Source organism: Gallinula chloropus, assembly GCF_964237585.1.
Source record: "Gallinula chloropus genome assembly, chromosome: 1".
Lineage (NCBI taxonomy): Eukaryota > Metazoa > Chordata > Aves > Gruiformes > Rallidae > Gallinula > Gallinula chloropus.
In genome coordinates, this window is record NC_140085.1 from 80,756,859 (window position 1) to 80,828,118 (window position 71,260).

The 71,260-nt window shown below is 45.8% G+C and overlaps 3 protein-coding genes across 3 annotated transcripts in view; 2 read left to right on the forward strand and 1 right to left on the reverse strand.

Moving 5' to 3' along the window:
- Nucleotides 1-2,416: 2,416 nt before the first annotated feature.
- BID (BH3 interacting domain death agonist) lies at nt 2,417-10,940 on the forward strand. The gene is made up of 6 exons (XM_084266379.1): nt 2,417-2,525; nt 4,048-4,116; nt 5,985-6,186; nt 7,414-7,556; nt 9,213-9,416; nt 10,538-10,940. The coding sequence occupies exons 2-6, from the start codon at nt 4,108-4,110 to the stop codon at nt 10,547-10,549; spliced, it is 570 nt and encodes a 189-aa protein (XP_084122505.1). The 5' UTR covers nt 2,417-2,525; nt 4,048-4,107; the 3' UTR covers nt 10,550-10,940.
- A 5,227-nt stretch (nt 10,941-16,167) lies between these two features.
- Nucleotides 16,168-50,336, reverse strand: BCL2L13 (BCL2 like 13; the record flags this gene model as incomplete). The annotated part of the gene is made up of 6 exons (XM_084266368.1): nt 16,168-18,333; nt 30,325-30,468; nt 35,839-35,908; nt 39,169-39,325; nt 40,280-40,390; nt 50,216-50,336. 6 exons carry the CDS (start codon nt 50,334-50,336, stop codon nt 17,518-17,520), a joined length of 1,419 nt encoding a protein of 472 aa, XP_084122494.1. The 3' UTR covers nt 16,168-17,517.
- A 13,343-nt stretch (nt 50,337-63,679) lies between these two features.
- The window catches only part of ATP6V1E1 (ATPase H+ transporting V1 subunit E1), an 11,667-nt gene continuing 4,086 nt past the window's right edge, over nt 63,680-71,260 (forward strand). Inside the window, exons 1-5 of the mRNA XM_084279619.1 lie at nt 63,680-63,817; nt 67,309-67,374; nt 68,838-68,947; nt 69,410-69,476; nt 71,233-71,260. The exon at nt 71,233-71,260 is cut by the window's right edge and continues 62 nt beyond it. Of these exons, the coding sequence (XP_084135745.1) occupies nt 63,785-63,817; nt 67,309-67,374; nt 68,838-68,947; nt 69,410-69,476; nt 71,233-71,260 (304 nt within the window). The 5' untranslated portion in view covers nt 63,680-63,784. The remainder of the gene's footprint in view (nt 63,818-67,308; nt 67,375-68,837; nt 68,948-69,409; nt 69,477-71,232) is intronic.

Here is a 71,260-nt window from a genome sequence, read left to right on the forward strand (position 1 = left end):
TATTAAAACTAATTGGCATTTCAGGTTTTTTTTTTTTTAAAAATACACTCAATTTTTTTACCCAAGACTTCAGCCCTGAAGTGACCTTTGCAAATGATCTGGTTTCACTCTGAATGCAGGTGGTACTTGTAGCCTTTATCTCCATCTTTTCTCATTGTCCAGCTAAGGATTCTTTTCACCCAATACAAAATACCTTTTCTTATCCACTAGAATGTCTTAATCGGAATCTTAATCATGAAGATCCTGGAATCCTGATAGTTTTAGGTTTTCAGTATATTTATACTTGACTGGGGTCTGCTCCTTAAGGGTTCACTCTTTGAGATTCCACTACTGAATATGAGGAGGAGCTTTGTGTTTATAGAAACCCTTTGCATTGATTCAAGGTAGTTGTCTAAAACTTGAGGCATCTGCAATTGATAGTTAACCAAAATAAATAATTGGCCCTGTATTGCAGCAGTAGGGAGCCGTTTTGTGGTGTGAGAGAAAACCTTTTTCCTGTTCTCAGGTGTGGTTTTGACCACCCAAGCAGAACTTAATTAGCTGAGGGTTGGAACCCCTCAGGGACTTTCCCTGTTTGGGTGGTGAGCCTTTGATTAAGGGAAGAGTTCATGAAATGATTGTCTTCAAGCTTCCTTGTCTTACTTTTACCATGTAAGTACTTCAGAGTGCAGTGGGGTTTTTCTTGTTTTTCTTTCTGTCTTCCTGGCAGTTCTTATCTCTGCCCATGTGCAGCAATGGGCAAACCAATTTGCAACTGTGGTGGGTGATTTTTATGTTTCATTGTCTCTATTTCTGTGGACCTGCCCTGAGGAGAGATGAACTCCATGGAGCTGAGATGAACCCCCATGTTTTGCAGGTACCTTCCCCTGCACACCCATTACCACCTCTGGGTTCAGCAGGTACCCTGGCAGGTCAGGGGGCTGCTTAGCCCCTCTCTGTCTACATTTAGGCTCTTATCCAGGTGTTTTGCCGGTGTGGGGCACCCAGCACCTGGAGAGGACCTTTCTGCCATCACCAGTGTGTAGCCTTTTGCCTCTCTTGGCTTTCAGAACTCAGTGCTTGGGTGTGTAGAGCTACAGCCAGGTGTTGTTCCTTTCCTGCACACTTCCAGGAATCGGCGCCAGGGACGTGCAGAGGCAGACAGGCTCAAGCTTCCTGTACAGCTTCCCCTCAGCACAGTAAGCCAGCAGGGATGATGTACTTGCACAGCCCTGTGCCAGGCTGCTGTGCCCAGCTGTTCTGAGCTGAGCTGTGTGGGCACACCCAGAATAGATGGGGATCTTTTTTGTTTGACTTGTATTTTCTGCTTTGGGAATAGGGCAGTGTGCCTCCCTTCCTGGAATGGTCTGTGCCTCTTCTTTGAAGGCAATAGTGTTGCCTCTTGCTTGAGTGTTTGGACTGAACCACTTCAGTTCCCTGGCACTGTGAAGTAGGGTGACAGAAGAGTGTAGGGAATCCAGGTTTTGAGGCCACACTGAGTTTTCCTTGGGAAGATGTGGCAGGTGGCAAATGTCCAAGGAAGTATCTTGATTTTTCTCTTCCATCCCTTTGCTATAAGACAGGCTACATTGGTCGCTCTGCAGGCTGATGGTTTTTAGTTGCTGCAGAACGAGGTGAACAGTCAAATAAGCAATTTACTGGAACTCTCACCAGTGAGGAAAAAGTAGGTCATGCTAGCACAGTTCAGGTAGGTTTTGGTGGAAGAGGCTTTGCTGTAAGGTTTCTGTGGTGCTACTCAGTTATTTTCACCAGCACATCTGGCCACTTGTGTGCAACTTGCAGCTGTAGCAGCTTGTGTTGCATCACACCCCCATCTGAAATGAGGGAGAACATCTGCCCCTCCATGTATGTAGCATGGTGTGAACACAGGGTGCAGTCTGAAAGATGGGGAGATCTATTTGGCTGGCACTCATGTTAAAGTTGGCTTGCTATTGCCAGCCCAAATTAGCCAGCATGGGTTTGACCAGCTCTAGAGCAATGCTGTGGTCCCACATGAAGCTTTTGGGATAGATTAGAGCTGAGACCTCAAGAAGTTTGAGTTCTAAGGCAAATGGGTTGTGGGTAGTAGAAGCTTGTTACTGCTTCAGGTTTCTTGTGGTCTAAGCCATGATGGCTCAGGAAGTGGTGTTTAACTCAGCAGGACTTACCAGAGGATATCCCATTTACTAGCTGTAACATGAAAATCTTAGGTTTGGGCCAAATTACTTGGAATTGAAAAGAAATTTTGTACAAGAAAAAAGTGCAGGCTGGGGCTCTGCCTAGCCTGCACAAATGTTGCTGATGTAGTTTGTGCAAAGCCAAGGGCCTGCCACAGGACCTAGAGAGGACTCAACGCTAAATCCCCACATTCCTCAATTTGGGGATTCTATCTGAAGTTCTCCAACCTGAACTAACATTTGTCTCTCCTCCAGAGAAGTCAAGCCCAGGAGAAGGGTCACCCTGACCTGTTTCAGAGCCCTGTCAGGTCCCAGAGAAGAGGACAGAGGACTGCACTCTCCCCAGGCAGCCCACTCTTTACACTACAGGTGAGTAGCAGCAATAGGGATTTGAACAGAACAGGGACAAACACAAGTAGTAAAGGCTAAGCCTGTGTTGTAGGAAGCTGTTATTCTGATGTAACAACTCAATGAAAATAAGACCTCATGGTTAAGAATCTACCTGTGAGCTATTCTATGTTTCAGACGTGTTTGAGGTGATATTTTGGTCTTGGGGACTTCTGAGAGCCTTTAAAAACCTAGGAAATTCATGGTCACTTGAAATTGTTGCTGTGGTTTCCTTCAGAGTTTACATTTATTTCTGCTTTCACTTCCTCCCTCTTTTCCATGAGCACACATAGCTATTTAAAACACAGCTGTGAGGCATTGTTAGCACGAACAGGTACTGTGTTACCAGGTCTCTGATGGCTAGCAGAACATCTGTTTGGACTCCTTGGTGCTTTCACACCCCACTTTTGGTCGGAAGAGACCTGTGCAGCAGCCAGGTTTATTGCCCTGGGTGAAGAAGTTCTCATGGGGAGGTAGTGCCCCTTCCAGCCAGGCCCAGCCCTCCAAGCCAGCTTGCACCACAGGCTGCTGTGTGCATTTAAGACTGGTGCATCTAAGGCAGCAAATGCAAAGTTCACAAGCAGGATTCTTGCCTTCCTGCCTTGGCATGTGTTAGGCAGCTTTGTGTTATCAGTGCTTGCCATGCTGCTCTTGCACCTTTCTTGTTCTGGGACTTCCTGTCCCAGATGAGAGTATTTGGGCTGCTGGTCTGGCTGCTTGAGCAGCTCCCTTTTTTGGTTGGTAAGGGAGGTCACCCTCTGTATCATGCTCTCCACCCTCCCTGCATGCTTCTGCCCTTGAGCACTGCCCAGCCACAAGGCAGGCAAAGGGTTGTCAGCCCTGAGCGTGTTCCAGGGGAGCAGAGGAGCTCATGACCTGGTCCTGTTTTCTCCCTTCTTCCTAATAGGCCTTCTGGAGTCTTAGGGAAGTTGTCCTCCTGCCTTTGGCACTTGATCCAACTTTATCAATCTCTAGATATTTGTAGAGAAGGTGTTGAAATAGGCCTGAGTAGACACATGTGTCCCTGCATGTGGAGTGGGGGAGTCACACCTGCAGTCCTGCAGATGTGTCGCAGTGTCATCTGTGTGTTTCACTTCAGAACGTGCTGCTGTGCATGCAGATGCAGGCAGCTCCCAAGAACTCCCCTGAGATAACACTGCTTTCCATTCCAGCCTCTGGCACTATGGAAGGCTGTCCCTCCCTTTCCTGGAACCACCTCTTGGCTTTAAAGCCCTCTTTGTAGGTCATGGTGCTCCACTGTCTTCCATGTGTCTGGCAGGAAGGCATTTCATGCCCCTCATGCAAACAGAGCCCTTCTTGCTTGAGCAGTTGTGGTTTTGCTTGGCTGTTTTTATGACTACCAGCGTGTGATAGGCAGCACCCACCAGAAATAGGTGTGCATCACTAGGCAGGTCACTTGGAGAGCTGTGGCCCTTGAGTGCTGCTGCAAGATGTGGGTTTATGGGGGTTTCTTTCCCTTCATTCTTCTCTCTCACTTTTGCAGGGCACGGACCTCTGGTCTGAAGCAGAGGGTGTTAGGAGCTGCTCTGTCCCTGAAGCCATCATGGAGCAGGTTAGTGTCAAACATGGCTGAAGTGAGCAGGTCACAATGGCCAGGGGTTTTCTGGTGTGCTTTTGTGACATGCCTCAGAGTGCTGGATTGTCTTTCTCATTGTCCTCAGAGTTCCTGCAGGGTCACAGTGCTGCTGCCCTCCATCCTGGATACAGACAAAAAGGGTAGTTATGTCAGCTTCTGTGTTACCTGCACTCTGGTACTCCTCCCTTAAAACTGCAGGCTGGAGATGTAGCTGTTGAAGAGACTTAATATGTTTAAGCTAAAAGCAGCTAAAACTAATAAATTAAAAATCAAATTAATGGACACCACTGTGAACAGCTTATTGTTCTATGCTATATTAATCACCATTCCAAAGCTATTGTTTACTACATTAAACTGCTACTGAAATGTCTAACGTCCTCCTCGCCCCACCTAGTGTTAGGGTACAGTTACAACCCTCTTTGCTCTGCCCTCCCACAAGCTTTTTTTGAATACGAACCTGATGACTAGTCCAGTGGGTTGTTCAAGGGGATCATCACTGGTGTCTGAGCTTGGGTTACCAGTGGGTTTCACTACTCAGGTGATGAAAGATGTGCCTTCTGTTTATCTCTGACTGCTCATATACCTTAGTCTCTTTCCTCCCATGTCTGCACTTTCTTCCTTTGTTGTCTCTGTTCCTCCCTTTCTCTGATCAGTCTTCTCTCAAGTAAACAACCTGTCCTTAATTACTCTTATGCATTTGTCCCAAATCTGCTGCTGTTGCCTAGGCAATATGGGTCTCGTGTGATATTACTGATATGGTTATGAGAGAGGGAGTGGAGCCTTGCAACACCACCTGTAAGAGGTAACTGAAACTCCCTTTATATTGCCAAGTTCATCCTGGATGTGTACTGATTTCCTATGCAGCTGGCAAGAGAATCCATTCTACTTCAGCCTTCATTCTCTGTAGTTCCAATGATGCCTAAGTGTTTTCTTGTAGGGAAACAGTCTACATGCCAGAGTAACGACTCTTTCTCACTTTATTTCTGTGCTTACATGGCATCCTGCTCTCTCAGCTGCTTAACTAAAATTATTGGAGACTCTTCCAGAGAGGCCTTGGTTATGGGCCCACTAGAACATGGAGCCTCTCTTGCTCCCATCAGTCTGCCTGCCTTGCAGACTTCCCCAGTCTAACTAATCTGGGTGCTTTGTGCCTCTTGCTGGAGGGTGCAGGGTGTGTGGCTGCTGAGGCAGCCTGTGCCTGTTTACTGGGGGTGAATGTGCTGGTGTAGATGGTACTGACACCAGCGACCTGCCATCTCACTGTCACTATTGTAAGCAGCTGCTTGGCTCTACAGGTTTATTATGGAGCTAGTCTTGATCCCTTTGAAGGAGGAGAAATATGAACCCTAGGGTTTTTTGCAGGGTTATGCTATCTGTTTCCCACCTTGTTACTGCTGTGCTCTGATTACCTTTAAATGGGGAGCTGCTGGCTTCATTATGCTCAGGGTGTACGATGTCCAACTCCCTAACACAAGGGTAAAAACCTTCCAAGCATAGATGTCTTAGGTAGAGGAAGTGGGTGGGTTTTGGTGAATACCTGCCTGTTTTTAAAAGGGGAGCTTTAAGGTTTCTGTCACTGCTACAGCTGGAAGTGTGAGAAGGTGAGCTGGCTTTTTCTACCACAGGCTTGTAGAAGTCATCTACCATTCACCTTCTCTGTGTGGGCACACATCCAGGAGTTAGTGTCCATTTGCTGAAGCCCTGTGGGCTCCCTGGGTAGTGCTGTCCAGGATGCCCAAAGGAGGCCAGAAGAATGAGTTCAGGGTTGGAAAACAGCATATTTGTAGACCTCTTGATTGAGGCTTTTCCTGGGTGTGGGCTTAACAGACTTTCTTGTGTTGAAGATCAACAGATCTGTCCAGATGGAGCACGCACTGTTGTACAGCTTCCTGGAGGCATCCCCTGACTGCAAGTTCAGAGACCAGCTGCAGTCTCTGCAAGGCCAGGGGGGTGTGTTTCTCCTGAAAGACAGCTACTGTGATGATGAGGAGGTGGAACTTCAGACTGATGGCAATCGAAGTGGCCACTTGCAGAATGGTGAGCCAGGTGAGTGCTCTTCTCTCCTTCCTACATGCTTCTCTGGAAGTGGTGACTTCCTTCCCCTTTTCCCATCTTGGTCTTGTTCAGAGGAGTAGTGTTTTCTCCATTGAGAAACTTCAGTGTGGCTGATGGTGGTGCTGGTTGGAATTTTAGATAAGGCAGCAAATGCCTGGTGCCTCATCTTCCCTGGGGTTTCTAGAGCACACATCCTGTAGCAGCTCTGCCTGCAGCACATCAGACAAGGCTGACAAAGCTGGTGCTGATGCTCACTGTCCTCAGCCTAAAGGAATGTGATGCTGGGCCTCACTGCTTCTCAGGGAATATGAACACTTGGGCTAAGATTTTGGAACAACTCCTGTGCTGGTACTGCGTGAATCCCCTTCTGCTGTACCACTGTGGTGGAAACTTTTTGGTACTGTTACAGCTCCACTAGCCATCTACGGGGTGGCTGTTGCCCATTCACCAGGATGTGTCAGCTGACACATTCACCTCAACCTAAGCAGGGTGAGGATGAGCAAATAGCCCTCCCTCATACAGACCTGTATAGGTCTTGTGCCCGTGTGACAATGGGAAGCTTTTCCAGCAGGAGATACAGCAAGGGGTAATGCTTTTCAACTAAAGGAGGGTAGGCTTAGACTAGATGTTAAGGTGGCCTTCTTTACAATGGGGGTGGTGAGACACTGGAACAGGTTGCCCAGACCTGGTAGTTGCCCCATTCCTGGCAGTGTTCAAGGCCAGGTTGGATGGGGCTCTGAGCAACCTGATCTAGTTGAAGATACCCCTGCTCATTGCAGAGGAGTTGGACTAGATGACCTTTGAGGTCCCTTCCAACCCAAACCATTTGGTGACTCTAGAAGATGCTCTATTCCTGCCAGTAGTCACAGAAAAATCATGATGTGCTCTCACTTCCCTTCTCTAGACAGGGTGTTGGCTGTAGCTGTCCTCTTTTGGTTGGAGGTGTTCTAACCTCCCTGTAGTGGCTCTTTTGGGCAGGGTGAGGCTGTGCTTCACCTAAACTACAGATAAAGCACACCCTGGTTGCACAGGGTAGTAAATCAGCTGAGTGCACGCAAGGGAGCTGTAGTGTGTATAGCTGTGGTGAGTGTGCTGTGCCTGGGGATGGGCTGGGGAGGAGGCTGTTAATGGAGAGGGACAGGGTGCTCTGGGTGAGCTCACCTGCACTGAGCCTGGCCTGACTGCAGCCTGTGACCGGCCTCCTGTGTGTGCCGGCAGTGTCCGACGCAGAGGTGAATGAAGTTGTCCGGATCATTGCCGCTCAGCTCGCGGAGATCGGGGACCAGTTGGATAGTGAAATCCAAGCAAGAGCAGTGAATGACCTAGTGCAGCACTTTCTGAATGAGAATCTGTCTGCAGAGGTGAGTGAAAAGCAACCTGTCCCCCTTTTACATGCTGTGAATCCTTCCTGCTGTGACTCTGAAGCCACAGGCTGGCAACATCTGCGTCTTTGCTAGTCTGCTGCTTTAATTGCTGCAACCTTAAAGTTCAACCCAATCCTTACCTTTAAAGATAGGTTAGAGGGCATGCTGTGTCCTGTGGCAGCTGTTGCCCTTCAGATTGGATTCCTTGGGCTCATCTCCTTCCTGCAGGAACTGGGTATCTGTGGAGATTGACTTTCAGAGGCACTCTGTCCTCATTGTGTCGGCCCACTACCTTATCTGGGAAAATCAATTGTCTGGGTAAGGCTTAGTATTTGTACTTAAGATCTTTGGACTTTGAGTTCTGCATGTCTGTAGCTCATCATGTGGGCAGTGTTAGTGCCAGGAGCTTGACTTGTGCTTGTTACTGAACACTGAAGAGATGGCAAGTAGTAAGACCCTTTGCTGGTGCCCTGACTGTTTAGTGCTCAGGCTGTCAGTGTTGGGAGTAGCCGTGGGTTGTGGCCTGCTCTGAAGGCCTCTCTAGGTGGTATCTCCACCTCTGATGCAGCTGTTCTCCTAACAATAGATGTGATGTAGACCCTGGCCCAGCATCTAACATGTTTCACTGCTCTGCAAAGGAAGCAGAGCTTGAGGTCCCTTCTGTTTGACATACCTCTCTTTTTCTTTCTAAGGGTTGGATCCAAATATGGATCAAGAACCATGGTTTTGCTTCCACAGCCTTTCTGGCATCTTCAAGATAACTGGGGCTCTCTGGCTTGTTCAGCTTTCTCTGCCTGTGGTGAAGTTTCCTATGCTCTACAAGTTAATGTTGCCTTGGAATTGAGGGTTCATCTTCTTGCTGCAAAGGCAGGATTTAATGACTTCAAACAATCTTCTTTGGCTTTGTAGCATGGGTTTTTCTAATAGGGTTTATACCCTGCACAGACTGATGCCAGCAACGTCTGACCATTCTCCACTTCTGTCTTGTTCTCCACCAAGTTAAGTTTCAGGCCTCCTGATGTGATGCCAACCATTCAGTCTTTGATAAGACTGAACAAACCAGACTCCTGACCAGGCAGGCCTTGCTTTCTCCTACCAGTAACATAGCTTAGTGTGTGCCTGTGCACACTGTGCCTTTTGGCAAGCTGCCTTCCACTGCTCTCAGGAGCAAGGCAGTGTTTCATGCCTGGACACCTTCTCTTCCACCACCTGCCTCTGTGCTGAAGGCTTTTCTGTGAAACTCCTCTGCCTTCTTGCCAGTCCCCATCTAAGTTTGTACCCTGTTCTTCCCTGGGCTTGAGGTGGGTTGCCCTTTGCTGGGAGCCCCGGGATTCCTGTGCCATTTCAGGACTTGGCAGGCTAGCTGCAGACCCTTGGGGAGCAGGGGGGCTGTTGCACCCTAAATGCATAAGGTGGTATCTAAATTTTCCAGAGATCTGTGTGTTGTCTCCCTTTCTCTTTGTCTTGAGTGAGTGGCTGAGCTCAGCCATCCGTATCACCAGGCTGGGTGCTGTGCCTGGGAGGAAGGGGAGCAGAGTCCTGGGAGGTGTTAGAGCAGGACAGCGATTGCCAGCAGCATGCTGGCAGGCTGTGCTGAGACCCCTTTCTCCCACAGCTGTTACACTGAGATCTCTCTTCCTTCCTTCCACACAGGAGATAACCCAGCGCATGTCAGAGGCGGTGGAAAGGCTTGCACGTGCCATCCCCTCGGACATGGAGCAGGAGAAGGCAATGTTGGTGCTAGCAATGGTCTTAACTAAAAAAATTGCAAATACCATGCCCTCCCTCCTACAGCGTGTCTTCAGCACTACCGTGAACTACATCAACCAGCAGTTCCACAACTACATTGTCAGAATGGTGAGTGCCACCAAACAGCCAGCCCTGAATCACAGCCAGACTCTTCGCTGGCACAAACATTCCCGGGGGCTGGCTGTGCTCTGAGCTGCCTGGTGCCTGCAGGGTTCCCTGTGGGGCTCTGGAGGTTTGGCCAGAAGGGGATGTCAGTCCCTGCAGAGCACTGAAGAGTCATGTGCTGAGGGAGGGGGGGCTTGAGGGGCATGTGTCACAGCTTCTGCTTGCCCCATTCTCATGGTGGCCAGTGAAAAGAGCACACTTACTCTGTAGGAAGAGATGTGATTGCTCCTATTCCCCCTGCTGTGTAGATCAGATGCAGGTTAATCATGCCCTCAAGGAGAGCCTGACCTCAGGTCATCCTTGTTCTCAGCTGGAGCGGAGGCATAGGTGGGGCTAGCAGTCAGTCTGGGGTGAGGCCATAGGGCATCTGGCCCCAGCTTCTGCCCCTGACCTGTTGGGAGGGGAGGAAGAAATCCCCCCATCTGTGAGCGCACAGGCATACACGTGTGTACTGGGAGCAGGTGGTACTTGGGAATGAGATTTAAGAGTGGTCAGGACTCTGACCTTACCACCATGTGGAGTAGTGGCAACCCAGATGTGGGGTGCTGCAGGTCTGTGGGGTACCCCTGCGCTGCATCCTTGCCACAGACACTGCTGGCAGCGACCTGCAGAGGGGCCCCACTCTCCCTGTGTCACAAGACTGGGCAGCTGCCTCTTGCAACGCCTTGTCCTCTGCCTGGCAGCAAGACACAGTGTCACTGTGCAGTGTCACTTGGCACTGTCCTCCCTGTCACTCAACTTGTCACCCCTGAGCTAAACTACCTCAATACCCTGTCACTGGTGTGTGAGGCTGGCCCACAGTGCAGCACTGGGTGGGCAGGCTGAGGGCTGCCCAGCCACCCCAGTGTGGGGAGAGGGAGAGCTGGGCACCAGGGCCTGCTGGTGCCACCCTTCTGCCTGCTGCTAGCACTGAGGGGTCAGGGGTGGTGGCAGCTGTGGCACAGCAGGTGGCAGAGCTGCCACAGGGCTGGTGGTGCTGGGGCTGGCAGAGGCGCTGCTGCCAGGCCTGGGGTGGGCAGGCACTGGGCTCTGCTGCTAACTCTGGCTCTTTCTCTCTCCCGCAGCTGCGTGAGTGAGCTCCCCAGCCCTCGGTGTGGAGCACGTGGACTCCCAAAGACTTTTTACTCTTGTCCTGATCTTAACTTCTAGATACAGCTGTGAAAGCCAAGGCAGAGCTGCATAGATAGGCTTTTGTAGACTAGCACAGCAATAATGGTAGGGAGCAGTGTGCCAGCTCTGCCAGGTTAAGGAGTAGTGCTTGGCCTCTCTCATTTTACAGTAGCTTTCTTCTTTTTATTGTCTTAGCAGTAGCAGACTTCCTGCAGACCCTGCCTGGCCTGTGCCTCCAGAGGAAGAGCCATGGGCATGGAGCCTGCCTTCTCAGTAATCTTTGTGATGAGCTGTAGCATTTTGCTTTAGTTACTGTCTTCCCAGCCCTGCAGCTGAGCCACGCTGGCTGCTAATTCTTCCCAGGAAAGCCTCAGTGGGCACAGGTCGTTGAGGGGGGGGGGGAACAATCAGGTCTATTTAGGGGGGAGCTGGTGGGAAAAGGAGATGACCCCAGAGGTGTATGGGTGTTTGGGGAGCCAGGGAAGGCTGAAGTAAAAAATGCCATAAATCCCTGCTGCTTGAAAAATAAAACTGAATGACAAACTATAAAGAAAAGGGCAGGGATAGGTACAGGGAAAACTCTTTCAGGGAATAATACAACCTGGATATGCTTGAGGAAGAGTGTTTAGCTTTCAGATGTCTTGCTATAAAGATCCCTTGGATCGTGACGAGTACCTGGCATCTCTTACAGTAGTAATACATTCACATCTCAGGTTCAGTGAACTTGGGCTCAGGTTGTTTGATACACACCTGTAATCCCATGCACAAGGTGGCAAAGGCTTCGCCTGTGATCCAGCTGCCTCAAAGTTCTGAGAGGGTGTAAATATTGTGGGGTTTTTTTTAATTTAAATAAAATTGTCAGTTCTGATGGCAATACAGCTCTGGTATCACTTTCCACCTGGACTCTTGGTGTTGTCACTTCTCTGTGCAAGTACCCCAGTGCTGCTCGGATTTACTACTGCTTAGGGTGCTGCTGGCAGAGGTGAACGTGTAAGATGACAGTACCTTGCATGAGCAAATCTTGTGTAAGTAAAAGTGCTTTTCTGCTTTGGTGCCTTCACCAGGCTGGGGAGGGGAGCAGCACAGAAACACGCTACACCTGGGTTTTGAAAACTGTACCATTTATTAAAGTGCAACCTGGGGCCATGGTCTTACAGCAGTGTCCCGTTAGCAGAGGGAAAACATGTACATACCCCTTTGCTTCACCTGAACTTGGAACAATGAAGCTGGAAATAACTTTCTTTTAAAGGTGGAGACACTTTTATTAACCCAATGGCACAAGAAGCTTTAGACAGTTTCCCCAAGTGGGCTGCGCTTGCATATTAAAAGGAACAAATGACCACTTCCTTGGATCATGGGTGACTTTAGGACCAGTCAGGGTCTCTTTCCCCCCCAGGCAGCCTCTTGAACAGAATGTGAAACCCTTCAGTCCCTCACTGCCTGCTTACACCAAGCAGAAGCCCAGCAGAAGATACCCCTAATGCTTCAGCATCAGTTCCATTTGTCTTTGATTTGTGACGTATCAAGTGCCACTCCTCTGGTCTGAGTGGGGTTTAGCTTCATGCTGCAAGTTAAAAATGGGGGGAGACCCCCTAAAGGTACAGCAGTGAGGTGCATCCTCCGCAGCTTCTCCTGTCCAAGTGTCCCTTCCCTCCCCTGCAGATACTGCAGGGAGGTCAAATGCAGCTTCTACTGGAAGCCAACTGCAGCTCCCCCACTGCTACAGCACACCCACAGACCTCTAGCTTGGGGGAAGCAAGTCAGCCTACTTGCGGAGACACAGAGGGGGTCAACTCTGAGGAGGAAGAAAAGTGACACTGATTTTAAGGTAAGGGGGTGGAGCTGAGCGATGCTGTGCTCCCCCTGGATGTATTGGTAACACTGCAGCTGCCCCCTTCTGTGCCCAGCATATGACTTCAGCTACACACCCAGCACTCTTGCTGTGAGCCCGAGCCCTGGCTCTGCTGCAGTCAGGTTGGTGCAGCTTAAATCTTTCAAATGCACACCCCTCCCCTCCTTTTATTTTCCTACAGCAATACAGCCCTTGCATGTAGAGCACAGGGATGTACCTGGGGTCAGAGCAACACTGTTCATGTAACTTTGCTAGTGCTGAGATCAAGCAGGCATGACCCACCTGCCTTCAGCAGGAAGAGGAGATAATGTGCCTCAGTGCTCCCAGTTCTCCTGGGTTACACTGTCCAGTTGTGTAACCTGCTGGAGCAGGCAGGGCCTTGGCACATGCCTGCTCCCCTTGGGGCTGATGCACAGGGATGAGTTGATGTTCAGCATGTTTTACCCCTGGAATGAGACATTCTGAAGGCTGGGGCTCTGCCTGGACAGGGCATCTGGGGCTGTGTTCACCCTTCCACCCCCATGCCTGTCACAGCAAAAGAGTCTGGTAATTACCCTCCCCAGCTGTGCAGCAGGAGCCTCCTGTGTCTCTGCTGCCAGAAGCACTGCTATTGTTTAATTACGTTCTGAAGCCAGGATAGGAGCAGGTCCCTGACAGGGTTTGGTAGTACTGGCCCTGCTGCTGCAGCTGCTGGGGCACAGGGGAAAGCTTAGGACTGCAGGGTACTTTGCTACTACAGTCATTAATGTGAAGGGAGACCAGACCCTTGCTTGCTCAGCACTAATGGAACTTGTCACTTGTGGCCATTAGAAAGTAGTGCTCAGCTTAAAAATACCAGCCCCAGTGTTAGCCTAGCTGTGGTCAGAGCTATGTGAAGAGAAAGGAAGGGGGGGTCCTAACAGCAGCCCTTGCCCTATGCAAGAGCCCTCAGCACCACAGCTTGCAGCTGCCCCTCGAGTCACAGATGCCTGAGCACAGCCCCCAGCCAGGAGAAGAAAAATCAAGCCCTGGCAAACAGCAAGGATGGGTGCCTGTAATAGTTTATTTCCTCTCCAGAAGGCAAAGAGAACAACCAACTGCACCCACCATGGCCACAGGCACTTCACCTCCTGCCAGAAGTTCAACTGGTGTGCAGGGCCAGGTGGGGCACTGAACAGAATGTGCTGCAGCCTCTGGCTCTGGGCAAGGGCCTCCTGTGCCAGCCACCAAGTCCCTGGCGCAGGCAGCTGCCTGGCTGACTCATGCTGAAGGAGCAGAAGTGCCTCTTTCCCGGCTCTGGATTGTGTCCTTGGGCCAGATCTTGTATTTTAGATCCAAGTTATTGTCATTCCCAGCAGCCAGATTACCACCCTGAGCATCCCCACTCGGTGTTCCCCAAGCCTGATGAGAACCAGAAGCTGAAGTTTCGAAGCTGCCTCTCTGTGTGTGCCCAGCTGGGCAGCTCAGTGCTGCTGTGCCACCTCCAGCCCTGTAGCTTCAACCCCCTGAAGCTGAAGGGCTGCAGAAGGAGAGCAGAAGTCCCACAGGCTCTCGCACTGTGTGGCTACGTGGGAGCAGACATGGGGCTTTGCCTGGGGTTCAGGCTTTTGATGCAAGAGAGGGTTTCAGTCGCCTCAAAGCCTCTCCTGCCAGGAATGGTTGCTGAAGAAGGCCCTTGCCCAGCTACAAGTGAGCTGAGTAAGCACAACTGAAATTGAAGTTGTGCCTTGTGGTGAAAGCCGGATTTTCCTTGACAGGTCCTTGCTCAGCACGCTACGCACTGCAGGCCCTTAAGTATCTAACACTTGACTGTAGCTCCACTCCTCTGCTGTTTTAGCGTCTCAGTGTTAGGGTGTGCTGCAGACAGGGATAAAGGGGAGAAAGAATGGGTCTAAGGTAGATACTTTGTTAAGGTACAGGCCACTTGAGGACAGATTGAGGCACTTTTGGGAAGGGGATAAGCAACACAAGTGAGAGTAATTCTATATGCCCTTTCATAAGTATATAGCTCCTGCCTTGCCTCTGCCCAGCTGCAAGCGATCCACTAAAGAGCGGCTGCATCACACCTCTCTTTCTCCCACCTAATTACCCTGCAGGGGTAATTAGATGCTGCAGTTTAAGATTACTTGAAGATAAGGGGGGGGGAGGAACACACCCAACCAGCCAACCTTCCATGTTCTACATCCTGCCTGTAACAGAGCGAGCAGCCTGGCACTCTAGTCTGTAAGCAAGAAGGCGGCATCTGAGCTTTCCCACCTTTGCTGGCCACAGGACTCCCAATTCAGCAGAATCCAAGTCCATGACCAGCCATTTAGCTAATGAAGTGTTCCCAGAGAAGAGAGACACACAAGATCAATTATCTAAATCATGGTCAGGGCTGGATGACACAGGGAGAGGGAGGAGAGGCCAGAAATTCTTGCTGCTTTGTCAAATCTGCAAGCCCCTAAACGGGGAAGTGTAGCAAGAAGAGCCCAAGCAACCAACATGGTGCAGCCAATGCACCAGTAAAACGCAGCAACACCCCAGATACTCAAGGCTTTTGCCCTGCCAGAGAAACACTTAACAGAAACTCATTTGTTCTCACTGCCACCTTCTGACTCCTGCATGTGGAAGACATTCTGTATTTCATGCTCCCCTGAGCTACCCATGCCTTCTTCCCCAGCCAGGGCGGCTTTAGTCTCATCTCTCATGTACCCATCTCCCGTGCTACTATTGAACCACCATGCCTGGCAGAACAGTTAAAAGAGCACCTAGCACCCCCCCCCACCCCAGTTTGTACATAAGTTATGCAGGGTCCAAAAACTCCACTGCTGCTTCAGCGTGCATGTGGGTACCTCTGGCTACAGGTGGGGGACAAAGGCAGGCGCAGCTCCTTCAGTAAGGAGCGGCTGGAGGCTGGGTTAAGACTGGCTGGAGAAGAAAGGGGCAGGCAAGGGGCCGCCCGGCAGAGGCAGAACAGCAGCCCTTGCCCCCTGCCACACCCAGGTACTCGCACAGGTCGTGTTGCTTGCCAACCACCGCTGCGCTGCCTGTGGGCTGCGTGAGGGGGTCCCGGTGACCCGTTCTGGGCACAGAGCCCAACCATGAGAGTACCACAGGGCACCAGGAAATGGTGAAAAGAACAAGAAATCAAATCGCTTCCACTTTGTGACACGGTGACTGGGTTGGTTGGGGGGGTGGGGGTTAAGGCCAACCTGGTACCTGTTGTACACAGCACAGGGAGCAATCAACGGGCACCTGTAAAAAGTCCCACTATCTCCAGAGCACCCGGGTTCGGCCCACAGCAGCAGTACGTACAGGACACTCCTTACTCTCAGTATTCAACTTCACACACACAAGCAAAACCCAAGAAGATTTAAAAAAAAAAAAAAATTAAACAAAAATCCACTCTCAAAAAAGCTTACACACACACACACAGGAAAGTCTCTCAGAATCCACCAGGTTCTTACTGCTGTCCCAGCATCCTGAGATGGGGTGGGATAGGAAAATGTAGTAAGAATAGCCTAAAATAGCAAGTGTGCTAAGATCTCTTGGTTCTCAGGTCACTTACTCACGCACAGGCTCACGAGGTTACGCCGACATAAAGTAAAAAGTACTGCGTCTTTGTGCTCTACGGAGGGCGAGCTGCCCGTAAGCGCCCACCAGCCCAGCCGCCCTGTCACCCACCTCCAGCTGTCCCCAGCCACAGCCCCACACAAACCCGCAGAGAAGCCACATCAGTGGCTGTGCCTGGAAGAGCCCACGGTCCCGCCCACAGAGCTGCCGTACGGCTACAAACAGGCGCTGAGACGCGCGCTGGGGTCCGATGTAACTAGTGCGCGTGGTGATGCTTAACAGGTGTCTCTTGGCGCTCAGCCAAAGCGGTGTGATTGCAGGAGCAGGGAGTGACTCCTTTCTGGCAGAGGCAACACTCTCATCGTCTGTCACTGCAGGTTTAGCTAATGGCAGCTGCAGCGTCGCGAAAGAACTGGCACCGAACAACAGGCCGGGTCACCTCAGGGACAGGCAGAGAGAGATGTTTAATGCTGCTTTGCTCAGTTACTAGAATCCATTGCCTTACGTATCTGGGATTCGGTCAGAGCCAAGACCAAGGTAGGACTAAACATACTCTGGGAGAGATGGTGCAGGCTGCAGCGTGGCACGGGACAGCACAGCATTCACCCTCGGAATGGCGCGGGAGGCACCGGCCTCGCTTCCATGTAGTGTTGCCGCATCTTTGCCGAATACACCCTGGTACCAGGGTACCGATCAGCACGGGGCCGTGTCCAGCATGAGCTCTGCATCTCTGGTACCTCAAGGGCGGCAGCGGAGTGAGATGAGCCGGAAGGGAGCACATGGATTCTCAAACCAGCAAACAGCAGTGTGTCCCTCCCACCCTCCTGGGCCGCGCAGGCTGCACCTCTCCCCCAGGGACGCCGGGGATGCTCGGAGAGAACACAGCTACAGAGCAGCAGCATCTTTACAGGATGGGGCTCTGGTAAGTGTCAGGGGCCGGAACCGGTGTGAGCGAAGAGGTAAGAATAAGCACTCTCCCACTGGGGCTGAGGAGGACCTGCGCGGTTAGGGGGAGCAGTGCTGTACCTGAGAGGAAGCCGAGACAAAAGGGAGACCCAGCCTCTCGCTACAGGCCGCGGGTTGGCTAACGTGTGTTTGGGAGGGCTTGGGGGTGGGGAGGGGGCGCGACGGGAAGTGACGAGACAGCACAGCTGCAATAGCGGTCAGTCTGACAAGCCAAAATCTCCAGGGGTTGGCGGCAGCTGGCTCTCCCCTTCCCCTAGGGATTCTCTGTTCCAGTTCCAAGAGTACGAGCACCCCCTTTCTTCAGCACCTGCACTTCAGTTCTTAAATTTGTAGAATTTTTTAAATTTTTTTTTTTTAAAAATACCCCTGTAACTTTAATCAGGAAAAACCAGTCCCCACCCCATTTCTACTAAAAACATGATTGTCCACAGCCAGAGGCTTACGGAACGGCCTCACCCCATCACCCTTAAGTTACTCAAATGTCCAATTAAACAGCAGGCAGCTCAACCTTTAGGTAACACAACTAAAAAAACCTGGGTGGTGCTCTCTTCTCTCTCCCCCCTCCTCCTCAAGAGAGCTCCATTACTTTTTCCTAAGCGCCAGCGCTACTCCCACCGCCACAGCTAATATAGCTACCGCAGCGGCCCCGCCGTACAGCAGTATAGATTTCCCTTCCGGCAATAAGATAGGCTTCTCCTCCGTAGCAGCCGAGGGTTTCTCTTCTATTTCTTCCAAACGGCCCTCTTTCCCCACTTTTTTTTCCCCTGGAAGCAGTATTTTCTCAGGTTCTGGAGCGGCCTTTTCTTCTGGCGGGGCCAACTTTGGGACAGGTTTGCTCAGTACGGGGATGTCAGGTTCAAGAAGCTCTTCGGCCGCTTTTCCCTTTTCCTCCTGTTTTGCACGCACAGGTGCAGAGGGATGTGCTTTCTCAGCAGCAGCGATCTCAGCTGGAGGTTTTGCTTCCTGCAAAGAAGCAGGGGGCTCTGGAAACGCCACCTGTACGGTCTCTGCAGCAACGGCCGACACCACCGCTTCCTCAATCCCCTCAGGTATCTCCTCCTTCTCCACGTGGACAATATCTGAGTTGGAAGAGTTGTTTTCACTCCTTTCTTCACCCCCTCCGTTGCTGTCCAGGCTTTTGACTTCTTCGGGATCCATGGCCACCTGCTGCCAGGACTCGGGTCCCAGGGAGACCGGCAGGCTCTCCGTGTGCCAGCTCTGACTCGCTGACAGGGAGACGGGCAGGCTCTCCGACTGCCACGACGTGGTCACGGTGGGGGACTCTGGGGGGCTCACCTGTCCTGAGTTGTCACTGGTCAGGATGTAGATGTCATTGCTGTCCTCTGCGATGAGCCCAGGGTACTCTTCCTCTTCGGATTCCAACGTAAAGACTGTCCCCTACGAAAGAAAAGGACGACACGACCCATGAGCGACGGCTCCGGCATCACCTCCCTGTACGGGAAGAAACGGGACACCTGGAAACTGAGCGGGGCTGGTGGAAAGCAGAGAGGCCTCTGCAGGAGCAGCAGCTGCCTGACCCACATTTTAGAAGAGGTTACAAAACCCAGACGGTCCAGCTGCCATTCCTGGAGAATGGGACCACTTGTAAGACCTTTGCTGGGAGCTCCTCCTATCCCTGACATGTACATCCCCAAAATATGCCCTGTGGGCATTACTAACCAGAGGGCAAGAACCCAAAGAGAAAAGAAACCAAACACAAGTAGTGAGCCCAGGTGACTCCCACCCACCTTTCTGTTTCTTGTGAGCGCTCTCTGGTGCTGGTCCATTTTCACCTAACAGTGCTTCCCTCCCTCTCTGTGTTAACAGTATTGCAATGTCAGTGCTCTCTGAAGCCTGCATTTCTACTTGGTGCCCACAATCTGTGGCCTACAATGACTCTAGCCATGTACCAACCACAAATGTAACTGTTCTTAAATGCATTCACTCCCCGAGACCGCCATCCTAACTTTAACTTAACCTACAGCAAGTGGCTGAGCACAGCCACCCAAAGATGCTGGCAGGGTTTGCTTGGGTTTATTTAGATGGGGAAAAAATCTACAGACATCCTAAATCCACAGACAGTGAGCTCCAGCTAGAGAAACAGCAAGTGTGGAGTAACGACTGGTCCCTTCCTCACAGAAAGCGCAGCACTGTTGATCCTAGTCACGCACGGGCTGCTGAGCGCGTAACGCGGAAGAGATTTGCTTCAAGGGAAAATCACAAGAGGGAAGGAAAAAAGTGCAGAAGAACCCAAGATGGGTGTGATACCAGGAATGTAAAAATAAAGAGACAGAGGCAGAGAGGACCCTCAAAGTTTGCTATGCCATGTAGCAAAAGTCTGTAAAGCCATTAAAGATTCAATCACTCCCTTGCTCCTAACAAAAATTACTTTCATCGATTACCACCAAGCTTTCCTGTTCAGTCCCACCAGAACACAAAGAAAAAAGAAAAGAAAGTAAAAATCCACGTCATGCCTTTTCTCCCAGCCCCATTCTGCACACAGCAGCAAACAGTTGTCCCCATCTTCCCCGAGACCAGTGAATTTGCGGTCGGGTTCTGCCTCTGTCTCCTATAATGGTTTCCCATTCCAAGACACTTCCTTGGTTGTTCCACAACTTTTTACGGATTCACGCAGTGGTCTGTGCCAGGAACTGATCCAAGATAAAAACAAACTCAGTCTTTATTTTCCTGAGTTGTTTTCACTCTTGATCAGTGTCCGGCCTGACCCACCCAGACGCCGCAGCGTGCGAGCGGGGCCAGGCCCGGAGCAGGCCTGGAGCAGGGCCAGCAGCTGCAACCTGCTCGTGCTGCTGCTGCAGAGCTGGATCGATACCAGTGCCCGGCTTCCAGAGCAGGGGGAAAAGACATCTCAGCTTTGGACACTCACGGGTGTCACTTAGTCCCTCGTGTGTGAGGAGTTCAGGTGCTACAGTCAGTGTCTCCAACTCTGAGCGCGCAGAGCTCACGGCGCCCCGGCCGGCCGCAGTGCGCCTCTCTCTCGGGGAGGCACAAGAGACTCTCCACAGACACACTGCAACTCCTCACCTCCCTAAAAGGCTGAAGGATGGCCACTCACCCACATACAAAAATCCACCATAGAACCCCCTGCAAGCTGGCATGCCCAGGAGACACAGCACTCACTGCCATGGACAGCAAAGGAAGCGGGAGTGGACGGACCCCGGCTAACGGGCAGAACTGGGGCTTGAGAGACGTGTGCAGCTTTTGGGCAACACCACCTGAGTCTTTCATGGGCAAATTACTACTCCATGAGTAAGCTTTGTGAAAAGGGGTCAGTGGATCCCAAGTTGAATATGGGGAGGGAGGTCTCCCTACCCACTCCCCCAAAACACCTTGCCATTTTGCAGAACTTGACCCATTCTTGGAGGCTTTCGTACAACGGTGGAGGCTGTGGTACAGGACAGCACTTGGGAAGGTCAAGATTTTGTAGCATGTTTTGGCAGGGGTGGGATCTAAATCTCATCTTATCAGCCAGTGGAGTTTTGGAAGATCCTTGTACACAAGTGAAGGAAGCTCACAGAACACTTCAAAATGAACTTTTCTTCATATGGCTTTAAATTGCTTGGCCATGGGAAGCAGCATCAGCTCAGTAACATGTTCAGAAACTAGATTGGAAGAGAAGCAGTACACAAATTCCTCAGGGGAAGGATAGAAGCAATCAAAGCCATTCACTAAGCACCTACAGATCTCCATGAAGGCTTGATTCAGAAGGAAATAAAAAATTATGTCTGTAAAAAACCAGACACCACACCCCCACAGTGTGTTCTGCTCTGCGAGCAGCAACTGTGAATTCAAGATTCCGGCACCCTCTGGAAAGTCACGTTCCAGTAGAAGAACAAAGGGTTTTTTCAAATGTGTCCCAGGCCATGAAAACCAAATGGAGCTCCAGGACTTAGGAGGAAGCAGCCAGTGTTGCAAAGTAAGGGCGATGGCACAGCAAGGCCAAGAAGCTTACATAAAGGCACAGGTTACCGGACCCCAAAAGAGCAAATAGTGAGCAGTGTGGGCCAGAGCTGCTGCCCAGCATGTAAGGACAGGGCTCCACACACAGCACTGACCTGCCCTGTGCCAGCAGATGCTTGAGAACAGTGTGCAGGTCAGAGGGGTGAGCTTCCAGTGCCCTGCACTGCAGGTGGAGAGGCAGCCCGCTGCCCGCTCACCTGAGGTTGCACCGTTGTTCCTGTGATCATCCAGATTTTTCCCTGGCTGTTACATAGGAAATACTCTCACAGTGATGTAAGCTACTAACAGACACACCTGCGACCACAGCATTCCTCCCCCCACCCAGCAGCAGACACTAACAATTAAACCACCAAGTGACATGGGGTAAAGCCTGCAGTCCCCTGAAGCTCCACATTACCCTCCTCTCTGCTCAACCCCACCCTTCTTCAGATCAGAATCCACTCATTTCCCACCGGGAGCACACCACAACCAACCAGACTGCACCTGTGAGCCAACGCTGCCAGAAAGGGACGCACACAACTGACAACAGCCCTTCCCTTTACTGAAGGAGCACCCATGCTCCTGCCAGGGGTTCAATATAATGCATGGAAAACAATACTCCCAAACCATGCTCCGCCCCTACAGGCTCACGAGCTCTGGCAGTTGCAGCAAATGCCTTTTCAGTAGTAAATGGAACAATAGCAGCAACCAGGGCCATACCCAGGCGGGCTCCGTCCCCCTGAAGTCGGTACTGCACAGCCAAGCGCCCGGGAGCAGCGACTCAGCAGCCCATGGCAGGGAGGGAGCGGGCAGCCACCTATGGTCAATGGGGACAACTGGCTGGATTGCAGTCAAATTTAAGCCACCCTGATACTCTCAATATGTACTCCTTCAGCCCCTGCTGCTGCTCTGTTCCCGATCCACCACCCCCTGTCCTCTCCTAAGGAAAGTCAGAGCTGTTCTTTGGGGGGGACCCACGTGTGATTTGTCCCTGATAAAAATGAACACGTAACACCAATACCACCACAGTTACTACATGGACCAGCAGTGGCCCAGGCCCAGCAAAGTATTGTAGCTCAGCATGATGCAACACTAGACCCTCAGCAAGGTAACAGACTGACTGACTGGGAGGAAACACCCACCGGCCCGGAGCTGGCACTAGGTACTGTAGTCATCCCCACGTATGGGGGCATTTTTCAGAGGCCACGTGCTTTGCTGGAGCACTCTGACTGGGGATGTGCTCCTCACAACACACAGGTAAGACCTGAGCATCTGCTGAGGGTAACGTGCAGGATAAGCTGCTCTGGAGAGGGTAAGGAAATGAAGGGGTGGTAATACAGGCAATCCTCAACCTCTCAAGCAGCAACTTCACTGATCCGTGTAGCAATGCTGTGTACCCACCCTGCCTTCAGCCAGAGGGGGGGCCTAAGAGGCCCGAGCATTTTATTTATCTATTGTTTCCCATCTCACACTGACAGCACTGACCTCAGAAGAGTTATCAGTCGCTGGCTCCCTATAAATCAGAGCCTTACAAAGCCTGGCTGACTCCCTTCTCTCTTTACTGACGTTAAACTTCCATGCCAGTGCCTGGGGGACAGAAGTCTCCAAGCCTGAAGAGACAGGCTGCCTGAGGCTGAGAAACCTGGGGGAAAGCTAACGTGTGCCAACAGGTAATGTCACTACTTTTTCATCAAAAGCTCATAAAGTTTTAATTGAAAAGCCAGGCAGTAATAGGCATTATTTAGGATACTTGATTAATATTTCTTGAGCTAAATGAAGAGTTAACTCAGAAAGTCAAGAGGATAAAGCTAGGATTTTGTTTGGTTGAAGTTTGCACGTTGTTGTTTGGTTGGGTTTTTCTCTGGTTTTTGGGTGCTGGCTGTTGTTGGTTTTCTTCCTTTTAAAGCAGCTGCAATAAAAACTGAATGATATTTAGGATAATTCTCTTGATTCATCTGCAGATGTGACCCAGAAGCAAAGCTTCCAGAGACAGATTAATTCAGGTCAGGATGGAACATGTGGAAGGATTTTTAATAACCTGAGGCCTTACATAAGCCCTACGCTTTAGATTTGATTGTAAATAAGCTGTGTATGTAAGCGTTTCTCTGTCTGCTTTGTTAGTTGTAAATGGACAGCCTACTGCTCCAGACCAGAACATCAGAGTTGTTCTTAGATCTGGGATGGGGCTCTTGTGCTTCTCTGCAGCCAGCATGCTTATCAAACCACGTCATGTTTGCCTAGAGAAGCGAGAGTGAAGTCCCTCACCAGAGCACCCGGCCACTCCTGGTCCCAACCGCTGAGACTCGAGGGAAGAGCTAGCAAAGTTATGAGGAGAACTGGAGACTTCCCTTCCTGGCTAGAAAACAAGGATGGTCCATGGCACGTGCAGCAGCCTTGTGGGGATCAACTTATTCTGCTGAGGTAGCATCTGCAGACTTAAAAAAGGAGCTCCAGAAGTCAACTGCTGCCCTCAACCTATGCAGAAATTTTCCACTAGTAACAGGAAGCACTCCCAACAAACAGGCCAGACTCGCCCTCGGGACAGGTTACAGCCATTATGCTACAGGGTGACCTACATGGGGAAACTGGGAACTGCTAACAGAATAATGAAAACAGCATCTGAAAGGTCTTCCAGTAAGCAGAACCCATCCATTTGGCTTCAGCTGCAGTCCTGGCAGGGTCACTAATCTGAAATTCGCTGAAAATCACTCCCAGCAGTGGATTCAGAACACTCCCAACCAGTAGCTTATAGTAGGAAACTGCTACTTTAAAAACACCTGCCAAGTTTCAATGATGATTTAAAAAAGGCAAACCAAAACAAGACTTGGAAACTGATGACTACACCAGCTTTCTAAGTGTATACAAAGTATATTAATTAATATTAATACTAATAATATTAAGTGTCTAGAAACAAGGTGCCTTACAGGAGGTATTTTTTGCTAAACAGCAAAACCTTTGACTACACGTAAGGAAAAAAAAATCCTTCTTAGTCAGAATAATCATTTCAGCCTGATTTATGTAAAGCTGCTTCTGGTGAGGACAGATACTCAAATTGAAATTCTGAATGTCTCAAAGATAAAAGCAACTTCTTTTCCTATAAAAATAGTAGGAATAGTAGGACATGTTGAATCTGTAATGGAGAGGTTATTAGGTAATGAACAGAAAAAGACTGTCATTAAGGCATACAACAGAGCATTTACTGCTTCCTTGAGAAGCCTCTGAAAGCCCTGCCCTGCCAGCTCAGAAAACCAGATGCACCAAAACAATGGATTGCTGTGAGTGCCGTGCCCATTCTTCCAGTGTTTGGTTTGGTTTAGTTTTGGTTTAAGTGTTCTGAAAAGCTTGACTGGTCTCTCTGGTTGAGTTCTCAGGGAAGTCTAAACAGGCAGCTTACAGGAAAGATAAAAGGAATGATGTGGACAGCCAACTCATACAAAACTCATCTCCAAGGGTGCTAAAAAGCCCCCAGAAGGCCCAGCAAGCCACTCATACAGCCCAGAGCTTGATTCTGTCCAGTAGAAGCAAAACTTCTGTATATGGGTCAGAGATGAGTGCCACCTTGGAGGAGGAAGTATCTGTGTTCCCTGAACTTCACATCCCCCACACCCCTTCCCCACCAAAACCAAACAGACCCACGTAAAATCCCCAAGAGAGAGAGTCACTTGAGGGACAGGAGGAAATGCTGGCAGAACATCAGTGCTCCAGGAGAGCTATTCTTTACCATGACAAAAAAATTCAGAACACTCAACACAGCTAGGCAGTTCCTCAGGAGAGAGCACGGACCTTCTCCTGTAACATTACCCACCTCAGAGAGAAAGGAGGTTCAGCCACTACCCTCCACTACACCGACAGTATCACAGTGATGACACGAGTACCAGGAACCCAACAAATGCATTTTCACTTTAAAATCTAGTCTCTGAGAAACAAGAGGCAATGAGCGACGAACTGGTCTGTGTCCAGGGATCCCAAGAGATCTCCCTCTGGGGAAACAAGCAAATTTCCCACAGTAAGAGAATTCCCCAGAGCTGGGAATGCACTTGTCCACGTTCTGGCTGCAGTAGAGCGGCAGCTGCGTGCTGGTCAAGCCCTGCCTGGGCCCAGGGCTGCGCAGGGAAAGGTTGTGCCCACAGGCGGCTGCTGGGGTCGGGACAGCGTCACTGCCGCCTGCGCCGACCGGGCTGCGGTTCCACCCGCGCTGCGCCTCCGTCCGCAGCCCTGCTGCGTGCCTCTCCAGAGCCTGGCCGAAGTCAGACCCCAGAGCCTTACCCTGCTAACCCTTCAGGGAAACAGATTATAGAAGGGGCAGCTGGCAACGCCCAGATCTAGAACAGTACATAAAAAAAACCCACCTCACAGAAAGCCCTCGGGCATTTATTGTAGTGTTCATCCTTGTGAAACTGTCGAGGTAGTTGGAGCCAAGCAAAACAGAGCAGAGTCCAAAAATAGGACTGTGCTTTTTATTAAGGAAAGAATAAAAAAAATTTTAAAAGGGGAAAAAAAGGTTGCGTGAACCAAATCAAATCACACCAGTATTGCAGACACTGCTCTTACCCCCTTCAAAGAATGCTTTGGCTAGAACAGCCTGCAGAAACGATCCTGTTCCTTCCCTACCCTCCAACATAACCTCCACTACCTGCAGAGAGGCAGCACCAAAGCAACACCCTTTAAGGTCTCTGTCTCAGGAGTTTAAATTGAAGTTAGTTCAGTTATCTAGAGACCACTTCTTCAGACAGACTGAAGTTGTTGGAAGGGAAAAAAGAAAAGAGACCTAGTTGTTAAAGTTCCTTCTCTTTCAGCCATGGTGCCTAAAAAAATATAAAAGAGGTATTACTGTACCAAAGAAGTTACACACGAATAAAACTGGATGTTTCACCGCCATGGTCCATGATAAAATCCTAAAGAATAATTATTGTGAAAGGAAAACTCCTTTCTAGGACATCTCTAATTAGATTGCCCTTTCTTGGATCTCTACCACATCAAACTTAACTTCTCTCTCCTCCGGTGCAGCATGTCTCTAATTCTGCATTGTCATTCTCAAGGCAGCAGACACCTGGACTGCTGCAGATTTTAATCTCCAGCAGCACAAACTGACAGCCTCGCTTCCCCAGGATGACAAGTGTCTCTACTCTCTTTCTCCTCCAGATGGGTAACAGACTCTAGTACTAGATTATTCAATCACCAGCAGCAAAGAAAACATCAAAACCGGCAGAAAAGCCCAGACAAAACAATGGAAACAAGAGAAGGGCTCTTCCAAGGCTGAGATACGGAACTGTAAACACTGTGCATGTTTCAGATTTACTCTATTCAACACAGGCAAATAACCACTTAAATTCAAATCCCTATCTCAACATGATGAGACAAGAGCCCTGGGAAAGCAGAGAAGCAGAGACAGTTTCAGTCACAAACACAAATGCCAGCCTCTTACTGAGAGAGGAAAGGTTATTCACCCAATACCGATAAACACCGAGGGCACGCGCTTGTACCACCTCTCTCAGAGCAGGGAAAAGCCGAAGGGCTTGTGACAGGAATGTGGATCTGAGGGAAGAAAGAATAAAAACCCACTAGCTTCCCAGTAATCTCATACTTCTTCCTCCTCACAGAGACCTTCCCAAACTATTTCAACAAGGAAAACAGCACCTGCAGAGCTTGAGAAAAAATACAGTATTTGGGAGGAGGGGTGGGAAAGGAAAAGGAAAAACAATCCTTACCAACTGACTGGCCTTACTGTGCACTTTGCCAGGAGACCACGAATTTCTTCTGATGCAGCGGCACTTAGCCCTGGAGAAGTCAGACAGAGCAAAAAGGGAGGAGAGGTACAAGGAGGGAGGGGAGGAGAAGGGAGGAAAGGGGAGGGAAGAGGAGGAAAGGGGAGGGGAAAGTATGTACACTGCACGTCAGTCTGCTGAGCCCTAACATTGCTCTTGGGAAAGAGAAGACCGAAGCTACTGCTAAATCAGGCTGGGAATTGGTTTGCAATGGTTCAAGATGATAAGGGGAACAAGACCTCAGTATGACCATTTGGGTTCAAAACAGAGGGTCAGGAGGAAGAAACGAGTGTTCCCTCACGTGTCTATTCAGTCAACTTGAAATGCCAAACATGCCTTTTGCTCCCAAGGAGAGACCATACTAATACTTAAAGTCAACCAGGGTAAATGTAAAAGCTGCATCCAAACCCATCGCTGCAATTACTGAAAGAGGGAGGCTGTCCAGAAGCAAGCAAGATTTCCCTGCTTTCCTACAGCTCTCCAAACCTGCACATCTAAGAGTCTGTAAAGTGGAGTAGTCATCACTTCATTCACATTTATGTTGCCAGCTGCATCCAAACACAATATGCAGTCCACTGCACACACTCCTATCTGGAAGACTTTCACCCTAAATCAGCAAAACTGACTGTTCAGAAGGGAAACAGCTACACAACAGCCAGAATCATACTATCAAAATATTGTATGTGCTTGAAATAAAAATAGACCAGACATTCTCTCCAACCAACCGATCGACCAACTGATTGTTGTAACCCAGTCCCACCCTACCATTAAAAATTAGCTGAATTACCATGTTAGTGCCTGAAGGGAGAGCGGGAGGGGAACACTCGCTGTTTCAACACATCATCTCCTCATCGTATCTCTGCAGGACTGGGGTGAAAAATCATAAAGTGGCTTAAGATCTCAGAGGCTCTGTCCCTAGTGTCCCGATTCCTCACAAGCCAGGCTGATTTCCTGAAATCTACTGCACAGCTATCCAATTTATCAACTTCTATTCCCCTGAGGTAGCAATTTTACTTCTAGTTAGCTGTTGTCCACCATCCTTAATCACATGGTTTCCTGGACCTCCCAAGCCCACAAAGCAACCTGAAGTCTTGCACACAAGCAGAAGCTCAGGAGTTCTTCCAGCCGCATTGTGGCTTCACAGCATTATGCAGCAAGTGGTCCCACAGCTCTAAAATTCTGACTTCACAGATCCACAGTGGGGCACAGGAAAGGCTCAGCTGACCCCTTACCTTTGAGTGGCTGCTTCCCTCCTGGCAAAGGCCGCCTTCAATCCAAAAACTGAGGAAGATATCAAATTACAGGGTGCCAAGAGACAGCACCAGAGATACCACAGAATTTTTCAGGTCCACCCCCGAAAAGCTGACTCCTGCGAAGCTCTCCTCTGTTCCTGATCCACAAAAAAAACCCCAGATGGGCTGTTCTGGTATCTTCTCAGTTATAAACAAGCTCTTAGCAGCTGTAGGAAAGACCCCTTTCACACCACTCCAGAATAACACAAAAATTGAACCTCCTACTGTCACAGCAACATAATTCACCAGAGACTCCCAGGTTTGCATACTGCCCATAGGGGTCTAGCAAAGTATTACTGACAACTTGATCCGGCACTCAGAGCCCCTGTGGCAGATGCTTATCTTAAAAAAACCTGCAAACCACCTGCCTGATGGCTAACAGCCTGCCAGGTGGCTCTCCCTGCCCTGCTCAGAAAGGCACACGTACCCTCCCACCCTCACCCCACGGCCTGCTGCCAGCAGTGCCATCCCCAGAACACCCTCCCACAGGCTCGGAACAATCCAAGAAGCACGCCGCTCACTACAAATGAATACTTTTCTCAGAGGAAAAAAATTAAATAAAGCCAATAAACCCATATATTCCCTTCCCCCAAACACAGCCACAAGCCCAGTGGGTTCCCCAACCCCATCCCCAGAACAACTCACGAAGGGTTAGCGCAGATACATTTATTCGTCTGGAAAGGATTTTCATCACCTTGTTTCTTTCCTCGCCTCTTCTGCTGTTTCAAAAATAGCTCTGGCTTGTTTGCTGTACCGCTTATGTCAGTCTAATTTTCTGCCTGGCTGGATGTATACAGACAGGCTCGTAGGCCATTAAACACTGACTGCCCAGATGGGTGCATACAGGCACAGGCAGGCAAACACAAAGCCCAGCCCCCTCCCTCGGAGGCCATGCTGGAAAGCTGCTTGTTTTCAGAGGCTTTGCGCTGTATTAAGGATGTTTACGGCAGGCCTCACACAGGGCCTTGAGAACAGACCACAGAACAGGCCTTTTCTGAGGCAAGGAAAACCAAAAAAGCAGAAGAGCGAAATAGCACCAACATCCATCTGTCCTAAAGGTGCAAGTAAGGACCCTGCCTGTGATCGAAATACTTTGAAATGTCACTGCATTTATCAAATGACCTAAGGTCACCTGGCTGCATGCCCCGTTAGTAATTCTGTCCATTAAAGACAAGCAACCCCTCCCCAAGGCTTTGAAAGCTATTATCCATGATTGCTGGGAAGGGAGAGGATATAGGAAGGTGCAGAGGTGTAGAAATTCTGGAAGAAACAAATTATTCTTAAAAAAATCAAGTAAAGTCCTGAAATACAAGGAGCTGTCTGAATGAGATTTTTTTTCCCTACTAGCACTTTTTAATCACTGGGTTTTCCTGAACAGCTTTTCTTTTTAGAATAAATCAACTTGCCGGAGCCATTTCACTAATCTGAGATTAATTCCATTCCAATCTGGCATCCTGCCCAAACCCAGTAATCTAAAGCACCGCCACCTTTAGCACAGTTCTACCTCCCAGCCCCAGCTCCTCGGCTGTGAGCTGCCGCTGTGATGTATTTTTAAACGGAAGTTTCTCAGCATGCCATGACTCAGGAACATTGGTTACCGTGAAGACTCCCACAAGGAAATGCTGCCCAGGAAACCTTGATTGCTCATTCTATCCACGTTCCTATGTAGCTATAAAATCCAAAACGCACTAGCTATTTTATCACTTATTTTGAAAACAAATTAGTGCCTACTGACATTTCTGTATGAAGTGCTCCCCAATTACTTATCTGCTAAAAAACCCTCTGAAATGTAAGAAGAAAAAAACCATATACAATTTCCAGTGGTTACCAGAGGATGAAGATAACAATCACACCACCAGCCTCTCTCTCAGGCACAGTACCTCATTACGGGTGCTTGCTTCTCAATGCAATTCTGTATGTATTTTAACAGGAAGGAACACACAAACAAAAACTCACCATAAAACAATGTATTAGCTTCTTACCACAGAGCATATGAAAACCGGTTATTATTTGACAACTGAGCACCTCTCCCAATTTCAATGGCAATCCACGAAACCAGACATGCAAAGAACTGGAACAGACTGCCTGGCGAAACTGTGGGCTCCGATCACATGGGTCTTTAACGTCAAGGTCAGAAATGAATGGGGCAAAGTCAGCTATGCCTTGGGGCAGGGCCATGAACTAGATGACTGTGGAAGATCACTTTCCAACTACATGGTCCTGACCCCCTGCTGCTTTGGGGGGTTTTTTTGCCTTTTATTTCTTTGCTTTTTTCATTTTTGTTTTTCCCTTCGCTGGGGCATTGCTTTACTCCCAGCTTATTAGAAAATAAGCTTTGAATAAAATATGAAAATTAAACATTGTCTTCTTACCCATCCTCCTTGTTGAATGATATAGTCTGCAGAATAGTCTTCTAGATATGTCACCCCAAAGTTCACAAGCGCGCTCAGCGGTTCCTGGCCTCGTCTGGTTAACTCCATCAGAAATTGTTGTAGCAAAACCAGGGGTACCAAGACCTTCAGAAAACAAGAACTGTGAGTAAATACAGAAAGCATTACCAATACTACCACGTGGGTAAAAAGGAAGAATTAATGTGGTCCACAGAAAAGGTCTAAATCTACAAGATACCAGGGACTATACACCTCATTTTTGTGAGGCCATGAGGCAGAAACACAATACAACTCAGTAAGAAAGAAGCAGGTAATCTGAGAAGCAAACCACCACAGCCAAACTGGAGCGCCCCACAGAACAGGGCTGCAGCGCCGTCTTAAGCCCTATCTCTTTCTTTACAGGTGAAAAAGCAGAACAGGTCCAGAATTTACTACCCCAGAAGTGGAAAGATTACAAATAGTTTGAAGGGACATGCATCCAAATTGTATTTAAAGACCAGACAGTATACATTCTTGAGCAGATGCACAGCACTACTGGCTTTTTTAGAAGTTCATACTTGGCTTTCAGACAGGACAGAAGCAAACAATTCCTCCCAGCAGTGCAGCACTACAGGCATGTTTAAATGCACAAACACAAACCACTCTCCATGTTCAACTCTCTCTCCTGTGCCCAATTTAATACATACAGCCCTCCTTACAACCGTTTGTCTTTTAACTGGATGTGGTGTAGTACTCTGGGAACCCACCTCCTTCAGCTAATAGAGTCTAGACACTTCCTTATGAAATTATGGTTTTGTTTTCCTAAACAACATGCAGTTGAACTTTTACACTACGATTTTAGTCTCCTAGAGCACACAAGTGGCCCTCTGGGCAAAGTTTATATGCAGCACTTTGCCAAGTTCAGGAAACCGGTATGAATTTAAGTCATTAATTTTGAGTTTCTTGCAATTAAATCTCAACTCAGAGGCAGAAGAGGTGCATGCTTGTGGTGCACAAACGTAAGGAGCAGGTCAAGGTAAAGTTAAGTGCCAGAAGAAACTTCAGTCTTTTTGGATCAAAGGAAGAAAATGTGTGCTGTCAAACTAGGCTCTGGGCACACCCACGTAACTACAACAGCGTGAACACTGAGATCTCAAAATATTTGACATTTACTTTAAGATGATGGCAACAGAAACAGCAGCAAAAGAGGCTGCTTAGGAAGTGAAGGGAGCTCAAATGTTGGCATGCTGAACATGATTGTTGCCACCTTCCTTTGCCAACTTAAGAATGTAATCCATCCACTCCTCCCAAATTTAGCAAGCCTCTGCAGGCCTCAGGAGCAAGGGGCCAAATTCAAACTCTAACATCCAGTCCCATGCAGACCAGCAAACACTGCCTGGTTTTCCTTTCCTGATGAAGTTACTGACACTTCTACCTTCGAGACCAGTAGGGACATTTGCATGATATTGCCCCTAAATTCATGAAAGAAATTGCCTTCACTGTACTTCATAAAGGTTGACAACAGCTTTCTGTACGGCACAGTAGCTATGTGAATAGTGATGAGATTTATCTGACCAAAGTAAAAACACAGCTTTAGCAGTGCAAGGCAACTGCAATTCCCTCCACCAGTACACCTGGGAAGGAATGCTGGGGGCTGTTTATCTTTTGGATGAAGAAAAACATACACAGTATCAAGCACAGCATGCCAGAAAAGAGTTGTCAGGAGAAAACTTCTAGGGAATCATTCAAAATATTACTACCAGAAGATTCCTGATTAATTGTTTAAATAAAAGATTTCTGGCAATTATGTTCCTGCAATCCCATAGTGTGATATTACAAATTTAAATGTATGCCCCCCCCCCCAATATATTATAAAGAAAGTTCAGAACCTTTGAAGAAGCTATGTCCAAAGTAATGGCCACTTCTGTGTACCTTTTGGCTATTTTAACGTAAAATTCATCTGACTCTTTACATGAGTTTTTCTTATATTTTTATGTATTATTCTTTGGCTCCATTAAGCAGTAAACATGGGACATTAAGATGACTTCTAACCTAGTTACCAGTTCAGTTTACTCTCAGTATTTGTTATCATTTTATGTGATGCATGATAGTGGGATTATGTATATATTTAATTTTTTTTAAATGCAATAATGGAGCTTTAAAATATATATTTATCTTATTACAGAAATACAATTTCCCCCAAGTTTGAGGTGATTTTGGTTTGGTTTAGTTTGGTTTTAATGAGAACCGTATTTCAAATACAAGGTGAAGGCTCCTCCTTTTCTTTAAAAAAATCCAACATCATGCCTGTTATGGTCACATCACGATTTCTGAGAAATACATGAAAAAAATCTATTTTCCTGATTTTTTTTTTTTAACTGATAACCAGCACTTCTAATATCTGTGGGTAAACTTTGCTTCTGTGGGGTGTTAACAGAACTAATGTTGCTATGTACTAGTTTATCCTGCAGTATTTCCTCAGTCAGATCGATACTCATGTTTTACTGTCTGAAAACACTCCTTCACATCCCATGTGCTAGTCAGTTAACGAGATCTCTTCAGCATTTAAAAATATCATTGCACTCTGGAAAAGATCCACATTTTTTAATGGGGAAAAACAACCCTACAGCTATATTCTTTCTGCTCGTGTTTGTATAATGAACAGGTTATTTGAAAACTGGTATGACTAAAACCACTGTTTTGCCAACTGCAAACCAGACAGATCAAGCCTTTGTCCAACATTCAACCTCCAACCTGCTAGCCAGCTAGGTTATCCAGTACCTCCCAAAATTATATGCTGACCTGGATGTGTTTCTCACATGCATAACATCAAGGAAGATTTGCAAAGACTACTTTCAGTCAGCTTTGTGCCACAGAGATACTGGGCCTTTAAGTGATCAGTGTGGCTGTGTGCATCACGTTCAGTATATTAAATAGGTGGGATTTCGATACATACATATGTATAAAAACATATAACTACAACAGCAAGGGCTCAGAAATGAAAAGGGAGATTTTATACACTAGTTCATAGGCTACCAAAAGCAAAAATATCAGCTTGCTGTGCAAGGAGCCACTACTGAGCACAATAAATACAGCTTACATGTAACTGAAAACTCATTTCAGCTACTTGCTTCAGTTGTTTTATTTCTTCTAGTGTGGACCAAACCACAAGCCTTATTCACACAGCACTCTGTGGGACTATACTTCCACATTTTTAACCCTTTGACATCTGCCACAGCTCCTCACAGAGTCACAGAATTGTAGGGGTTGGAAGGGACCTCCAGAAATCATGGGGTCCAACCCCCCTGCCAAAGCAGCTCCCTAGCTCATATTGCACAGAGAGGCGTCCAGACCGGTCTTGAATATCTCCAGAGAAGGAGACTCCACAACCCCCCTGGGCAGCCTGTCCCAGGGCTCTGTCACCCTCACTGTGAAAAAGTTCTTCCACATGTTGGTGTGGAACCTTCTGTGCTCCAACTTGAGGCTACTGCCCCTTGTCTGGTCCCCACAGACCACTGAAAAGGGGCTGGCCATTTCCCTCTCTGTCCCGCACTTCAGATATTTATAAACATTAATCAGATCCCCTCTGTCTTCTTTTCTCAAGGCTGAACAGCCCCAGTTCATTCAGCCTTCATTGCTCCTGCGCATCTTCAGATTCCGCTCCACCCAAGAAACTACAGGATGTGGCTGTGAGCATGTGACAGGGAGCGATTTGTTATTCTGTTCAGCTAGTTGTATGTTTTCTTATTTAGTCATAAAAGGGAGCAAGCTTTAGTTCTCCCAACAGGGTCAGTTTAAGCCTACCCCCTTCAGATTTTCACAAACTTGAGGCCAGCACAGCCTCATTGTGCTGCTGGATGCCTGCTAATTAGAACTAACACTGTGTCTATTTATAGCCACTAGCTTCTTCTCTAGAGCAAAAAGGTAGGTTGAGGTTGGAGGAGAGGGATCTTGATCTCTTCTGTTATAAAATATTATTCTGATTAAGATCATAAAGGAATTTAAAAGGAAATGAAACCAATAAAAATGTATTCCATCTCCTCAAAACAAGCATTATTAAAGGAACTGCCAAGCATTCCCAAAGCATCAAGTTACCATAAAACCAAAACAAACACCCTGCATTATATTCCACAAAATTTCCATTCTGGTTTGCTTGTGGACTGTTAAGTTTTGCAGCAACAAATGTTATGGTTAAACAAAGATGATGACAAGAGGCATCTTCTGGATGATATTTTCAGTCATAAACTGATGTGGACCAAAATCCACTAGCCACAGAGGCTGCACAAATGTAGCAGCAATGAGGGCTACATCATAAACCCCCAAAATGTGGCTGATCCATCTACCCAGGGCAGTATCTTCAAGAGGTTTGTACCAATAGCATATGGAGATGCAGTGGGCAAGCTCCATCCACCTCCTCCCCTTGCCAGCTGAGCCACAATGACTGGTTTTATGCTTGGTTTTACTTTTCACTAAGTGAAGAGTAAAATGTGCTAGCTTAAGCCACCTTATTGATAATCAGATTTCATGGTTCTTAAAATGCCATGAATCACAAGATGATGAACTGAAAGCATGCACACACCCCACAATTATAATTGCTGGAGCCATGGGCAGTAACTTGTCAAGCAGTGATTAATGAGCTGCTTTAAAAGTGCCCACACCCTTGGTTAGAAGATCAGTGTTTGAAGCAAGCAGAGATATCTAGTTAAGGAAAAGTATTTCTGGAAAAAATAACGTAAAGGGTGGACAAAATTTGCCTTGTTCTATTTTAAATTTAAGACTAAATTTTAATCCTCTATTTCTGATTAAATTTGAAAATACTTACTGAACTCTTTCATTCTTTTTCTGATGCCCATTGAACCCATCAGAGAATGATTAAGATGATTTGAATGATTAATGAAAGATTAATCTGGGAAGAGTAATACTACTCATTCTATATTAATACTATTGTAAGAGACTTCATTTACAGGGATGCTTCATATCATTTGAGATAACTACTCCTGAAACCAGGTGGGCAGGCACACCATCCTTAGGTTTTCTGAACAACTTAAATATTGTTAAAATACTATCAATTTTTATTTTCACCATGTTTAGCATTTTTTTTTAAAAGATGTATTTTGAACCTAAGATGGGAGCAAAGAAACAGTAGAAAAATGTTATGACAACATCTGTCCCAGATTCCATTACAAAACTGCTAAAGAAATGCGTCTCTCTCGGGAATTAAATAGAGTTTAACAACCATTTTTTGAAAATGTGAAGCAACAATCTTTTAACTTTCAATTTTCCCATAATAAAGTAAGACTGACCTTACACTTCCATTGGGTAACTTCTGGTTGGATTATCTAAAAACTACATATTATGTCCACACACATCATTCTGAGAGTGAATGTTACCACATCCTAAAAACAACCGGTCTCTTTTTATTCTTGGTCCTCTGTAAATCACAACTGTAGCTAGGAAAAACACTAGGACATCAAAGAGATCAGAGAGATATCAAACTGAAAGTCGCTTATTTGGTACCTTGTTCCATCCACTGGCATGAGCAGCTGTCTCCTGCGTGCGCTCTCGATACTCTTGATACGTCACCGGCCTGCAGAAGTTAAACCAACACTGAAAGTTATAAAAGGAAACAAAAGAACAAGAATAAAATAAAATTCTCAGTTTCCAGAGAACAAAGTATTTTCACATGTATGAGAGCAAATAATTTTCAAGAGCTAACAAATCTTGCACTTCTGGACATAAAACACCAGCACCAGACAGGGTCAGGAAGGCATCACCTTCTCACAGTTACACAATTCTGTGTAATTGGTTACATGAATTTTGTAAAACTTTGATGCTCTACAACTTAAATGGCATTAGATAAGTAGGTTCTCTGATAGGCTACCAAAATTTCTAAGCTTTTCTAGTTTTTATAATCTAAGACTTTAAAAGCAAAAAATTCCAGTGAAGAATTTCATCTGTGAGACAGAGGTCATTGCAGAGTAAACTTTTTATGAACAATACAGGCTGTGACCAACACAGACTGCTTGACCCTGTCACCGTTATGTTACGAGTTGCAGCCTTTATTTGCAAGAAGCAGCACTTCTGATCACAAAACTCCCTTGGTATTTCTGTAGGTATCTCTATTTTAGATTTATCACATCTCTACTTCTCTGAGCTGGGATGGTGAAATTCCTCTCTTCCATACCCAATTTCCTCCACGATGATACAGCATGTTAGAGCCAGTAACAATAAAGACTTTGCACCAAGTGACAGCTGAGGATGCACTGCTTTGAAAGCTGTTGTCCTGAGCCAGACCATGGCAAAAGGCAAGTTCAGACTTTAAAGGGAAATAGTGCTAACTGGTATTGGATAGAAGACTGTTTATTCAACCCCAAGAACCTGCTATGATCTAACAGCTTACTGTATTGTAACATACTTGCTTATATGCATGTAACAGGACAGGAAAGTATACGCAAAATAAGTATTCTATCAAATAACACTACTGTAACAAACAGAGATAAAAGAACAGAGTTAAAGCACACTGGGGAACATGTAATTTGGGATTGTCATTTTAAGTGCATTCTCTTAACTTCCTTAGTACATTAGTTCCTTTAAAACTCAAATCCAAATCAATCAGTGGGATGAGAAAAGCAACAACAGATGCAGGAAGGATATTATCAAGAGATTAAACAGAAGCTCTAGTTTGCCTTATAAAAAGGCATGTGTGTCAATATGTTTTCACAGGCATTTCAGACTTTAGGTACGTACATATGTATAAAAATAAAAAGAAGATTTAGATTGTAACTATTTTCCCACAGGAAACACAAGAAGCCTAGAACATCAGGCTACTAACAACCCAGAACTCCTTAATCTTCAAAGATCTCATCTTCAGAACTTTCCAGAAAAGAATCAACCTAGAGTTGATGACTTCTCAGTGCCAGACAGTCCAATATCTACAACCTTTAGGACATTTAAACTGAAAATGCTGTTATTTCGATTTACCATTTTAGACACACAAAAAGGATGGGTTGCAAGGCTTACTGTTAATTGTCCAAATTGTGGCCAGTCTGGTTTTTTTCGTGCACAGTGACAAGTAGTATTTGTCTAAACCTGAGTTCTTCAGGAGATACTGAGCACAAGTTTAAGGCCACACCAGACAAAATGCCTGGCTTGTAAAGGCAGATAGGCTTCTGCTATTTCTGGAGGAATGCACTCTCCTGCCACTTAAGGAGAAACTTGTACCTCACATACTCTTTTTTTTTCTGCAGGTAAATAATTGTCAGTTTACACAACACTGAAATTACTTTCTGACCATATAGAAACTGCATATAGAAGCAGACACTGCAAGTATTAATTCTGGAAGTTAAATGCTAAGTTGACAGTGTACTTTTCCCTAGGACGACTCATAGAAAATGAGACAACTACCTTCATCTGTCTGATCGGACATCACTTGGCACCTTGGCTGTGAAATCCAGGTCAGTCACAGAATCACAGGATGGTTTGGGTTAGAAGTGACATCTTTCATTATGTCAGGTTGCCCAAAGCTTTGTCCTACCTTGTCACTTTTAAATTATATTGGTCGTAAGGTGTCAACCCTTAGCTGTTGACTAGGGATCTAGGTAAGGAATAGATGGGCTAGTGAAGGAATCACAGAATGGTTGAGGTTGGAAGGCACCAATGGAGAACATCCTGACCAACCTCCCTGCTCAAGCAGGGTCTCCTACAGCAGGCTTCCCAGAGAGCTTTTGAATGACTCCAAGGATGGAAAGTCCACAGCCCCTCTGGGCAACCTGTGCCAGTGCTCAGTCACCCTCACAGGAAAAAGGTGTTTCCTGGTGTTCAGATGGAACGACTTCCAAATTCACAATCTTCCAGAACTCTGCTATAAAGTGTGCTCACCTTTGTGAGGGCCTGAGATGCCTCTCCAGTGCTTGTATGGAAGGTTTAAATGCCATGCATCAGAAAGTGTACATCAAGTGCTGATATCTAGGCTTCCAGTACCTTGTTGTTCAGGCAGTCCACAAACAGCTCTGGAAACTCCAAAAGGCCAGCACTAGAGATTCTCCAGTTTTTTTGAGCCATGTCATTTAAACCAGTCCACAAAGCAGACTCAGATAGCTATTTGCTAATGCTGCCTTCACAACTGCATTTATGTAACTGTCCCTAAAGTAGCACCTTCCAACTCCAACACTCTACAAATAGATTTTGGAGGTCACTCAAAACAGCCATTAGTAGTTCATGTGGATCCATTTAAATCAGGCTAGTAATTTATAAGAGAAAACCAAACAACCACAACAATTTCACAATTTTAAAGATACATTAATCGAGATACTAGCATCCCACACACAATGTGCTGTTTAAACAATAAGCTCAAACTGAAATAACAGCTCTTAAGTCACCAAGGTTTGCCCAGCGCCCCACATCTGTTTCAGATGCGTATCTGAAGGGTGGTCATAAAGCACCTAACTACTGTCCTTTCAGGGAAACTCTCCCAGTCATCTTGAGCCAGACTACCAACAAACCTTCAGCACCACTCTGAACTATAAAGCAAAAGAAACTAATCTGGCTACAGCACTGAACTCATGAAACTGGCAATTGGCAGCTGCCAGCTGCTAGATTCACCAGCGACTCGAATTAGTCTCAGAAGTTCAATGATAAAAGCTTAGAAAAAAAATTAGAACTTACATTACTGCCAAGAGCAAATACCCCAAAGAGGTATTTGCACATTACAACACAAACAAAAAAAAAAACCCAGCCACATAACTGAAAAATAAAGGCAGTACAAACTGTAGCCCCATCTTTTAACAGTTCAGCAGTTGCAATGCAAAAGGAAACGCCTTCCCTCTGAAAAAGTAAATGGACACTCACTTGCTAAGCATGGTCTGCAGTGCTTTGTGCAGATGTTCCTTCAATTCCTGGGACACTTTCTCCCCGAGATGAGCCAGGCAGTCTTCTATTGAGCTCTCTGGATTAGCAGGACTGAACACTGGGGAAGTATGGCAGTCAAATCCCGTCGTGGTAAATGCTGAGAGAAAAAAGTATTCAAAATAAAACAGACTCATGTAAGAACATCTACAGGCTCAGAGTTCTTACCCCACCAGTTAACACAGTTTATATGAGGGATGAGGAGATCACAGCTCTACAGTCAAAGCATGCTATGAGCAAATTGTAGTAAAATAAGTATAATCCAAATATATTCGGGAAGTGGTACCATAGATGACTTTGAGCTACATTTTCCCTCCAGCTCTTATTTCACAGCTGCATCTTAATCAGCAAGTTAGGTGAACGAGCAACTATTCCCAATTTTAAGGTGATGCCAACCCTGATGGAGTGGCAAGAGCGCCTCTTTTCCATGGCAGAATTCACCTACACGTGGACATACCTGCAGTGGTACTACAGTATAACTTTTTAAAATAGTATTTTGTTCATCTAACCTTTTGCTTCTCAGTTCAAAACCTCTATGAAAGGTCTATGTGGATGAACATAAACAGACCTAGAGCTTTCCTACTTCAGATTTCCACTTGGGAATGCAAATGTAAAGCAAAGATTGTTTCCAAATCATCCTTTACTGGGAGTCTTATAAAAGCCACGTGCAAAGGTCAAAGGATGTCACAAAAAAATAAACCCAGTGGCAGTGAGAAATCTGATGGTTTAAGTCAATGCTCCTCTGAATGTTAGCTGCTGAGGAATGATTTCACTTCTGTCATCAACTGGCGCAGCTTAAGGACTGCTTACATTTCATTATTTATAGCAGCCTATTAAATGTCATTCATTTGTTTGCTTTGGCCAGACTCCACCACCCCAAATGGTAACGTTTAACTGTTTTACTTCATGTGACAGTGTGTAGAAATCTTGTGGGGGGAAGGACGGTAAAGAAATTCAGTGAGTCCAAAAATCTCTCTAACTGGAGAACCTGTTACAAATTAACCATTACAGGGCATACAGATTACTGACTGAAATGGGAAAATCTGAAGAGCACCTTCCAAGATTTCTTCATCAAGGCGTTTTAGCTCCTCCTCTATTTCTATTTTAATCTTCTCCAAAGCCTCTTTCTCCAAAGCATGTTGTGCTGTAAGCTGTTGTTGAGTCCCTAAAAGAAACCAGAAGAATTATTCAAATGTAATATATCAAATTAGGTAGATGATAGAATATGATATTGATATATTAACTATAAAGGACCTCATGGTTTATTAACTACAAAGGAACATTCTATTTCAGACAAAACATTAAAAGTATGATCCCGTAACAGCACTTACGACAAAGTTTTGTGGCATGAACCCAGAAACACATAAGCTTCCAGGCCTATTCAAGATGGAATAGGTGCTTTAAATATGAATATAGTAAATAAAATAGAGCTGTAAAAACACAAACAGAATATATAACAGCTTTAAAGACAAACGTATCCTAAATTTAAGATCAAAATCAAATCAAGGCACATAAACAAGCAGCCATTAAAACTAATACACTCATTATCAAGCTCCACCAAAGCAAAGCAGACATAGGCACAAGTAGCTTTGGCTTTTAGTAGCAAAATGTAAAATTGATACTGATGCCTGCAAAATCTATGAAAATACTAAGAGCAATTATGTAATGACATCAATGAAGAGTCCTGAAATCTGTTAACCAAGCATCCCTTTGCTCTTCATGAGGAGTCTTCAGGCCACAGTGAAATAATTTAAGAGGCTGCAATAAAAGAATTTAAGACCAGCTTCACAGGTAACAATAGAGGCAAAGGACCCCACAACTGTCAATTCTCATCTCCTAGTCAAGTCATTTCAGAATCTGAGATGGCTGCATAACCCTAAAAATACACAGGCATAGTTTGGGATCACCAATACCTATTCTGTGTGTAGACTCAAGATTCTTGAAAAGAATTTGTTTCAGCCATATCATTCTGAATTACATATACTCTCAATAGTCTTAATTATTATGCTACAGCGAGACACAAAATTGCTTCCAATCAAGCCAAGGTATTTAAGAAACTGCTTGCTGAGTGTCAACCTTTCCAATATAAGGCTGTACAGCAAGGCATGTAGTCAAGTAATTGTTTTAGAGGATGGATAGTAATGGAAAGCCTACATGTCTGGGACAGAGTTCCAGCTCAAAACTCTTGCCATTTATCTGCTTTTTCTTGGGGTTTACTCATCTTCACTTCTTCCATCAGCTTTCAAGCACGTCTTCAAATCCCATTCTTAAAGCACACTACATAAACTGTTCTGTTAACAGCTGTCTTATTGTCACCAAACATCACTGAATCAACAGCCTGTCACTTTTTTCTTTTTCTTCAGTTCCTTAAAATCTCCTGCTTAGAGATAAAATGGATCTGTTATATCCATGTGAATATAAAAGTGAATTTTCTATCAACTTACTCCTGAAAAAAACAAATGAAAAAATAAAATTGACCTCCAAACTTGCCTTTGCTAAGTAATGCCCCCTTTCCAGCCATTTCCTTCCCTAAGTTTTGGATCAATTATGTGTCCTCATTAGCCCTGCACTCTGCTACTTTCAACAGCATCAGTGATGAGGTTGCCCAAAACACATTTTCTTAGCTCTCTTACTCCTGAATATTCCTTAGAATTCTTTTTTGGGACTTCATGTTTTCCTGTGCCCATGATTTAAACACCACCTCCTGGCCAACCTTCCAATAATACTGCCCATGTCCACTGTTTCTTACCTGCACACCCAAATACTGACAACTCTCCAAACTATCTGACCCCTTTCTGCACCTAAACCTCTACCTGGGCATCCAGGCATTGTTCTGATCTACAGATGTTCTTCACTCAGATGAAGAAAATAAAAAGGGAAAAGATTTACATCTGTAATGTTGGCATTATCAATCACACTTCATTTCTTCCTCACCACTTATATTTCACATTCAAATCTTCAGGTAATTCCAGTGTAGCTTTCTGGCATGCCTTTCTTCATTCCTGCTTCAATGACGCTAAATCATAATCTGCTGGTCTTATGAATGACTGTCTAGGTTCTTTGGTTCATCTCTATTTAAATCTGGTTGGACTCACTTTATGGGTTGTGCTGCCTTCCCCTTGCCTCCACAACTGACACACAGTATCATTAATTTTCATATCAGAGTGGATAGGAACGGTACTAGTTAACACACAAAGATGCGTAGCAAGGTATGCTGTGCCTTTTCTGTATTTAAAAAGACACTAGAAAATAAGCTTCCAAGGTCTTCTACACTTGAAAAGTTAAAAATCCACAGGATCAACCCACTGAATGTGTGCTAATGCTTAAAAACCAGTGTAAAGTGGGTGTAAAATGTTTACACCATTTATTTATTTGAGAAGGTTTAAAGGAACAGAGAGACAATTTAATTCCACTTTACTTAACCACACAGGCCATCATCTCTATGTTGAAATCAACTTTGTTTGGCTTCTTAAATCCTTTCTCATACAGCTGTGCTTTCCCACTTTGAACAACAAATTCCAGAGAGGAGCAAACTGTTCTTCATTTTGGTTAAGGAACAGACACTCACTAACGCCTTGTCAGCCCCTTCAAGGTCACCTCTTTGAGCTGCCGAAGCACTGCCTCACTGCCAAGTGCAACAAGTACGTGCAAGTACAAGCTCCTATTTTAACCTGTGCTTCACCCTGTGTATGGGAGGGATGAGGGCACTCAGAAGAGCACTCATTCTCACAAGACTAACGTGATGATGATCCCACATGACAAGCTGTCACACTTCATCATAGGTCACCTGGAAAACAGAAGGAAGAGAGATTCCACCGCTGCCAGCCTACAAAAGAGCTGTTTAGATAATCACTGCTGCAGTCAATGGTTTCCATCTCGTAACACCCACGACTTTGCAGCAGCTGCTGTTTCCAATAGCACCTGACTGTTCAGCTGTGCAGAACATCAAAACTCTACGCTTCCTGCACCAGTGACTTGGTACAGTTTATTCCCCTAATTATCAATGGTCTTCAGCTTTCTACATCTCCACTACCAACAAAAGTTGCACCCAGTGTTGAAGAGCAGCATCTTCAAACAGCGAAAGTCCTAAGCAAGCAATATCTTTTCCTTCTTTAGGCAACTTCCAAGCCGTGTTGCAAATAGGCAGAATAAAATAGTAAAAATAGTTTATAATAGATGAGAACATATTTTCATTGCTTAGTAATGCAGATGGTCACATCAGAAACGGTACTTGCAAGATCCATACATGAATGATTTTCTATGCTGAGAAAAAAAAGTCTTCCCTATTACAGGCTTTTGGTAAATGACTCTGGAAGGCCTCTTCCCAACCCAAAGACAACAAACTTCTGTTACACAGTCTTACACAAAGAAGTTAGTGCATTCTACCTTCTATACACGGAGTAAACTTTCCCTTTGAAACAAGTGTGTTATTGTTAAGATATTGTTTTTCAGGTATTTGGAAGTAACCTGCGAATTAGGGGAAAAGATGCTCTAAAAGTCCATCAAGCACCACATCACTGACAATCAGTCAGAATTATGACTACTAAACAAATGTAATGCTTCAGTAAAACTGCACTGATAAGACCATTCCACGCGTTTAGTTTAGTAGTACAAGACTAGCCTGTTTCCCAGGTTAGATCCCTGGAGGAGGAGGGGTGGGAAGTCATTCACAAGAGCCAAAGAGCCTGCACATCTGATGCTACAGTGTTAGTGTCCAAGTACAGCTAACAAAAGAAAATAACAATTGTAAGGAGACACTGCAAACGTGTTCCACCTTTTCAGTTCAAGTGAATGCAAGGGCAGTGAAAAAGGAGCCTCTGATGTCACAGATTCCTTCCCCCCTTTTATTTTCTTTTGTGCTTCTAATTTTAATCTAACAATATCTCTGTTTTCAAGTTCTCTTACTTCTATAGACTTAACACGGATGTAAAAATTTGCTTTCAGCATGATTCTACTATTTAACATGCCAGATTTTATAACAATGCAAATAAGTAAGCATCTAAAATTTCCGGAAGCACTGAGAAGTGACAAAAATGTAAGAAATCTCTTCACAGGTGTATTCAGGTTTCCTTTAAAGAAAAGTACATCCATTACGGCAGCAAACTTCAGAACACAGACTGCCGTACATAGATGTAGCTCTTGATTTGAGAAATGTTTAAAAGCAGCTTCTTCATAAACCATAAGAAGGCTCAGCTTAAAAGAAACTAAAATACTTCAAAATAACAATAATGAAAAAGAGACAAGACATTCCAACTGACGGTCAAATTTTGTTTGTGGGCAGAGACGATGCTTAATTAAGTGGGAATTCACATTCCTGGAGGGACCACTTCTTTCTTCTGGAAGTCATCCCCCAAAAATTCCCCTTCTTTGCCTCAGTTCAGAAAATAACTCCCTCGTTATCATGAACCAGATTGGTCTGACCTACCACATGTACCGTTTCGGTCTGTGACTTTCCAGCTTAAGTGGGTATGTTTTGTTTTAAGAGGGAAGTTCCTAAGGAATGAGTTATTCATTTAAGCTACAAACACTTCAAAAAGTCCTGCACTTCCTACAGACCAACAGTAGGTACTATGAAGGGTAAGTGAAGATACAGGGATTGGAATATGAAGAAAACAAAGATATTCTGCAACAGCAATGGCTATCCAACCCAGGATGGTCAAAACCAGATAAAAGAGGGTATAACTGTTGGATTTGGGGTGGCCACAACAGAGCCTTGAGCTCCCCCACACTGCGTGAAACCTGACCATCTCTGCCTATCCGTGTTTCCTGAAACCTAACAGAATTGACTTCCAACCAAAGCAAGTGAACAAATACACATAAAGCCCATTCCTATCAGTGACCCAGTTCAATACTGCTCAGCTCTAACAAATGTGTGGGGGGAACCTCTAAACCACTCTGATCGCCAGCTGCACTCAGCACTTCGTACGGCAATTCCAAAACAGATAATAAGTGGCCCAAAGAACACTGTGCACAGTAACTGGATTACAATACTGTGGATAGCACACACCTCGGGGAAACTGTAAAACTGTCAAAACCTTCTTCACCTCTTGAGTGATCTATGCCACCGTGCCGTTGCAGCACTGATTATAAGCCTTCCAGACACTGTGTGAGCTAAGGGATTACTTAAGGTTTCTCATTCTGTCAAGGAAAACACAGAAAAATTGCTTTCCTTCGGAACCTTCGTTAGAACCACAGGCTAATGGGATCATATAATCATAGAATCATAGAATGGTCTGGGTTGGAAGGGACCCCAAGGATCATAGAGCTCCAACCCCCCTGCCACAGGCAGGGCCACCAACCTCCAGGCCTGGATCTACACAAGGCTGCCCAGGGCCCCATCCAAGCTGGCCTTGAACACCTCCAGGGACGGGGAATCTACTACTTCTCTGGGCAGCCTGTTCCAGCACCTCACCACTTTTTCTGTAAAAAAACTTCCCCCTAATATCTAATCTAAACCTTCCCTCCTTTAGCTTTAGTCCATTCCCCCTTGTCCTGCCATTATCTGCTCTTTTAAAAAGTTGAATCCCCTCCTGCTTATAAGCTCCCTTCAGGTACTGGAAGGCTGCAATGAGGTCCCCCCGCAGCCTTCTCTTCTCCAGGGATGGGGTCAAACCATGGGGATGTAGATTAAAAATCAGAAATCCACTAAAGGTTACCCCTTGATGAGACACAAAGAAGCATTTATAATGCAAATATTTTGAATCACAAAACCAAAGTACTTTGACTCACTTAAAAATTAAGTAGCAATAACAGTAGCAGCAAACTAGAAGCTTCTATGAGCATAAGCTTCAGGGAGAAAAAATGTAGAAATATTTTCCAATACTTGATATTTATTTTCTGTGTATGAACCAGTAGTTGCAGATACTACAAGAGCTCCAAAAAAAAATACTAAAGCATCTCTCCACAATCTAATGAACAGATAACTCAGTGCTTCCACGCATTTTAAATAATTGGACTCATCTGTTGCCTCAAATCACATGAACTTACACAGATGGTATCTTATTGTGTGTTTTATCAGATTTATCCAAGCAATTTGTATTATTCACCTACTTGAAAACCTACCAAAAAGCAACAGAATTAAATTCTAGCAGACTTTGCTTCAAATAGAGTGAAGCAAGTGCTATGCAGAAACTTTATTCTGCAATACTGTCATAAGAATAAACTCTCAAGCTATTGCTCAGCTAAGTTTGATTGACTTTAGAGACATTGAAATCAACTAGGAGAATACTACAGAGCTGTGACATCAAAAGGCTGGTTCATCCAATTAAACTGTCTTACCTTCAACAACCTAGAATACTTTGTGTGATTCTCTCCTCAGTCCCTGCACTGAAGAGAAACTATCTACATAAAACTTATAAAGCAGTAATCAGATGTTGGCTTAGATTGGCCTCCTTTGCTTGAAGTCAGAAGTGGGTTTGGCTGTTGTAATTGAAGCCATCTCTCTTGCAACAAAATCAAGATCAACCAAGATATCCAAAAGGAAATACACTGAGGTACTTTTCTCTGTAATCTCTCTGAGTTTTTTCACTAAATAAAATCCCTCCAAAAAACATTAGTCTGGTAAAGCATATTATGTCTGCAAAAAATGAGAAGTTTTAACATGGATTCTAACAAATATCTTAAAAGGTTTACTCTGAGTTTTTGGAACAAAAAGACACATCAGGAAAAATCCTCAAGTACAAAATGCAGAAAAACAGAGGTTTGAGGGGGATGAGCACTGGAGGAAAGGGAGGGGAATGGACGAAAGCATTCAATTTCTCCTACCAGTCCTAGCAGAGATAAAATAGCACCACCGCTGTTGGGAAAGATCCCTTTTTCAGTTGTTAATCTGACCTGTCAGATACATTATCTAGTTTAACTGGAATGTTGAAACTTCTCTGAAATCTGGGAGACTGCTATGGGAGGAGACCCAAAGGCGGCACAGAAATAGTAACTATGCCTAGCTCGCCTTGCTTCCCCACGTTCTGTATACCTGCGATGGAAAGAAGGGAGAAGATGCTCCAGTGGGTGACACAGGGTGGCTGTAATTAGGGTCCTGCTCTGAACTGCTCTCTAAAGGAGCCCCTCACTCTCCCATGCTGAAGGAGATGGAAGAGGATAACACAGTGAGGACAAAGCCAGCCCTCTGGATACTCCCCTTACGCTGTAGGATGACACAGATATCAAAGAGTAAGGACTTATTTGGATCAAAGAAAAATACATGAAGGGAAAGTACCAGATAGCAGGGTCAATGCCTCATATGAGCGAAACACATAAAATAGAGAGGTGTTCTGCAGCTAAAATAGAAACACACAATAACCAAACATCACTGCTTGGTTTGTTTCCCATGAAAGGTCTGTCAACACTATAACTGAATTAAAGCAAAACAAGATTAAGTGACAGGTGCTTTGTATCAGAATCCTCTCAATTCATAAATCAACAGCTTCATAGAGAGCTGAAAGACTACTGACCAGCATTGGGGGGTACCACAAAAACCATCAGGGAAAGGAAGCTGGGATCAGTCAAGATATTGTATCAGTGGTTAACAACACTGCGTGAAGAATGTACTGACAAACACAATGTAATGTCTTCCTGTTATTATCCCTGACATGTTTTCCTTACAAAAAACAAAGTTTCCTCTTCAGGATGGGATTCTACAGGACAACTCTTCACTTTCCTTTACTGGCTTTGCATCTCTTTTGTTCTAACCAGGTTTCCCAGACCACACTTGTTCCTGTAATACCCAGCCGCCTTCCAGTAGTGCATCAGGTAACACCCATTACGGGTTGCTGCTGCTGCTGCTGCTCCTCTCGGTGTCTCCCCAGGGAAGAAAACTGAGCGTACAGAGCAGAGTGCTTTGGTACAGCTCTCCACAAGCAGGCATCAGCCACCTGCTAGACTACAAGAAGACACAGGCTGTATACATAAACTACCTAATATGCAAAGGGGATGCATGCAGTACTTCAAAATAACAGGGGGCTGTTACCACACCTACCCTGGGAGTGCAGCTGAAACAACTGTTCAATTAAAAGCAAGGAGGCAGTAAGTAGGAGAAAGGATTTTTTAAAAGTAGCCAGGTGACAAAAAGCCACTGGAAACATGGAAAGCACAAAAGCACCAGGAAAAGTAAGTTAGGAAAGAATGAAACGAATGCTGAAGCAGAAGAATAAAATGTTTGCACTTAATTCAGTAACAGCATGAAGTCCATCCAAGGCATTACAAAACAGAGCGAGAAACAACATGACAGATTAAAAGTGAAAACTACTTTATGCAGAGACTTTGATCAGAAAGCAGTAAAAACACTGGGGGGTGGGTGGGGTGGGTAGTGGTGGTGGGGGAGTATCTCATTTAGGAGAAAGATGGTCAGGGAAGGAGAAGTTGTGTTCACTGCCTGGTTTGGGGAGTGAGGGTTGGTTGGGGAAGTGCAGAATTTCCTGTTTAGAAGGGAAGGTTTAGAGTAACATGGCTGAAAGAACAATTTGTGAAGTGTCAATGCTCTGGAGTATTTTAATAGCAAACCCAACTACACCCTCCTGTCACACACACTAATGTGTCTCGATATCTGAAAACTAGATTTAACATATATCTTTATTCAAGAGCTTGAAACTCCTCTTAGCTGACTAAAACATTTTCCTTCAAGCATCTGTAGCTTGCTCTTTATTTAAATATTTCTTAGAGGTTTCAGTAATAAGAATCAGTTGAAAGGTTTCCCCTCAATTTTCAAATATTTCAAAGGTAACTACAGCTACATTATTTTTAGAAACCTTTAGGATTAACAGTTTCCTCTCTGATTCTTGTATTCATGGAACAAAGGAGACTCTTCCACACTGGAGCTTTATATGTACTCAACACATTTCCAGTTATAGACCAGTTATCCCAGATGGATATTCAGAATGAGGCATTACTCCTACAACAGGCACATTTTCCAAAAAAGGATTTTATGAAACAGCATCTTAGCACTAAGGTGCCTCTCCTTTCATGGACCACAGATGCTGTCTGTGGTAGTGGAAGTAACAGACATACCTTAAATATACTGAATTTAATTTTCTAAATTATATATAATATAAGGAGCATATGCTATATGCTTTAGTGCCAAACTGATAACATTACTTCTGTCATATCTTTGATGCTATCTTTTCTTTTCAGGAATTTCTCATTTCATGACAGGTTAAGTTCAGGAAATGAGAGAGTATGCATTCTTAAATGCCTGTTCAAGAAAAAAGGTGTTTGTTTTTAATATGACTTTCATCAGAATAAGTTCTGGATCACAGGAACCAGCAGTGACTGAAGCCCATTACAAACTGACAAGCCAGCAAAACAATCCTGACAACATTGTTCAAACGTACAGCTCAAACGGACGTTTTACTACCTAGGCTTATGTTAAACTCAATCTACCCAATTTCTTTTATTCTGCCTATTTATTACTTAGCCTCCTATATGCACAAACCTGTTCTGAAAGAAACATGTGACTCCATGCAGTCCTTGACGTCTTAAAAACGAATGAATGCAGCGCAGGCCCTGTTAGGCCTCACATCTCTGCAGTACCACTGACTGACAACAGGAGCCTTAACATAGCAGGGCAAAACTACTTAGCACATGAGATTGCTCAGGTCATCGCTTAGTGTTTATGCCAGTACACACCACCTCATCCCTACTTACTTCCACCTGCCTCCCACAGGAAGCAATTCTCAAGAAAGAAAATATATAATCATCAAATTCTCAAGAATGAAAATACATAATCATCCCTCCAAACCTGAAGACAGCTACTAAAACCACTTATTTACTTCATAAACATCAATCAGCCTTGGCATAGCTCAAATTAAAACAGTAATCTAAATACAAGCGGCTTGTAATTTATCAGCATCTCTTCCAGTTATTTTAAATGAATAAAATAAGGGATTCATTCCACTGAACATCAGGCTAACATTCTGCATCCATGTCCAAACAGCTTAAGAGCTAATTGCATATAGGTGCACACATAAATAGGTATAGATTGATGTGTGAATATTACCTTGAGTTGAGGGAGCGGGGTGCTCCTGTGGCTTCTCTTGTGACAGAAGTCCCAGGTAGCTGAGAACTACGTATTTTGTTTCATAGTGAAATCCTACAGGCACAGCAGTAGAGGACGCCATCGGGTTGGCTTGCAAGGCGCAGCGCTCTTATGGGACACGTAGGGTTTTCTCTGGGTAACTCAGGAAGACTGCAAGGAAAGAACAGAGTGTTTTGTTTGTTTCTTCTTCAAGTGTTTTTTTCTTGTTTCTTTATAAGGCTGCAACAGGTCATGAACTCATACACAACAAGGAATTATGTAACAGCTGCAAAGTAATATCCAGGTTTTTGCCCTGATACCCTAGGCATTCTTATTTTAATAAGAACCACGCAGAGTAAAACCAACTGCCCCAAGCCCAACGCCCCACCTGCCTGCTGCCAGCATGCATGGCAGACATGCTCTCACATTAAAGCAAACCGAGCAGTTCCGTACCACGTGTCCGCCTCCTAATGCCACCCAGCTTGACCACACACTAAAATACACACGTATTCATGCAAATGGGGTTCTGAAGACTTAGTTACCTACGTTTTAAGGTAAAAATACAGGTTCTGAGGAGTCTCTCTTCCTCTAAATCACCAGTGAGTACTTTCCTGATTCTTTGCTTTCTCAGATTCTCTAAAATTTTTAATGTAGAAAAAGGGACAATTGCTTCAAATTCATTTTACTGTTTCAACAGCAATGTAAAACATATGGTCAACAGAAGAAACTCCACATTCATTGCAGGGACTGGAAGAACAGATGGTTGTGTGTCCTGGATTTCTCACCCAGACATTAGAAAACAGACATCCATACCTAACAGCAGTATCTGGCCAAAGAACTTCCCTGGTTTACTCCAACTGTTGATGAGCTTTTTTTCAAACATACAAATAAGAACAGCAGGAAAAAGTGAGGCAGAGAGAAATTTTAAAAAGCCATATAGGAGAAAGGGAAAAAAAAAGTGAGAAAAAAAGACAGAAATGGGGAAAAAGCCATAGTACAGATTGAAAGAAAGTTTCAGATCAATCAACATGGTTTAGCTCTTTTTATGAGGAAGGGTCTGGTTAACTGAAACACTAAGACCAAGCGCACCCTCTGCAAGTTTGCCAACAACACCAAGCTGTGTGGTGTGGTCAACATGCTCAAGGGAAGGGATGTCACCCAGAGGGACCTTGACAGGCTTGAGAGATGAGGCTGTGTGAACCTCATGAAGTTCAACAGCAAACAAGTGAAAGGTTCTGCACATGGGTCATGGCAATCCCAAGCACAGCTAAAAGACTGGATGGAGAATGGATTGAGAGCAGCCCTAATGAAGGACTTGGAGCTGTTGATGCATAAGAAACTCATCATGACCCAGCAATGTGCACTTGCAGCTCAGAAAGCCAACTGTATACTGGGCTACACCAAAAGAAGCATGACCAGCAGGCTAAGGGAAGGTATTCTCTCCCTTTACTCCACTCTTGTGAGACCCCATCTGAAGTACTGCGCCAGCTCTGGAGGTTCCCAGTCCAAAAAAGACATTGAGCTGTTGGAGCGAGTCCAAAGGGACATGAAAATGATTAGAAGGGTGGAGCACCCCCCTCCTACGAAGACAGGCTGAGAGAGTTGGGCTTGATCAGGCTGGAGAAGAGAAGGTTCCAGGAGACTGTACAGCAGCCTTCCAGTACCTAAATGGGCCTAGAGGAAAGCTGGAGAGGGACTGTTTATAAGCACAGATAGTAATAGCACAAGGAGTAATGGCCTCACGTTGGAGGAGGGAAGATTTAGGTTAGATATTAGGAACACATACTTCATTCAGGGTGGTGAGGCACCAGAAAAGGCTGCTCAGAAAAGCTGTGGCTGCCCCCTCCCTGGAAGTTTTCAAGGCCAGGCTGGATGGGGCAGGCGGGTTAGAACTAGGTAACCTTTAATGTCCCTTCCAACCCAGGCCACCCTACTTCCAACACACTAACAACTTGATGAATCAAATAATACTTAGGACTTTAAAATAAACTCTCAAAATTGAGTTCTCCATCACATCAAAGAGTCATTCCTAAACAAGGAGTATCCCATTCTTGGTCATCAGAATGGATGCCTACATAAAAGACACACAAAAAAGTTCATGCTACAGAACAGTTGTTTTACAGACACTGAAGGATCGATACTATTTACTAGTGTGAGACTCCAGTTACATTTACAAGAAAAAATTAAACCAAATTTAAAACAGTTGGAATGAGAAATCTGCAAATGAAGCCTCAAAATTAATAACAACAACAACAAAACAAGTAAAAGAAAAGCATCAACCTGTCTAGCTATGCAAGATGTCTGGACTAACTTTTAATCCTCCTCCTGCCTGGAAAGGAATTCAGATTAACAGCAGAAGAACTGGTTACTGAGGATAAATAGAACTGTGCTGTGGCATGATTACTGTGTGAGTAGGTAGCTTGGCAAAGACGAATTGATCCATCAAGCTAAATGCTACAAAAGTAAAAGAGCTGGTATAAAATTGGCTAAGTGTTCTTTCTTTAATCATTAGCAACTGTAGTTTCTGAAATTCATTCAGTACTGAAAACAGAGGAGGACTCTTTCATGGAAGCTATACCCTGGAAGCCCTGCTTCTTGCCACATATTTCAAAAATGCTTGAAATCCTTTACTGGAAAGATTCAGTTGAGCTGTCGCTTATACATAGTGATTTATACAGGAAGGAACCAATGTTGAAACTTTTGAGCGACATCATCCCTTTTCCCTTGGAATAGCTATCCTACATTTGTCTCTTCCAGCCCATAGTGCTCTACAGGCAACATACCAATTTTTGGAAACATAGGAAATTACAGCAGAGGATAAGCACAGGTTTGGAACAATACACAGGCACCCTTCATCCACTTCCACAGCGAGACTTGGAAAAAAAAATAACCACTCAGAAGACTGCACAATCCTTTTAACAATAGATCTGCTCTTCAGACCAGATCACTAAGTGCCATCAACCATGATCGCACCTTCACACCACCAGGTGTGAGGGATGACATTCACCAAACAGCAAAAGCTCCCCAGCACGTTTCAGTTCTGGTTTGTTCAGTAGAGATCCACAGCCCTGAAAACAACATGCTTTTCTCAACGCCTACACAGCGAATGGGAGCCCTTCCAGACAACCTGAACCGATCTGCCCTGAAAGAACTGGTCTGACGGATGGTCTGGAGACAGCCAGGCTTTTGGTGTGGATCAAAGAACAAGTCTGGATATATACAAAAATTATTCTTCAAAACAGAATTCCAAATCAAGAGAAAAAATGAAAGAAAAAACTCAAACCAGTTGATCAAAACAAGCATGTTGATCCATATGCAACAGTGAGGCATATTTCAAGAAAATATCAGCATACCTAGCTCAGCACCCTCTAGAGGGAGGAGGGGAAAAATCCCCAAAAGAGCATCAGACCACAGCTTATTTAAATAGTGAATAACGTTTCCCTGGGAAAAGAATGAAGGAAAAAGCTTTGGATGAAAACAAGTAATCACTTTGGTTGATATATTCTGAGAGGCACTTTTATGCTGAAACGAGAAGGGAGACTTAAGAACTTGAACAGAAGAAATACCTTCAGCTGCACACAGAAGAATCAGACTTGAAAAGCACTTCAAAATAACTGGTCTTCCTCTGAGAGGAGCCCACAGCACAGTAACTGAATTACTCATTTTGAATTGTGAATGACTGCTTTTGTTTACGAAAAGAAATAGAAAAATATTGACTCAGATACTGTAAATATCTCAGAAAAGGCCATTTTTCAGGAATGAGTGGGATTGAAAGAGGACACACAGCTTGAAAGACCAGATCAGAGGAAGGAGAGCTTTCCACTACAGGAGCAAAATGGAAGAGCATCCAGAAATTGTTTCTAAGAAAGTAAGACAAAGACTTGCATGGGAGATGTAATGGAGCAGAGGAAACAAGGTGTTCCACAGACTATGTAAGCCTCAAAGCAAGAGCAAGAGAGTTACCTCTGGTGTAACAGATTCACTGCAAGAGTATCCTCTCTGAAAAACCTGCAGCTGTCAGAATTATTACCAATTACTCCCTACGAAATACGTCATGCTTCCCCATTCCTGCACCCTTGGGAGAATAAAAAGCTAGACCTGTTGAAGCTTACTTGGCTTGTTTACCCGGCTGTCACTTGTTTCATGTGGGCTGAGCTGCTCAACCGACCTGAGAGCAGGAGTTCCAGCCAGACTGACATTTCCTCATGCAATCTGTCACATCCTAATCCACAGAAGAGTTATACATTAGATAACGGGCAATGCAAGCCTACCAAAGCACAGAGCCAACATAATCCCCCAGCGATGAGAGTCTGCTGTTTTGGTCCTGCCGCGGCGCACATCAAGCTGCACTGACCACACACCCAAAAGACAAAACGCCACAGCTTTACGATACCGGCCATCAGAAGGGGTCACCAGCTGCCACCGAGATCTGCTGTGTACCTGTTTTGCTGCTGCAGGTCAGGCCTGCCTTTTGCATGGGGAGCTGCAGCCTTACAAAGTATTTTGCTGCATGTTTATAAAGGAAACAGCAGGGGATCAACGCTGCTATTGATTTCTAACCGAATAAAAACAGAGGTCCAGAAACAACAGTGCAGTCACAGGTTGCCTTCTTTTTACAAATAACGCTGCAGTTAAGCCCCACTTCAAAAGGGCGTCAATCTAGGACTGGATGCTGATGCCAGCTACAGCCCAGGTTACCAAACCTCACTTACCGGCTACAAACTTAATCGCCCTAGACTGCTGCTCCAGCAGAATACTTCCTGCTGCTGGAGAACGATTTCAAAGCAGGCACGGTCTCAGGCAGCATGTGTTCATCCAAGCACAAACAGGGAGATTTAGGGAGGTAACAAAACAGTCGCACTGGAGTTCAAATCATTTTTAGGGCAGCGTGCCACTGATGTATTCAGACGTTTGGGTCATCCTCCTGGCATCAATCCCCGCAACAGGTAACCACTCGGTTCACTCTAATCTACAGCTTTACATTTCTAAGGTGCTCTTTACCCAAACACACACAATTTCAAGGAGTTACAGGTCTACGAAACCACACCCTGTATCAACAAGATGGGAAATATTCGAGCGTGGGGATTTCAGATGAGACTTGCATGCGTGGACTAGTTTAACCTCGCAGCTGTTTGCCTCTGAAAAACACGTAACAGGTAGGACTTTCCAAAGCACCCGATCAAGTCAGAGGGTGAATTCTTTGGAGTACTGTTCCATTAATATATGATGGTATGACAATGAGATTGTTTCTAATAAACTGAGAGCTACTGAGTTCAAACACGTCGATTCCTACTGGAAATGAATCAATACCGCATCCATTACCGATCCTCTAGTGGCACTCGATGGGTAGAACTACTGGAAAATACGACAGTCATTTATCTGGGCAGCAGTTTTAGTTCACCTTAGAGGGAAACGTAATTAAGTGAGCATTCTAGGGCAAGTGGTTTGATTTTACTTTCAGGAAGAAAACCAAAAGCTGCATGAGCTATCTACTAGAAAGATTCTCAGTCCTCCCCAGTTTTAAACCGCCTAACCACAATATGAAGTCGTGACAAACCCCAGCTTTCATTAGAAAGCTTCCATTCACTTTCTTTTTGAATGTGCCGAGCCCGACACGAATTTGACAGCGGAGAACAGACGGGTCCAAGGCAGAAGCCCTGCGCTCGCTCCAGGTTTTGGTGAGCGCAACACCAGAGCGGGCGAGCAGCCTTCGAGAGCGCAGCGTAAGCTCCTCAGTTACTACGGCGATGAATGAGATATTTATATCCCGGCAGGAACGGCAAGGAGCAAAGAGCCGGGATGAGTCAGCCGGCGGGGTCCGCGCGGGAGCCACAGCCTACGCGCTGCCGCGGCAGGTGCGGGCGGGCCGCAGCCCCTGCAGCGGGGGAGCCGTCGGTTCTCCTTGCCGCCGCCCTTCAGGAGCCATTGGGGGGACGGCGGGGGCGCAGCCCCTCTTCTCCCACACCGCGGGGAGGGGCAGGGCGGGACCCGGCCGGCCCGCCCGCTCCAGGGCGGGACCCGTCCCGCAGCGCAGGGACAGACGCCCTGGGGGCACCACCGGCCCTCGGGGCTGCCCCGGGCGCGGCAGGACGGAGGGACGCGTCCTTCAGCCGCAGCCACGGCGGGGGCGGAGGGGTGCCAGCGGCCACCGAGGGGCGTGGCCACGCCGCGCCCCGCCCCCGCGGGGAAGTTCTCCGGCCACCGACCCCATGAAGAGGGGCCGCCTCCCCCCCTCCCCTCACGGACATCGGGCGGGGGGAGGCGGGGGGAGGGGGTAACACGGGGAGGGGGGAGAGCAAGCGCGCGCGTGCGGCCGCCGAGGTGCCCATCGGCCGCTCCCCGCCACCCCGCTCCCGGCAGGCGGGGGCGCGAGGGGACGATAAGCCAACAGACCACCCGCCCGCTCCCACCCCCTTCCTCACCTGCGGGCGCCGCGGGGAGGAGGAGGAGGAGGAGGGAAGGGGGGGGCAGGCCGGGCGAGGAGCGGCGCTGCTCCGGGTCGGTCCGCCGGGGGGGTGGTGGGCGCGCGCTCGCGCGGCGATGCGAGCTCTGCCCTAATTTGCCGCCGCCGCCGCCATGATGGAGGGGCGGGGAGGAGGGGACGGCCAAGGGGGCGTCGCGTCACGGCAGTTTGTGCCGCGCGTCACGGCCCGCGCCGAAGGGCGGGGCCCGGCACGACGCTTCTCCAGCCACGTGACTTCCCGAGGGGCGGGCCGAGCCGCCTCAGCAGCGGCCAGGGCGTTGGGGGTGGCTTCGTCTCGCCTGGTGGGCCCCGGGGCTGGAGCTCCAGTGGCGGGCACCGGGGATGGGGATGGAAAGCAGGCAGACAGGCTCGCTCTCTCTCTCACTCTCTCACTCTCTCTCGCTGCCGGGGCTGAAAGGCACACGCACAAGAGAAGGACTCATCCTTTATAACAAACCTGTTTATGTTTTCCTCGCGGATTTTGAGGAGAAGAGCAGGTGGTGGTTGGTTTCCAGGACCCTGATCCATTTTTTGGATGGCTATAGGTGTGGGTTAGCTGCACCTGAGCCCCAAATGGAAAGCCTCCCTTACGGCTGGGGGGTCACAGAGCATCTGAGCTGGAGGAAAGAAAGCGAGCCTGAGTATTCTTCCAGTTCTTGTGATGTTAGATTGTGCCTGGAATAATAGTACACTGTTCCCACACCACAAATGACTAGTTGATTATCCGCACTGGAACATAATTGCAATATGAAAAAAAATAATGAAACTTACATGTGTATTTGTACCACTTTCGGCAGGGATAGGGTTAATTTTCTTCCCAACAGCAGGTACAGTGCTGGGGTTTGGATTCAGGATGAGGACAATGCTGATAACATGCTGGCATGTGTAGCTGATGCTGAGCAGTGAAGGACTTCCCAGCTTCTGGTGCTGTCCTGCCGGGGGGGGGGGGGGGGGGGGGGGGGGGGGGGGGCACAAGAAGCTGGGAGCAGGACAGCTTGCTCAAACTGGCTGAAGGGATGTTCCATACCGTACAACATCACGTTCTGTGTATTACTTCGGGGGCAGGCTGAGAGGCTGGGCAGCTGAGTGTCTTGTGTAATGCCAACTTTGGGTGGTAAGTTGTGTTGTACATCAATTTTATATATTATCATCTTCCTTTTTTGGCCATCCTATTAAACTGCCTTTATCTCAATGCACGAGTTTTCCTCACTTTTACCCTTCTGATTCTCTTACTCATCCTGCCAGGGGGAGTAAGTGGCTTTGTGGCACTTAGCTGCCAGCTGGGGCTAAAACCCCAACAATGTTTTTATAATAAGCTTTATTTCATAGAAAAATGGCACAGTAAAAGCTAAATATATGTAAGTCGGGAAGAAGCCACATTTTACACTGATTTGTAAGAAAGAGCTCCATTTTTTCTGCTAAATGTACCTGTAAAATGGAGACAGGCACTTCCTGCCAATAGAATAAACAACTACTACTATAGGTTATGAAGACTGCTTTACATTTTGCCATAAACAATGGAAGCCATAACAGAACTCCTGCAGAATCAGCGTGTCATTGCAAAATGACAGAAAGTAATAACAATGCTAATGCTTTGAACCCCCACCATGCATTCCTTGGATGTAATGCTGGTGCCAGGGCTGTTAGCCATGAGTCATCCCAAGGCTTCTCTGCAACCACCTCTGCCTGAGGGCCCTGACCTCCCGCCAGCCTGCTGCATGGCAATCCTTCCATTGTCTCCTGTCAGCACTTTCCAGCTTCCTTCTGCTTCTTCACTGCTTGGTGATCCTTACCACACACACACCCCATTCAGGCGTGGGTTTAAAAGCCAGTTTGATCTCCCTCTCCCAGTCAAAACCTGGAGAAATGATGAGATTTTATGAAGAGAGTTTCACAGCTTTAGGTAACCAGTCACTGTAGGTGACCTGGCGATGATATGCGGGTATAGGATTACAATTGTACGTGTAGTGTAGTCATGAGGGTAGCTCTTGGAACTCAGCTAGATAATCATGTGGAATGGCTTGTGGAGGAGAAAGAAGTCTGGTTTTCTTTTCATAACAAAGAGCTTACTTGTGAAAGTCTCACACTATCTCCGAGGAAAAGATAAAGAGCAAGAATTCAAGGGCAGGATGACATCCACCACATTTATCTCCTTGCTAAAGAAACTAACAAGGATGTGAGTTATGCCCATAAATCTCCTTACTAGAGGAAAACAGATAGTTAACAAGGACATAAATTAGCTCAAACTGATAAGAACACTGCAAGTTTGCAAGACCCTCACATTCCAGGCAAAAGGTGAAAAGTACATCATGAGGAAGACAACTTTTGGAAGGATCTGGGCAAGCGCGAAGGACTGACAAGCCAATTAGCATGTGAAGCGAGAGTAGGCGGGTTTATGTAATGAACATGTACAGGTGTAAATTGAATATACATCGTTTCATTGTATAAATATGGGAGGGTTTTGCTACTTCGGGTGTGCAGGTTTTGTGGTGGAGCGATCCCCCCCCGTGCACCTGCGCGCAATAAACATACCTACTTTGTAACTTTGGAGTTAGAGAGTCTATTTCCCTTCATCATTTTGGTGCCATGACTCGGATTTCTCTGCTCGACCGAGGGAGCGACTGTGGAGTGGACGGGCATTTTCCTCGGAGGAGCCTCTGCTGCCAGCCGCTCACCCGGAGAGCAGACAACAACCTCCTGAAGCTGCGGATATAACCGGTTGTTTGGTAAAGGGAGCCTGTAAGTCCTACCCGTGGCTGGGGCCGCTGGTAAACCGCGCAGAGACGTCTGGTGTGCAGCACAGTCCCCGTGGGGAAGGGTTCCCTGGTAACCAAGGGATTTGCTGACCGATAGGGTGGCCACTAGCGACCTTGGGAGTAGACTGAGCAAATCCGAGGTCACCGCTGCATCCCAATATCATTCCAGTGTCGAGAGCCAGGATGGACCTGTTGATGACTGGTATATAAGAGGCAGGAGAAGGGTAAGCGGCCCTCCATGTAATTACGTTTGGTCATTACTTTCTCTATCTTTTATTTATGCAGCTGCTGGACAAACATTTATTGGAGCAAAAGTTGTATGATTAATATTTGGGAAATTTGGGGTTAAATTTTAGGTTTTGTTTTATGTGTATGTGTAGGATTGTTGTTATGTTTTGTATGTTGTAAAAGTTTGGTGTTCCATACCGTGTTTGCATGAATGAGTGACTGAGTGTGAAACTTAGTTTGTTGTAAAATGAGTGAGGAGTCCTGATCTGTGGTCCCATGTCTCCGTAAGGCCGGAGACGGACGAGGTAAAATAACTTGTAGTGTTGGCAATAAGTTTTATAATTTGACTAATGTTAGATGAAGGATGGGATCGGGAACTTTGTAAAGGACTTAGAGATTTATTAGCCAACAATAATAGAGAAGGGAAAGCCAAGCGGGAGGTTCGTCAGTGGTTTCAAATTACATGTGACCTAGATTTAAGGAAAACCTCTTACACACGGTAGGGGGAGAGAATCCCGCCCCAGGCTGGGCAATCAGGCCTGTATAAAATTGGGGAAATATACTTTGCAATAGCGTGTCAGTTATACAGTTCTGAAAACAAACTCCAAAACCCCTCTGTAATAAGATCAGTAGCCTGCATAAAACATCCCGGAAAAGGACACGGGGCTTGGTTTAAAATTAAGTGTTTAGTGTGCCATCACGTGTCTAACCGCCACAGCTTCTCGTGGTGGGCTAATTCTCAGTGCTTTGATCCCACCTGTAAATCAGAGAAAACTGAGGTAATAACTATATTTTGTGGTTGGGAATTGGGTGGTAATACCATCTTTGTGGGAGATTCCAGAAACCCAGTGGGAAAGCACTATTCAAAAGTGCAAAGAAAGACTTAGACAAAGAATTAGTTGAAAGGAAGGCACTCTGAGCCTAGTGTGCACCCCCTGGCCCTGGCTGCTACTGCCACACACTAATTCTAAAAATTATGGGTAATGCTCAAGGAAGAGCCTCGAAGAAGAGCCCTTTAGGGTGTGTGCTTGCCCATTGGAAAGACTTGGTAGGCTCAGGGGGCACCAAAAGTGAGGGAACACTCACTAAGCATTGCAATCAATGGTGGCCTCTATATAAATTGGAGGATGGGGTTAAATGGCCACTTAATGGGACGTTACATTATAACACCCTCCTACAGCTAATGTTGTTTCTAAGAAGGGAAGGAAAATGGGATGAAGTCTCACATGCAGATATGTTTTTCACCCTCTGAAATCATCCAGAGTGGCAAAGAAATTGTGGACTGGTCCCACCACAAGATCCTATGGTACTCGCACTCGAGCGAGAAAATAACAAAAACCACCAAGGTAAACTGAGGCAGTGTTGCTCGACGTGTAGTATTGAGCAAAGATGTTCTAGACCTGACAAAATTCACCAAATACCAGAACAAGATCTAACTGATTTGCTTAAGCCTCCCCCTCGACTACAGGAACAGGATGAGGACTCGGATGGAATCTCCACTTCTCCAGACAGCCCGGTGACCTCACGAACTCAAAAGAAATCAGCCTCAACAGCCTTACAAGCACCTCTCTGAGAAGCGGTAGGACCTGATGGTGGAACCATGTTAATTAAGGTACCTTTTTCCACTACCGATCTAGATGCTTGGAAACAGGTAGCCTGGGAATATCGGGCTGACCCAGTGGGTGTTGCTAAACATTTCAAATTTATAGTGAAACAACATAATCCTGATTGGAACAATAGACAGTTATTATTAGAACATATGACTGAGACAGAAAGGCAACTAATTTTGAAGGCTGCAGGAGACCCGGCTGAAGGCCACTATAAAATTAAGGGGGGTGATGTTAAAGATTACCTTCCTCTCCAAGACCCAAAATGGGATGTTAATAGATCTGCTCACATGGAGAGGCTAAAAGCATACCAAGATTGGTTTATTAAAGGGATGGAAAGAGCTATTCCCAAAACTATAAATTGGTCAGCTTTATATGCAGTGAAACAGGGTCCTTCTGAGTCCCCATCCAAATTTCTGGATCAATTGAGGGATGTGATGCGCCGTAACACACCACTAGATCCTGGGTCAGAGGTAGGAACACAACAACTAGTTTCTCTGGTTTTGGGCCAGTCTGCGGGAGACATTAGGCGCAAACTCCAGAAGTTGTGCCCTACAGAAAATAGGAATTTGAAGGTTTTGTTGGAGGAAGCGTGGAGAACATTTAGCAACAGAGAAGTAAGTTACAAGAGAGACCAGAAGAGAATAATAGCAGTAGTGAGAGATAATGAAAATCGAAAGTTTAAAGCTAAATCAACTCAGGGGCTAACCTCTCTGAGTAAAAACCAGTGTGCGATCTGTAAGAAAATACGACACTGGAAGAACGAATGCCCTGAGCGCCAAAGGAACGCTGGGTGGCGCAACAATCGAGGAAAAACAATAGCTCACCTAGAAACGAAAAAATGACTAGCCGACCCTTTGATAAAAATAAAGTTAGGCGAAGAACAAGAGGAAGTTGAATTTTTAGTAGACGCAGGAGCGACTTATTCAGTTCTGAATCAAGCTGTAATGTCTTTGGAAAATGATTATATTGCAGTAAAAGGTGCAACCGGCCAGACTGAGAAGGCTTACTTTTGCAAAGTTTTAAAATACAAATTGGGGAAACAAGTAGGGATCCACAAATTTATATATATGCCAAATTCTCCAAAGGCCATTCTTGGTAGGGATTTATTTATTAGAACAATTAGAAGCAACAATTAAATTTAAGCAAGGGGATGTTGCTCTGGAGGTAAATGATCATGAGTACATTCAAATCATGAGCCTATTTTTGATGAATACCCCTGTAATAAGGGTTATTGATCAAGTATACCTCGGAGTCTGGGCAACTGATGCACCAGGACGAGCAAAGAACGCACCACCAATAATGGTAAAACTAAAAGAGTGACAGAGTGCGGTAAAGAGCAATCAATACCCATTGAAAAGGGAAGATAGGGAAGGAATTTGTCCAGTTATAGAAAGGTTCGTAGAACTAAGACTACTAAGAGAAGGAGAATTTATTCCCCTCACGTTCCAGGCAAAAGGTGAAAAGTACATCATGAGGAAGACTCATGCCCTTCCTCCTAAGTTCCCATGTTCCGGAGACCCCTGCCCGCAATTTTTGAAGGGATCTGCGCATGGACTGACAAGCCAATTAGCATGTGAAGAGGCAGTAGCCGGGTTTAGGTAATGAATATGTACAGGCGTTAATTGAATATACATCGTTTCATTGTATAAATATGGGAGGGTTTTGCTACTTCGGGTGTGCAGGTTTTGTGGCGGAGCGATCCCCCCCCGTGCACCTGGGCGCAATAAACACACCTACTTTGTAACTTCGGAGTTAGAGAGTCTATTTCCGTACGTCAGCGGTCCCAGAGCTCCCTGCCACGGGGAGCCCCAGCCACTGCCACAAGAAACCTACTCTGGGCCCTTGCGAGCCGGCTTCTCGCCGCATTCAGTTCCCCGCTGCCACACGCGGCGACGCTTCTTGGGAAGGCAGCGCTCCCGCCCCAGCGTTAACGATGCCACACGCAAGGGAAAAACTACTTCCCCTCCTCCATGCGCTGCCCTGCAGCCCCCGGTCTGACCGAGCGCTACAGCGGCGGCAGGCGGGCAGAGCTGGGCGGACCCGGGTGCCTCACTCTTAACTTCGGCGTCAGGGGCAGCGGCCGCCTCTACCGCCGGAGGGGGATGCGAAGGAAACCCCCTGCCCTGCCCCGCCGCGCCCGGAGGGAGATGCGAAGGAAGCCCCCTGCCCTGCCTCGCCGCCCCCGGAGGGAGATGCGAAGGAAGCCCCCTGCCCTGCCTCGCCGCGCCCGGCACAGCCACCGCCTCACGTCACGAAGGCGGCGAACGACCATACCCGTCCGCGACCACCAGATGGCGGCCTCTGGCGAGGAAAGACCCCGCCCCGTGACGTCAGCCAGAACGCGGGCTGCTGTTGGCCCGGAGGAGCAGGTGGGCGGGGCGGCGTGACACAGCGGCGGCCGCACCAGCTGTGACCCGAACCGGATTTGATTCCCGTCGCGGTCGCCACCGGCCCCAAGCGCCTTCCCTCGATCCCCGCCGCCAACGCCGCCGCCATGGCGCTCAGCGATGCCGACGTCCAGAAGCAGGTACGGCCGCGGGCTCCAGCCCGAACGCGAGCCTGTGGCCCCCGGAGCGGGTAGCGGCGGCGGCCCTGGGGCCGCTGCCGGGTCTGCCTCGGCCCGGACGGGGCCTGGTACGGCCCGGCCTGGAGCGGGCAGGACGGACCCGGCGTGAGGAGGGAGGCACCGCGGGCTGGGCCGGGGCGGCGGAGCCGGAGGCAGCTCCGTTGGCCTGTGAGCCGTGCGGGGCTCGGGTGTGCCTGAGCTGAAGGGCCCCTCCGGCTCGTGAAGGGCCTGTCGGAGCAGGGGGTTGTCGTGACAGCTCTGAACCCCTCGACAGCAGGAGCGGCTGCAGCCAGCTGCGGGCGATGCACGTTGTAGTGGCGCGGTAGGGCCTCCCGCTCTGCGGGTGGGGCTGCGGTGCTAGCCTGTGAAAGCAAGCGTTGGTGACGGGAAGGGCCAGAAGGAGAAGTCTCTGAGCATTTGATCCCTTGCAGGAGCGATTTGCCGCCCGTTGGGGAACTTTAGTGAAGCGTTTTGGTGGCATGTAATGCCAGAGCATAATGAAAGGCATCATGAGTGGCCTTTATGCTGTCTGTAGTGTTTAATTGCCCTTTAAGGCAGATAAATACACTGCCCTAGGCAAGTACTGTATCTTTAGATGTACTCTGAAGACTTCCCTTCTCTTACTCACTTTCTTTTTTTTCCTTACATCTAATTAGCTGTAACTTAGCATTTAGGTAGGCTGTTCTTTCTCACTTTTATGTCCTAAGCAGAGTAGTGTAACCTGGGCTTCTCTTGCAGTGGAAACTTTCAACCCTGAAGTCGTGACTGTGGACACTTTGTCCTGAGGCAGGACGATTTGCCCTTATTGACAGTAAACACTGCCCTTGCCTAAAAAAATCTGCCTTGAGCTGGGTTGAAAACGGCCTGCCGTGTTAAAGGCTGCATGGATCCAGTCAGCACTGGTACCTGGAGTTTCCTACAGGCAGTGAGCAGATCAGCCAAGTTCTCTTTGTCCTTTGCATCGCCAGTGCTCTGTGTCTCACTTTCTCATTCAGTAAACATAGTCTCTTGGCAAGGAAGCATCGCATTGAAAGTAAAATCAGTAGGTTGTCTTTCTGCAAAATGGGAATTGTAACATTAACAGTCCCTTGCCTTTTGTACACAAAGCTTGTTTGCCTTTTTTCTGTCTCTTCCATGAAAATCATAAAAAGAACCCTGACATTGGGGTGATTTTGCTAAGCCACCGTGGACCTGAACTTCACGGGTTAGTTCAGTACCTGTTGATACTCTAAACACATAATGTGAAATGCTATCAGCATCTGCAACTTTCCTGTCCTTGTTTTACACTCCTGAGCCTAGCTCAGCCTAACTGGAAAGGAGAATGCTGCTGATGGCATGACAGTTCTGCATCTGATACGAATTTGCCAACTGGTTCTCTGAACTCTCAACTACTTGCCATGGTGCTTTCATGAATTTTCACTTTGAAAATCATTTCTAATTAAGAATTTTCCCCACTGATACACTTGTTTGCTTTACTCTGTCAAAGGTGTTTAATAGATTGTTCCATCTGATCTGGCTAGTCACTTCTTGCTAAAGCCCATCTAACATCTAGAACATCCCAGGCAAAGGCTAAGCGTGCTTGTTACTGATGGGAAAAACCTTTTCCTTTCTATAGGAAACACTTCGACGCTAAAATTATTAACTTAATTTAAAACTACTCTCTCCTTTAAAACTACAGATTTTTGTTGGTGTTATTTAAACTTGTTTATAGATGTGTCACTGAAGTGTCACTTAAGATCTCTCTTTCATTTCAGTGCCTAGCAAAAGAGATTTCAGTACAAGGGATGTTGAAGCAAGTAACACTGTTCATTCTTACCGGACTAGGGTAAATGGATACCAGTAGCAGCTTGCTTCCATTTTGTTCTTTGTTATGCAGAAAAAGTTTTCTGAACACACAGAACTCTTTTATTTTTCCAAAATTCAGAAATGAAGTCGAAGTGACAGAAGTGACTCAGTAATATAGGGATTACCACTGCTGTGAAGTTCTCTTTCTTAGTCAATGACAGACTATTCAGCAAAATTATTTCCTTACTTTATACACCTCTCTTGTGCTTTCTGAGGTGCAGGTAGATCTAAAGCTTGCATTAACCAGTCATCTAAGCTGTAGGTGGGCGTGCACTTGGAAGTGTTGTGAACAGGAATGAAAGGAAAAATTGTCGATTTGATTTTGAGGGTGTAGATATTATTGCTCACTTCTTCCTCTGCACATGCTAAAAATCTTCCACTTGCCCACTTCCTTTTTTTTCCATCTATATGGATAAAGTGCTGTTCTGCACATTGGTTCAGTTTTCATGTCAGCACCTTTTTCAATCTTGTTGGAATACTTGATTTTAACGTGAGGTTGTATAAATAGGATCTTTCCTGCTAGTTCATTCAGACCAGGTTGTCTGCAAAATGTGCCTCGTCACTGAGTGCGAGCAAAAGATCAGCAGGCTTTTATGGTCTGCTCTGTTAGTATGGTAAGTATATGGTCCATTCCATCTGCCCTCTGAACCTGCTCAGAGTTGTAGATTGGCTGGTCTGTAGGGTCTGCTCCAAATGTGAAGCTAAACTTAGGCCTGGTCACAGAAAGTCTAGGATATGCATGGTGTGGTCTTGATCGACTGGCGCTGCTAACTGACTCCTTCCCTAGCTCCTCCAAACTCATACACTGCTGCTTTATAAAGTCCTTTGGAGTTGCAGGATATAATGGCATCTTTAATGACCTTGTGAGTTTTTACAGTAGTCTTTTTTTCAAGAAAGATTTCTGAGGTGTGTAAAGGAACTCCTAGGTGTACAGATCTGACCAAAGTGGTCAGATCTTTACTTTGCTTCATTGGTCATCTGCTGTGAAAAGCCCAGGTTTGGTTTAGCATAGGATGGGAATGGTTGGACTTGATCTTCAAAGGTCTCTTCCAACCTTGTGATTCTGTGATTCAAATGCCATCTATGCCTGATGTAGAGCAGGGACTCTAGGTTAAATCTTCTGTATTTTATGTGAATGTCATAACTAACAGGCTCATTTTACTGTGTGAGGATTATTTTTTATTATTATTTTATTTTTTCCACTAATCCAGGGAGGGGGGGTGTAGTTGTTCTTGCTGATGAAGAATGACAATACACAACCTCACAGTTTCACAAATGTACTTTTCGGGTTGTTGCAGTTTTGCTGCTGTTTGGAGTTTTTTGTTGGTTTGGGGTTGGGTTTTTTTAATAGATGTATATCTAAAGTACATTCTTCTGAAGAGAGCCAGTGAAACAGCATTATATAGAGCTATTTGGGGAAAATAAAATCCCTGTAATCTGTGTAAAGATGAATTGATTCTTTGGCCTGTATGCTCAATGTCATTTCCTTGAAAAACAACATTATGTGCATTAGTAAATGGATATGGAGGGGACCTAAGAAATACATACATACCTCCTCTACATCAAATCCTTTCCAACAGAAAACATTTTCTTTCCTTTTGTTACAGATCAAGCATATGATGGCTTTCATTGAGCAGGAAGCCAATGAAAAGGCTGAAGAAATAGATGCAAAGGTAAAAATGGAAGTTCCATGTTAGTGCAAAAGGAGAACTACATCTGACATCCTGGTTTGATTGTTGCAGTCAGAGTAGTCCTAGAACAGTTCTGTAAACTAAGGCTTAATTATTGCATAGCAACTGCTACCAAATGAAGGTAATATTCATTAGCTTTTGATAAAATAAGTCAAGAGTTTTCTTAGTGGTTCTTAAATATAAATTTATTCATATGCAAGTTCACTCCCCCTTTTCCTTCTTTTTAAAGCAGTCGGGAAACCTGAGTGGTTTAAGTGGAACACCTTCCCTGAGCTCCTAGACATAATTTGACATCACTGAGGATTAGAAGAGGTCTCTTCATTATTATGAATTCTGCTAGGGTTTGTCATAACAAGCTGTTACTGGAAGGTTTCATTTTAATTTTTGCTTGACTTATGTCATATGCCAAGCAGAGACATTAGCAGTAAGTAAAAGCAATAATGCTGGCAGTCTTGCACAAGAATGCATACAAGTACCAAAGTGGTAAATGATGAAAATTAAACTGGTTGAATTTTCTTGGTGAAAGCTTGCTTGAGAGTAGGCTCATAACTGTGCCTAAGCCTGTACAAACTGAATTCCTGATGTGGTTTAGTAGGCATCCTGGGGAACTAAAACATGAATGTACATTTAAGGCATGAGTTGAATTACTTGCAGAATTCTTCACTTAGGTTATGTCACAAGAGACCGAGTTTAATATTAACCTGGTGATAGAATATAGATGTTTACTAGAGCAGGATTAATGGTGCCTCACAGTCTACATTAATAACTAACACTGAAATACCTTGTTGATATTTGACTTGGCATACAGATTAATCTCCTTTAAACATTTAGGTCTGCACAAATATTTAATCAATACTAAAGCAGGTATTCCTGATCATCTGCAAACAGAATTTGAGATTGGATTCTCAGGTGTAAATAGGAGAATTTGCCATGTGTTGTCCCACGCTGTCTGGCTAGGCTTTATAAGAAATGTGATAGCTGCACTGTCACTCTCCTTGTGCAAGAGTTGCTTGAAGTAATGACGTTTGTGGACACTGAGGGCTGGGTAGCTTGCTTTAGGTTGGCGCTCTCATAGTCAGAAAGGAGACCAATTCTACAAAAACAGATCAGGCCTGAAGCTTGGATAAAGTGAGTTTTGCTTAGCAGTATGTAATATATACATTTGGTCATTTTGTGCCTGAAGAATAAGTGCTGCAAGGAAACACGTCAGACAATAGATAAACTAAGCTAAATCTTAGTTAGCAAGGTTCTAGCTCAGCAGAACACATCCTGAACTCCCTTTGACTTGAGTGCTGGTTGAAATGTTCTGTTTGTATGGAGCAACAAGTTGTACCATCCTAGCTTATCTATGAATGTGCTCTGAAAGCATGGCTGTTTCATTTTGATTCTGTTTCTTTCAGCCCATGGAATCAATTTCCACTTCAGTTATTTAATTTTTACTATAGGCAGAAGAAGAATTCAACATTGAGAAGGGTCGCCTTGTTCAGACACAGAGGCTGAAAATCATGGAATATTATGAAAAGAAGGAGAAACAAATTGAGCAACAAAAGAAAATGTAAGTTGGTTACATTAGATGGCTTGCTTCAGAGCCTGACCTCTCATTTTACTGCTAATTTTATACAAATCACTTTTTCCCTGGAAAATACACAAATTGTACCCAATATATTTAGCTCTAATTATGAGTTTTTCTTGGGGAGACATTGTAGCCAAGCTGTTAGTAAGTGTGGTGAAAGCATCTTTCATGTTTCTTTATGCAGTTAGTGTCTAGAACTACCCTGGTCTGCTACTCTGTGACAAGCGTTCATGTCAGGTTCAGATTTGGTGGGTTTTTACTGAAGGACAGGGTTCTGTGGTGTAACCATTTGTGTAGGTTCAGAAACAGATTCAAAGAGCTGAACAGGCTTTGTTGTTAAATGCTGTAGGATCATTATCTTTAAATGTAAAGTGTGCAGTTAAGTGTCATGGATCTTCTCTCAAAGCCTGATGGATTGATTTAACTTTATCATGCAACTTTCAGTCAGATGTCCAACCTGATGAATCAAGCAAGACTGAAGGTCCTCAAGGCAAGGGATGACCTTATTGCAGTGAGTATCTGTAGAAAAGACACTTCCTAACATCTTCCTCCATGTTCTTAACCTTTCCTTGAAGAAAAACAGGATTTGTGATTGAGTGACATTTGCTTCAGCATACAGAAGTGGCTTTCCTGGCTGCTCTGAAAAGTCAATAAAGATTTAGTCCAGCTTCAGTAGTTGGCTTGAGCTTCAGTTTCTGCTACCTGCTTTTTCAGGGAAGTGCAGTTCTCTGCCAGGAACATTGCAGGCAGCAGCTTTACCTGTTAGTTGGACAATAGCTTATTTCTGTAAAGAGCAGGAACTCTCTTTTGCATGGATGGTAGAGCTTTGAAGTTCAGTTTGCCCAAAGCAACATTTATGCATTAAATCTGGCATGGCTTAAGCAAGTAGGCTTAAAACACCACTAGCTGGGTTTGCCTCCTTCAGCAGCCCCTAGAATGTCAAAAGCTTTCCTCCTTCTAGGAGGTGAGCCATCTGTGTGGTGATGTGTAGGGTACTCACCTACAGAGCAGGCAATGTTTAGTCTTAGTTCACGCTTGCTATGTTTGTCTTACACCACTGGTAGTGTATTCTCATGCTACTCACTGCACAGCTTGCAAGTCTTCTGTTCTCCCTTACCTGGTCTCAGCAGCAGTTTGAGTGTCCATATTCTGCTAGATGGTGCTGTTGAGCTATTGGAAAAAGTGGGAGACCTTTAGAAGCCAGAAATGAAAAATCAAATGGGTAATGTTGCTCAAGTTGATGCTGCTAGGCAAAAGGGGAGTTAGTGGAAGAGAAAATTCTGCAAGCCTAGTTCCAAACTTTAGATTCTATTCACAGTGAGGAGGGAGGTGGGTGGCTAAAAAGCCACTATTGTGATAGTCTCTGCTGGGTAATCTCTTCCTCATTTATCAGCTGACTGAACCTCATGCTTCTGAGTAATGCCTAACATTCTTCCTCATTTTAAAACATTTAAAATCACATGCTGCTAGCTCTTTCTTTCCTTACCACATCTTTGGCCTCTTTCATCAACAAGAGGGATGGCCAGTTCCAGAAATGCTATGTTACCCTGGGGTAGACAGTACTAGATTTGACTGTGACATTAATTTGTGATAGTCTTCTAATCCTAGTACCATGCACTTTTCTTTTCAACACTATGAGATAGAACAGTAAAGAAAGGGTTATAACAAGTCATACAGCTTCTTTATCTGAAGTAACTAGGATGGTTTGTTTCTAGGAGCTGTGTTTGAATTGACTCTTATTTATTTAAAATTCAATCTCAGACTGATTATCAAAGCCAGCTACTTCAAATTAAAAATAAGCTCTCTTAAATTTTCACTTGCATTTGATTACAATTTAGTAAGTACCTAATGTGGCTATTGTTTGATAAAAAGATAGATTGGGTTTTTTTGCTTAACTGGGAAGCTGAAAATTAGTTACTTGGAAAACTTTATTGGTTTATGTTAGGCAAGGATTAAAAAACATTTGTCTGTCTGAATTATAATATCATAAATGCTGTCCTTTTACTACTGAGGTATCCCTGCTTCCTGAGATGGGAATTATTGTCAGGTCACAACGGGTTCAGATCAGGGCAAGGAGAAGGAACTGGTTGGGAAGGATATTGTGCCACGCGCAGAGATGACGGTCTAGCTGGGATGAACACCAGCTGGAGTGTACGTTTACGTGTTGGCAGGGTGTGATAGCTATAATGGGAGCGCAGAAAGTCGGTAGGCATGAAACCAAATGCCAGACAGATGGGCTCTGCTGATCCGATTCCTTCCAAACGCAGGATTTGCTGAACGAGGCCAAGCAGAGAC

What these genes read in the sequence shown, in the direction of transcription:
- BID (XM_084266379.1), top strand. An exon ending in CTTGCAGAATGGTGAGCCAG is followed by an intron (nt 6,187 to 7,413) that starts GTGAGTGCTCTT and finishes GTGTGCCGGCAG; the next exon opens with TGTCCGACGCAGAGGTGAAT. An exon ending in ATGAGAATCTGTCTGCAGAG is followed by an intron (nt 7,557 to 9,212) that starts GTGAGTGAAAAG and finishes CCTTCCACACAG; the next exon opens with GAGATAACCCAGCGCATGTC.